Source organism: Momordica charantia (genome assembly GCF_013281855.1).
Source record: "Momordica charantia cultivar OHB3-1 chromosome 6 unlocalized genomic scaffold, Mcharantia_2.0 BLBB01000006.1, whole genome shotgun sequence".
Classification (NCBI taxonomy): Eukaryota; Viridiplantae; Streptophyta; class Magnoliopsida; order Cucurbitales; family Cucurbitaceae; genus Momordica; species Momordica charantia.
In genome coordinates, this window is record NW_028275164.1 from 19203339 (window position 1) to 19275427 (window position 72089).

Consider the following 72089-nt stretch of genomic DNA (forward strand, 5'->3'; position numbering starts at 1 on the left):
CACTTTCCCACGTCATCAATATATACGTTAGCATCGAAGTCTCATGCATTGTACGCGAGTTTTGACTTCCACTTTTACCTAACATATTTTTGTCCATAGTTTTGAAACCAGTCATTTTGAAACCAACCTTACTTTTGAAATTATTTATTTAAACTACATTTATTTTTTCTATTACTTTTTTTTTTTTTTTACAAAAGGGAAAAACACAAACAAAAGGAAGAGAGGAAAAAACCCAGAAAAATAGAAAAGAGGCGTTTCTCTTGCACCCCGCCTCTAGAAAGTTCGAATTCGAGAAATATTTGCTCTTCAGCACTTTAGCCAGAAGGGAGTGAGGGTTAGTGATGATTATCCACCCCTGTTTGGCTAAAAGTGCTTGATTAAAGCTTTCAAGGTCTCTAAATCCAAGCTCTCCCTTACATTTAGGAACACAGAAATTGACCGATTTGGTCCAGTGGATCTTTTTGCCATCCTCGCCTCCTCCCCACCAAAATCTCGCTATAATACGATTACACTCGTCAATAACTCCTTTTGGTCATCTAAAGTAAGATATAGAGTAGCTAGGAATTACTTGGACCACAACCTTTATAAGAACTTCTTTCCGTCCCACAGAAAAAAGTTGCTCCTTCCAATTTTGAAGATGTTTCCATATTCTATCTTTAATGTAATTGAAATATGACACCTTCTTTTAGGATAGACAACAAGGAAGGCCCAATACCTCTCATGGCACGCCACTTCTTCAATTTTCAAAATCTTAGCAATCTTCCTTTTCGACCTCCGGGTAGTGTTAGGGCTAAAACAGACGGCCAATTTATCAAAATTAATCTCTTGCCCCGTGATAGTTGAATAATCTACCAACTCCTTAGAAATAGAAATCGCCTCCTTTTTAGTAGCTTTAGTAAATAACAGGCTATCGTCAGCAAAGAAAAGGTGGCTAAATGGAGGACAAGCCCTGGCGATTCGAATTCTAGTGATTTGCTTTCGAGCTTCCATGTCAGAGAGGATCAAAGAGAGCCCTTCTGCACACAAGAGAAAAAGATAAAAAGAAACGGGGTCTCCTTGTCGGATTCTCCGTTTAGGATATAAAAAGCCTTTCTTTACAACATTAATAATAAAAGAGTAAGATACTGAAGAAATATACCGCATAATGAGATGGATAAAGGACTTGTTAAAACCCAAAGCCTGCATAAGCTTCTGTAGGAAACTTCACTCTACTCTATCATTCAACTTCAACTTGCTCATATCCAGCTTGAGTGTCATCCATTCAGTCTTCTCGGATCATCTAGATTTTAGACTATGCATGCATTCATAACCTATAATCACATTGTCAGATATAGCTTTTCTAGGGATAAACGTGCTCTGAGTGGGGGAGATAATGTCATTCAAAATCAGCTTGAGCTGGTTCGCTATAGATTTTGAGATAATCTTATATATGACTGTGCATAAACTGATTGGCCGAAATTCTGTAATATACTTGGGCACCTGCTTTTTTGGAATCAGAACAATGGTTGTGTGGTTGATAGGTCCAACCTCTCCCCCATTATTCAAAATGTACACACCGCCACCACCTCCTGACGGATAATAGTCCAATATTTTTGGTAAAATAGAGCTGGTATTCCATCGACGCCAGGAGCTTTGGTTGGATGCATTTGATTCAGCGCAATCATAAGCTCTCCTTCAGAATATGGAACATCTAAATTCTTATTCATTTGTTCTATCACCTTTGTCTCCTGGAAAAAAGACAAAGAAACCTCATTGTCAATTTGCCCATTGGAGGAGAATAACTCTCCAAAGTAATCACTGACCACCTTGGTAATATCCCTCTCATCATGTCTCCATTTGCCCTCTTTATCAAATAAACCTTCAATTTTATTTTTCTTCCTTCACTGCGTGGCTTTCTGATAGAACCATGTCATATTTTTATCTCCCCAAAGCACCCAATCCGTTCGGGCTCTCTGTTTCCAAAATATTTCTTCCTCTAATAAAATACTTTTTAACTTCCTCCCTGCTGCAGAGACACCTTTGTTTGTGTTTATAGCTCTTTGATAGTCGGCTTTTGCACGTGAAATTCTGTCTGTATAATTCCACTTCTTCGATCTACCACACCTTTCCATAAAATTGGAACATTGAGATATACGAGTCAATAGATTCCTCATACTGAGCGAGCCACCAATAGGAGCCTTATTCCACCCTTCGTAAACAATTCCATCAAACCCCTCATACTGCAACCACACCTCTTCAAACCCGAAAGAATTTTGCTTCCGACGACCTGTACTTCCATTGGACTTGCTGATATTAATTTCAACTTGGCAATGGTCCGAAGTAGTGAAGTCAAGGTATTTGATAGAAGTCATAGGAAACATTTTGAGGAAGCTCGGATCACAAACACTACGGTCTAGCCTTTCTTTAACAGCGTAGCTATCTCCAATTTTTTTTTAAACCACGTGTAGCACCTTCCAGCAAAGCCTAGGTCGATCAGATTGCAATCATTTAGCGTATCTCGAAAATTTTCCATCAATCTACCTGGTTTTTCTAGGCCACCAATATTCTCAGAGTTGAAAAGAATTTCGTTAAAGTCTCCAAAAACAATCTAAGGGAGGTTACCTCTACCCTTCAAATGTCTCAATAGTTCCCACGTATTACTCCTTCTAGCTGCGTCCGGTTTACCGTAGAAACCCGTAATCCTCCATTTGTTACAATCTTCTGAAACATTAGCATCAATATGAAACATGTTGTAGGATTGTATAGTGAGATCAATGTCATCCTTCCACATAAGCCACAGATCACCACTTTTCCCTTTTTAGCTAACCCCAAAGCCATTATCATAACCGAGCACAGATTGTCGTTCTCTACATTTAGTTTCTCTTAACTTAGTTTCCATTATGAAAACCACATGGGGCCGCACCTCTTGCATAATTGTGTGCAAAGCTTTGAATGCTCGTGGATTGCCCATACCACGAGCATTCCAACTTAGAATTTTCATAATGCTCGGTGCCCCTGAGGTTCAAGGGTCGCCGCATCATGGTTGAAAACTTGATTCTCATCCGCTAATATGGCCTTTTTTAATTGATCATCTGCCTCCCTTTGCTCTAAACAAACTAGGTGCTCCGATCTTCTCTTACTTGTCTGGATGTTACTAGCTTCCTACTCTCATTCTTCTGGTCACAGTCTTGTCTCTTCCACTGTTTTCGTTGCACAGGGGCCATTACCTCATCTCTTTGATTTTCAGATGTAGTGCCTATCATAGGCTTCTTTCCTTTTGGATCCACGCCATTTGACCATAATTCCCCTTGTTCAGTTTCCATATTTTCTTTCTCTTATGGGCCCACATTACAAAAGTCCAAACCTTGAGATTCTGGCTTGTTAATATTTAAATTTTGATTTGGACTAGTAACGGAAGAAATAGGAAACTCATTAAATTTTGATTCTGTCCCCATTAAATGTTCCTTATTTTCCTCTTCAGAAATGATCTGCTGCTGGTGGTCCCGATCTCCTCCAACGGTATTTTTCGGTCTGCAAATTGAAATATCTGCTTCTCCGGTAGAGACCACATCTCCTTCCTTCTCATTGTCGGTGTACCACTCTCTTTGCCCATCCGGAAACATACGACCTCATCTTCTTCCTCTACTACTGCCATGCCAAGCTCTTCCCCTCTCGTTTTTCAAATCCTCATCACTTGCCTGACGATCCTCCCCTCGTACTCAATCTTTCTCTCCTCCGACTCTCAGCCAAGATCCATAATAGACGTGGTTTTCATCCTCATTGCCCTGTCTTTCATCACACTACTTGTTACTATGGCCAATTTTTCCACAAAAATAACAAAACTCTGAAAGTCTCTCATACTTGAGAGGGATCCATACATCATCATATCAGCCTCCAATTTTCAACTTCAGGCCTCTTCTCAGGGGCTTACTGATATCTATCTTAATCTGGACCCAAGTAAATTTCCCCCAATATTGTCCGTTCAAATTCTGGTCGACATCAATTACATCTCCAATTCTTTGGCTAACTTCCGTTATGAATTGTTTAGTCATACAAAGGAGGGGTAACTTGTAGAGATGAATCCAGAAATTAGCATGAGTGAATTTAATATTCCTTGGCTGTTCAATATCATTCGGACTTTATAGTAAAACTATGGATTTGCTGAAGAACTAAGGCCCACTATTAAGAATTCTTTTCTTCTAAACATTGCTTGCAAAATGTATCAGGAACAGGTTCTCACCAATGCAATCAATGACAACGTTTTTGTGTACATTCGAGACCTTCTTCATGACCTTTCGGAAGGCCTCTATATATGATCAATTTGCTAGACAACACCTTCCCCACCGCCCAAAAAGTGAGGATCTCTTTTCCTTTTGAAGCATCCACATGGTTCAGGTCTGCAACCTCATCTTCTACAGAGGTAAGTTTCGTGTTTCTCCATGGAGAAGTAATGTCTTCCACACTCATGGTTGCCGGCAGGCACGAAGCGAACCAAACAAAGCTACCCAGACGAAAACTACTTGCACTGGAGGTAAGGCGACTACCCTCAGAGACGAGGAGTTTGCTATTACTTTTAGGTTAACATTATTTTTTGAATTTATTTTTAAAACTAGATTATTTTTTAAGTTTGCTTGTTGAATTAATTCAAAGAGAGGATAAATTTTAGGAAAGGAAGCCCAATACTTTCTTAAAAAAAAAAAATTTATCTTTAATTTGACAAAATCCTAATTCCATCTCTTCTTCCCTTCATCCTCCGTTTTCAGTCGCTCAGCCCTCCCTCCTCCGGCGACGCGTTTCAGGCGAGACCTCGGACTTGCGGTGTTCCAGCGAACCTACACGGCAGAAACACAACCCAGTAGTGCGACATCCTCCGGCGACACCCTGCAGCAGCGTGTTTTGAGCATCCTCAACGGCGACGCGAACAGCCCCTGAAGTATCGGCGACCGGCGACCCTGCAACTTCCCCCGGCGGCGCGACCTCTTCTCCGGCGTCGTCTGCAACGGATCCGACGAACCCACGGCGGCGCGACTCTCCACGAACGGCGTCGCTCTTCCCTCTGCACAATCTGCGACCACAGCGCCTAGGCGCTCATCTGCAGCGGACCCCCTTCTCGACGTGAACAGTTGCCTTCTGGTGACAATCACGCTGACTCACACCCAAACAAAGTCAAATTCGTGATACCCACTCCTTCTCTGTGTTGGACCTGCAAGCCTTTGAACCCTTATAACTCCATTATGCAAGGTCAGGCTCCTTCTACACCGATACGGACTTAGCCCAAGCGGTTTCAGGAGGTTCAGTAAGTAACGGCTTGCTTAAACTCACTTTTCAATTCGTTTAAGGTGTTTCGAATTGATTCCTAATCCCAAATTCATATGTGTTTTGTATTAGGAAACTTCTGGCAAAGCTTAGGAGCTTTAGGACACTATTGTGTAAGTAGTCCTTACTTGGGGACGTTTGTTCTATGCTTGATGTGAAATCTTGCTTGTTTACTTGTTTGCTTGCTTTGCTTTGCTTGGTTATGTATTATTAACGTTGGATCTTGTGCTTCTGAATATTTATCTATAGTATTTATTCTAGATATGCATGTGTTGTCAATGGATATGTTGGATGTAATCCTGTTTGGCTATTTTGAGGTTGTTGATGTGTGATGGTTTGATGTATTTATGGTGATCAACTATGTTTTAAGCAGGCTGGTGTTGTTGTGGTTTGATGTTTCGTATGAACTCTTGAAAGCGTGATGTTTGTATAATGATCTCGTTTGCAAAAGTATGCTGGATGCTAAGAGCATGCTGAATTTGTTGTGTTCTAATTACACATATTTAGCCATTTTTTTGTTACCTAAAATGTAAATGGAGCATTAGGCTCAAGTCGATGTCTAATGTATAAATTTGTTTATCGTAAATTATGTGTTGGATTAATGAGTGTTCGGTGCTAGCTTTTGAAGTCCCTCTAGGGTTTACGCCTAGGTCTGAACCAGGTTTGCGCTTTCACTAAGTTCATTTGTTGCTTAAGCAAATTTCTTAATTGTTCGATTTTTCCCATGAATTGAAGCAAATAGCTTAGCTACACCAATTGTTATTTTCTTGCTTAATTAATCGCGCTTGAGCTTTTTTTCCATATTAGCTCCGGTAGACTGGGAAAGAAATTTCAGCTTGCATGAATTTCAACATACCGACGAGCGTTTTTGTATTTTCCTCTGTAATTTAGTTTCTTCAAGATTTTAGCATCCATTTTGCTTAGGTGCAGATCATAGCTTCTAGTGTTTCTCAATTATGCTTAATTGCATGATATAGCCGAGGTAGTAGTCCATCGTTTGTTTTTGTCTCAAGCGGGTAGTAATAAGAGTTTCTGAAGAAGCACGGGAGATACGCCCGTCATTTCTGACTGTTATGGAATTGAATTGGAAAATTTTGAGTAGCACGTGATCGTGTTGTATGGCGTCTTGTTGTTTTATGAGCCATTGGGAAGGCGAGATTGCACGGTTGGCTTTTCCTTGGATGTTGAAATCGAGTTCTCGAACTGTTTCGAAACTTTTGCTACCAGTGCTGTACTCTAGCCCTTGCCACCAAATTGACTAACTATTACCCCCCTATTTTCTTTCCATTCTACTTCAGGTTTTATGTCAATGACTTAGCAAATGATCTAGCTAACTCAATTACGCGGTTCATTTTTCTTGTTTTTTATGAAGTGTAATCTTTGTTTCTCTTGCTTCTCACAATCTAGCAGTCAATACATTTTTTTCCCCATGTTGGTTAGTTTAAGCTCAACAGTCCACATCTTTGTTCTCGGAGAAGATTATATGTTGGTTAAAGCTCAACAGTCCAATAGATAAGAAATAGTCCATGGGCAGTGGTCGGAGGTCGAACCAGAGCTGACGAAGAGACCAGTGACGTGAAGGAGAACAAAAAGGGGAATGAAATGATAGGAGAAGCTTCTCGCGTGGTGTTGACTGTCCTGCTTCTCTTGCAAGGTGTGGGTGGAGACGGGAGAAAGTTTGATGGAGATGGGGGCGAGTTCGGTGGAGACTACTCTAAACTCTCGGGTATCATAATCCCTGGCTTCGCTTCCACACAGCTCCGAGCGTGGTCCATTCTGGATTGCCCCTACTCGCCTCTCGATTTCAATCCCCTCGACCTCGTTTGGCTCGATACTACTAAGGTACCTCTCTCGCTCTATCTTTCTATCTTCTTGTATTGTTAGCAGGTAAATGAATGTGAAGTTAATGTTAATCCTTGTAGTAGATTCCGTAGCTAAAGCCTAAAGCATACCATGGTTGAAAATTGCTTGCCCGTTTCATTGCAATTCTCCGATTTCCGAATGCCACTATGTCCACTGGGATGAACTAGTGGATTAACAATGGGATTTTATTTTGTTTTAAAAAATAATGCTACCACTTTTCTTTTTCTGTTGCTCTCTTGATATTGTTGTTGTGCTAATCTGAACCCAACCGGTTCATCAAATGAGTGGGATTTTGTTAATTCTTAGGATCGTTCCAAAATTTATGTTTTATATCTTTTTTCTTTTTCCCTGGGTATTTATAATTTAATTCCTATGGATTCAAACGTAATCTCTGGTTTGAACTTTCGAGAGGAGACTGAAAATGATTTAATAGAGAATTCAAATACTTGTCGGATATCTCACATAAAAACAATACTTGCTGAACTTTAGTTAAATCAAGTAGACGAAGATTTAAAAAAAGAAACAAGAACACGAAGATTTTGAAACTCGTATTTTATATCGCACGGCTCCTAAATGCCTTTTAAAATCTGTTTGTCTTCCAAATTCACGTTAGTTTTCTCCTTTGGGGACATTAGCAAAATTGTTTCTGTGATATGATTAAACAATGATAAAATCAATAATAAGTTGTACTGTCTTTGAATATTCATATGTCTTGCAGCTTCTTTCTGCAGTCAATTGCTGGCTCAAGTGTATTTTGCTAGATCCATACAATCAAACCGATCATCCTGAATGCAAGTCACGGCCTGATAGTGGTCTTTCAGCTATCACTGAACTTGATCCTGGCTACATAACGGGTAATTGAAGAAAAAGTATACTATACTAGTTGTAGAATATTTCATATATTCATATACTATACTTCCATCCAGTGACAAGCTTACCTATTATGCAACAATTTATCAACTGTAGGTCCTCTTTCTTCAGTGTGGAAAGAATGGATAAAATGGTGTATTGAATTCGGTATTGAAGCTAATGCAATTATTGCTGTTCCCTATGATTGGAGATTGTCACCAACAATGCTTGAGGAGCGGGACCTTTATTTCCACAAGCTCAAGTTTGTATATGGATCTATCATACATGCTATTGTTATCACCAACGATTGTGGCCTCCAATTTTGAATTTTTACTTTCCTGTCACCTTCTGATTGATCTTTCCTTAATTTTTGACAAATAAAATCTAGATGCTTTATGGTGCATCACGACTTCTCTCCTTCACAGGCTGGTTTGTATTATTTAAATATTTTAAAGAGTACTGTATATAACATTTGGAACATTACGGTGAAGCAGAGTTGAGGTACATGTAATACAAAAATATTTTACTCCCGATACCAACACAAAGAGACCTGAAATCTTAAATCTTAAATTGAATTAGAAGAGACCTGAGAATGTGTCCAAAGACTCGATGCCTAATCATAAGTTATTTTTTTTTGTTTTTTGTTTTTTCTTTTCCAAATAAAATTGTTTAGAGCCTTAGAAGTTGTTTGGTTGCCGCTTGTCGGTGCTTAATGTTTCTGAATATTATTCTTCTCTTTCCAGATTGACATTTGAGACAGCTTTAAAACTTCGTGGAGGTCCCTCAATAGTGTTTGCTCATTCATTGGGTAATAACGTCTTTCGCTACTTTTTGGAATGGCTGAAGCTTGAAATTGCCCCAAAACACTATTTCGAGTGGCTGGATCGACATATTCACGCCTACTTTGCTGTTGGTATGACTTGTTTCATTAAGAAACTAATTCCTTAAGTTATTTTTTTTTAAAATTTTACGCACACTATTTACTTGCACAAAATTGTTTTCCCTATCTATTTTTATTGAGAACAGGAGCTCCTCTTCTTGGTGCACCTGACACAATAAAAGCCACTCTTTCTGGTTCAACGTTTGGTCTCCCTATTTCTGAGGTTACCTTTCAATTATCAACTCACGAAAACCTTTAGTTAACTCTCTCTCTCTCCATCCTGCTTGGTGGTTCCGCTGCACCTTTCAACATTGACACTTTAATATTTATTATGCAACTTGACGGATAGGTAGACTCTTTATCCTTAAAATAATTATATACTTGATTTATTGTCCAATCCTGTTCTTGCCATTGCATTAACTACGACCATCAGATAATATGATGCTGTAATTTATTAATTCCATCAGTTTATGAGCTACTCAGTGGGCTAAGGTCCGAGGAATCTAATGCTTTGAACTTCCTCATTTTGACTCAAGGTGAACGGATTACCACATTTGTTTCAAGCACAAACATGCAGATGTCACATGGTCAAACTGTGTTAGACTTCAGAAATTCATTGGTTTATTTTATTCTCTCCCTCATAAAATGAACTTGTGAATACGTGGAAATATGAAAAACCCTTTTACTAAGATAAGCTTGTATGACTCTATCACCAAGTTCACCACTAGCTCCCATTTCTAATTTACATTTAACTAGATCTGGGTATTGCTCTTGAATAGCATCTTTTTCAACATTTCTTTGGTCCTTACTCCTTGATATTGATGTCCATCAACTAATTCGGATTCCTTTTTCAAGAATAACGAGTACAGTAAAAGTTATTCTCTGATGCATGTCAGAGCAAAATAAATCCGTGCCCTCACCAATCATAACCACTTCTCTTCAAGGATTAGGAGTTCCTTTCTAAGTCCTTACTCATTGAGCCATTAAGTCAACTATTATTTACTCCTGAAAGGGAGTGTCCGGACTCAATTATGCTTGGAGTAAGTCACTCCTCTGAATTCTTATTTAACCTAATACCAGATTTAATTTGGCGAGGTATCAGGGGACAGCTAGGTTGATGTGCAATTCATTTGGTTCTTCATTGTGGATGATGCCAATTTCCAAGTATTGTAGGGGAGATGATGTATATTGGAAGCATTTCTCCAAGGGGAATGGGGGAGTTCATCACTCCTATCGCTGTAGTGAGCAGGAATTTCACTTAAACTACTCTGGATGGCCAACAAATATTGCCAATATAGAAGTTCCTTCAGTCCTTCGTAAGACTTCTGACTGATTCTAACCTCATATGAGACAGTGCATGATGCTATTATAACTGATTTTCTCCTGTGTGTTAAATTAGCTGGAGCATCAGCTGGATATGATGTGTATCCATCACTCTCAGAGGTTACACATAAAAACTTGACAAGCATGGAGTGTGGACTCCCTACTCAGCGATCTTTCTCTGCTCGTGAAACATCTGATGGAACTTTTTTCAATGCAATTGAGGATTATGATCCAGATAGCAAAAGGCTTTCATACCAGCTACACAGGTGGACATGTTCTAGCAATTCTAATAAAAATGTATTTTGCTGATGGTAATAGAGGTTCTTATCATTAATGAAACAAAGCTTGTAGCATTATGCTTCTATGGGTAAATATATTAAGTGGACTTCATATTAATTACTGCAGCTTGTTTTACAAATGTCATTAAGTTATAGCACTTGGAGAGGACTGTTGTAATTCCTGGTATCTTAGTTGCAATATTATAATGAACAAAAAACTAACATGGACACATTGTTGAAGTCCTGTTGTTGGTGAACATAACGTAAGTTGTGCCACAACCTGTAATTAGTCGTTGACATGATGTTTAATCGTAATTAAAAGCATGGGATAAAAAACGAACAAAGAGAGTGGAGTATCTTGGGTCTTTGATGAAGCGGTTGAAGATAAGATTGAGCGTTATTGTGTGGTCAAAGATTTGGGGAAAGGTAAAGATTTTATGATTCAATGCTATAAAGAAGACATTTGCTTAGGGAATTTGAATGGAAAGAAACTACCATATCTTCAACGAAAAAGAACACAATTAGGAGAAAGTCTTCTAGTTGGCCAAGTTTTATTGCTCTTCACGGTGTTCCCTTGCTAATTATCAATTCGAATTGGAGGCTTTCTGGTGAGATTTTGTTGGGTTAGGGCTATGGTCGTCAGCAATTGGTTGACTTTATAGTTCAGTTTGAATTTTCTGAGGGATTCTTTATAAATAATATCCTATTGTAACTTTTCACCACTTCAACCAAAAGTGCACAGGAGATATTTTCTCTAATTTCCGAAGCCACGAGGGCCAGTGTTAAAATCTAATCCCCCTTTTTTTCGTTTCTATATTCTTCCTTTTCAATAAATGTGTTTCTTATCTATAAAAAACATAAATTGTTTTCTTTTATTGCATAATTTTTAATAATATAGAGTATACATAACCAACCATGAAATCTAGGTTCTTTTTTAGTAAATTTCTTTTACTGCCTATCTATTTCTTCAAAAGATAAATTGATCTAAACAAATAATTATATGTTGTTGATATTTCCGTTTCTTTCCCTTTGTGTTTTGATACTACAGGTTATATCATAGCGATCCTGTCCTGAATCCACTAACGCCTTGGGATAGACCTCCAATAAAGACTGTTTTCTGTATTTACGGAACGGATTTAAAGACAGAGGTATTATTGAACTCCCCATTGAACGTATTTTTACCGAGTCATCTTTAGATGCCTAAGTTTAATTATATTCAGTTTTTAGTTTTTGAACCTAAATCTTATACATATCAAATGATCAATATGGAATTCTTCTTTCACCAAATACTGGATTTTCTTTAATATTTTATGGCGACATATCTCTTTTCCTTATCACATTTCTAAAATGTATAGTATTCTTACAAAGTTTTTTTTCCCTATTTTTTGGAATTGTAGCATGGAATAGACCAAGTGATATTAAAGCAGTTCTAATTGGATCTGTATACTCATCATAATCATAAACTCTCATGAATGTAAACTAGAGCCATGTAATGGCAGTACGTGAATGACAAACCTGGTCAGAGCCCATGTTTATATTGTTTAATTCACCTCTCTCCATTGGAGTTGATTAATCCATCTAGTTTTTTGATTATTGGGGTTTCGAGGACCCTAGTCCTTGCATTTTTCTTGTAACCCACCCTCCTCTAATCTCAGTGGAGGCTTTGCCCACCCTAAGGCCGGATCTAAGAAACAAGGATTTTTTTTTTTTTAGTGTAAGAAACAATTTCATGGATGTATGAAATTACAAAAGGCTATGTAAGACTTACATAAAACACTTCCAATTAGCTAAAAGGGAAGTGTAGCTATAGTGATGAAAAATAGGAGAGCTTTTACACCAAGTGACAATTTTGTAAACTATAACATAAAAAAACCTCTCAAAAGATTGTGGTTTACCGTTGAAGGTTATTTGGTTTCTTTCTCCCCATGTAGTCCAAAATAAATCTTGAATAAAATTCATCCGTAGCTTTGCCTTTTCATTTTTAAAAGGGCGCCCAGCAAGAGTAGCCCCTAAGAGGGGGTCATTTGGCAGGGCCGTGGACCACCCAAAGGTGTTGAGGATGGATTTCCAAAATTCAGATGCAAGGGTGCAAGTGACAAAGAGATGTTGTTGAGATTCCAAGTTGGCGTTGCAGATGGAGCGCTAGTGTGGAGAGATAGCCATATAGGGAAGCCGTCTTTGGAGCTTATTGTTGGTGTTGATGGCACGGTGGCTAAGCTCCCAAAGGAAAAATCTCACTTTCTTTGGGCAACTATCTTTTTAGATTACTTTGTAGGGACTATTTTGGGTGGTCGGGCTTTGTTGAGTGAGGTCTCTAGTGAGTAAACAAGTGGAAAAAGAGCCACTAGGCTCTAATCTCGAGATGGGGGAATCTGCGTGTGTAGATAGGTGCACATCAGAGAGCTGGTGGCTGAGTGCTGCCCATTCCGTGATCTCTGAATCCTCGAGGCTTCGCCTTAAACTCAAATTCCAGCAGGAGGATGCTTTGACCATAGATTCGATATGGGTGCCTCCTTTCTCGATGATAAAGCAAAAAGGAGAGGGTAGGTTTGTTCTAGGGGCTCACCATTCAACCAAGGTTGTCTCCAAAAAGATAGTCTTACCATCACCGATTTCATAAGCCAGTTGGTCATAAATCAGTTTTTTTTTAGATGACCTTCCAAGGACCTTTTGCAGATGGGATGAATGTAGTGATGGGCTGTAGGTTCCATGTTGCTTTACCATATTTTACTTCAATCACCTTCTTCCAAAAGAGCAGTATCATCCTCTAAATACCTCCATACCCATTTAGCAAGGAGAATGATGGTCGAGTGGTCAATAAGGGCCAATGTAAATAGCAAAGGACTTAGAAGGAATGGGTTCAAACCATGGTGGCCACCTACCTAGGATTTAATTTCCTACGAGTTACCTTGTCAACCAAATGTAGTAGGGTCAGGCAGTTGGCCCGTGATTAGTCGAGGTGCAAGCAAGCTGACCCGGACACACGGATTTAAAAAAAAAATATTAGTGATACCAAGGCCTCCTTCTTGAATCAGGTTGTTGTGTGAGGTCTCTCTTGACTAGGTGCAGCCCATTGGTCTCCTTGTTACCTTTCCAAAGGAAGCTAGAGATGGTGCTGTCCAAGGTGTGTGCTACCTTAGATAGCATTGGGAAGAGAGAACGGTAGAAGGTGGGGAGGTTTGAAAGGGTGGTTTGGATGAGTGTGTGTCTGCCCCCTTTGGAGAGAAAGGAGTTCTTCGAGTTCTTCCATGATTGAAGCCGCTTATGCATTTTCTCAACCACTGGTTCCCAAAATGAGAGTGATCCACGCTTGCCATGTAGGGGTAAAAACCAAGGTAAGTGTTCGGCCAGGAGCCGCTTTTGCAAGCAAATTTTAAGGCTAGTGATGAAAGTTCATATTCCTCAAGACTTATCCCCAATACTTCTGATTTCTAGTGGTTTATGTTGAGCTTGGATGCTTCCTCGAAAAGTCTAATGATGTTAAACCTGTTGACGAGGGAGGAGTCATCATATTGTGAGAAAAGGATGGTATCATTTGCAAATTGTAAGTGATGGATGGCCAAGGAGTTACTTCCAATGTCAAAGCCTTTTATTAGGTTGTTTCTTGCTGCTTGTGACATTAGTCTACTAAAGACATCAACAACCATGATAAAGAGAAAGGGAGAGAGGGGATCACCTTGTCGAAGACCCCTAGATGCGAGGAGCTTGTCCTAGGGACGACCATTAATGATAATGGAGAAATTTGTTGATGAGACACAACCCCGAATCCAACGTCTCCAAGTGATGCCAAATCCTTTGGCGGCAAGAATCTCCTCAAGGAAATCCCAATCAACTTTGTCGAATGACTTTTCGATATCTAGTTTGATGACCATTCCTTTCTGCTTTTTCCTTTTCCCAATGAGCTCGTTGGCTATTAGAGATGCATCTAGGATTTGTCTTTCGACTACAAAAGCAGATTGCTCGTTTGTAATGGTGTGGGGCAGCAAACCTTTTAACCTTTCTGAGAGAACTCTAGCGATAATCTTGTAGACGCATGATATGGAACTGATGGGGTGGTAATCTCCTACCTTCCGTGCATCAATCTTTTTAGAGACAAATGTATGTTTTATTGAGGCGTGCATTAGTAATGCCATTCTTAAAAAAATCTTAGAACACTTTACACTCTCATGATGTCGGGCTTCAGAGTGTTCCAGAATTGTTTATAGCCATCTGGTCCCGGCGACTTGTTTGATCCCGAATCATTTAAAGCTCTCCAGATTTCCTCCTCAGTGAAGGGCTTCTCTAAATCAGAACTTTGTTGCATAGTGATCGGGTTCCATTCTAGGGGAAGGGAGGAACTGAGAGCCTTCCTTTTTTGTATATTACTTGTCAAAAAAAGAAAGGAATTCATTAACAATTTCTTCTTCCTCTAGGAGGCTAGTACCTTCCGAAGAAAGAACTTCTATAATGGTGCTTTTCCTCCTCTTTGTGGCCAAAATTATGTGGAAAAAGGATGTGTTTAAATCTCCCTCCTATAACCATCTGGTTTTGCATCTTTCCCTCCACAGTTCTCTATTTTGGCCACGGTAGAAAGCAGTTGGACTTTGATGGTTCTCCTATGTGTGATTTGTACAAGTTGCAGGATACCCTCTTCTTCCTCTATACTAAAATAGATAGTTATGATATAAAGAGATTCTTTTGCTGGCTAATGCTACCATAAGTGGAGTTACTCTATAGTTTAATTACCGATTTCAGCTCCTTTAACTTTTTAATAAAGCCATGCTCGGGCCAGCCTCGTAGGGGAGTGTTTTAGCCGCCAGTAGTCAATCATAGGTTTAAAAGAATGGTGTTGTATCCATGCATTCTCGGATCGAAAGGGGGATGGGCCCATTTAGCCAAACTGAAAGAGAGATGGATGGGGTAATGATCTGAGGTTGGGCGATTTAGTCTCTTAATCGCAGCATTTTGGAACTTTGATAGGAAGTCGTTTGTGGCAAGGAACCTGTCAATCAAGGTAAGGGTTGGGTTTTCCATAAAATCAAACCAAGTGTAGAAGCCATGTGTAAGAGGGAGGTCTTGTAGCTCTACATTCTCAATGAAGGAATTGAAGCATCTCATATTTCTGGTCAGGCGGAAGTAGGTAGACTTTTCTTGGGACCATTGGATGGAGTTGAAATCGCCCTCAAGGAGCCAAAATTCCGAACAAAGGTAAGATAGGTCTGTCAATTCCCTCTGGAAGCTAGCTTTATCTTCTGTTCTTGATGGACCATAGGCCCCTGTAAGCCAAAATTTGAAGCCATCAGAAAGGTTGATAAGGATGGTTAATGTGTAGAGACCCATGGTACGAGGAATGATGGATCATTCCACATGATAAGAATACTCCCTGATGATCCCGATGCATCCAGGGCTGTCCATCCGATGTCCCGAGAGCTCCAAAGAGATTTTATAGGGAGGCGGTCAATCTTCTCTAATTTCGTCTTTTGGAGGATGACAATGGTAGGATTAGTGTTTTCAAGGTGCAAGACGTACCTCAAGGCGACAAGCCCTTTGATCACCTTGAGGTGAGAGGCGATACAAAGGCGACGCCCGAGTGAAGTGAGACGCATCTTAATAAATAAATAAAAATTATATTTATAGTGCATAAATTTATATAGTAAACCTAGTTTAAGAAACCAATACCAAAATAGTGTCATAGTAAATGTCAACAAGATTCATAAAACAACCAAATTCTATTAGTTTAGTTCCCAATAAAGACAAGCAACATTAAGAAATATTGGGGTCTGGAATAGGTTTAAGAAAGAATTGGTGTGAAATGCTACAGATGAAAAGGAATAATAAGATAAAAGAATTAAAAAAAACAGAAAGAAACCTTTGAAAGTCGGAGGCGGCGACAGACGAAGGAGGAGGCAGCGACTGCGACGGTCGGAGATGGTGGCGGTGAGGGTTGGAGATTGAGGGTGAAAGTCGAGAGGCAGAGAGAATGAGAACTGAGAAGTTAGGGTTTGGACTTGGAAGTAATTTGCAAGGAAGGGAGGGGACTTTCTAAATGTATTTTATAAAAATAAAAATTAACAAAAAAGAAAAAAGAGAAAAAAGGCAGATCGCCTTGCTTCAACGAGGCGATCGCCTGCCTCAGGCGAAAGTCGCACAAAGGCGAGCTCCTGATTGAAGGCGCTCGCGTTGGCACCTTGCAAGGCGCACCTGGGCGAAATCGTCTCGCTTCTCGCCTGAGGTGAGCGCTCGGGTGCGCCTCGAAATCACTGGGTAGGATTGTGCTTGGTAGTGAGACTTTTAATCAAGGCTCGTTTATCCCATGAGCCAAGACCTCTAACATTCCAAGAGACAATGATCATTGAGCAAAGGTGAACCTGCCGATTATGTGCTTGGAATGATGGTTGTCGTAGTTGATAGTAGAAGTGAGACCAGCTAATTTCCTTTTTCCCCGGTTTTCTTTTCGGTTGGTGATCTTTCTTTGGACTTTTAGAGGGATGGGAAAGATGCCCATATCCATAGTACAGAGCCAAGGGATGACTACCTGAAATGAAGGGTGGACGGTGGGATCAAACAAGTAAGGGGTCTGATTGTTGTGGGGCTAAGGGGTAGCAGGAGCAAGGCTAACCAAAGTGTGGTCGAGGGAAGCAGGGGAAGGGGGCTCAGAGGTTAGAAGATAGGGGCTAGAGAGGCATTGTTCAGAACCAAAGAGAAGACCAGGGTAGTTTGTGGAGTGTTTTGTACTAGGGATAAGGAAGGTTTCCTTTTCTATGATGTTAATGGCTATTTTTGGCCCTTCGAGGAGGAGAGAGGGGTTGGGTAGAGGGGCAAACTGTGAAGATGGTGTTGGGATGGATAGTTTGTGGAGTGTTTTGTACTAGGGATAAGGAAGGTTTCCTTTTCTATGATGTTAATGGCGCCCTTTGAGGAGGAGAGAGGGGTTGGGTAGAGGGGCAAACTGTGAAGATGGTGTTGGGATGGAGAGAGGTGGCAGGCAAAAGGAGTGTGTTGGGGGGTGGGGTCTGATGTGCAGGGGTGTTGGGGGGATAATTGGTTGAAAGCAGGAGCAATCGAGGAGGGGATAGGTGTCAGAGGGTTTGTTTGTGCAGCAAAAAATGTTAGTGGGGGGTTTTCGGTTGTAGAGGTAGATGGACTAAGTTGGTATAAGAATAGAGGTCGAAATAGGAAGCGTGGGTCTCGATGGAAGTTGTTTAGATATTGATGAGTCACAAGGTACAGCAACGAGTGATAGGGAGTGGGGCCCATTCGTGTCAGCACAAGTACGAGGAAGGATAGCTGGAGGGGACCTTTCTGCATTGGGGCTAGTGTTTAACCCAAAATGTGTAACATTTGGTGTTGGACCCAAAATCCCGTCAGAGGAGCAGATTGGTGCCAGATTTGTGTGTTTTCCGGTGGGGAGATCTCCATGGATTCCGCCAAAGTACACCACAAAGTCCTCATATTTGAAAAAAGGGTCAATCTAGACCTTTAGGTTTCTTGTGGATGAAGTGGGTAATCCGACTTCTGTTGGGACAAATCTTAAAAGGGATTAGATTTGACTTTGATGGAGGCCGCCATCAAGTCAAGACGGAAATTTCCCTATAAACAAATCCGAAGGGATTAGATTTGACTTTGTTTGCATCCCGATGTAAACAAGGATTTTTAAGTTGTTTAAGTTTTGGGGCTTGAATTTTTGGAGGGTATTGTAAGGAATCCCCTTCACAAAATACTGATATTCAGAGAAGAAAAAGCCCTAGGCTGTAAAAAAGTCTTCCCCAACCTTTAGAGAGGGTTGGTTCTCTCCCTATCCAAGTCTTACCAAAACAAAACAAGCATAAAACCATAACACAGGGTCCCAAAAGCATATAAGCAGAAAATAACTAACTTGAAGGGGGTGAATTCCCTTCTTTGCCCCTCCTTACATAAGTTACTACTGGGATTCTTACAGGTATCTATGAAAAATCCAAGTTAACTTTGATATTATACTGCTCAAAACTTTTGGAGAATTGAAATCTTAGTTTGGACACTAGTCATATGACTTATAATTATTATTGGGTCTAGATGTTGTAAGGGCTGAAGAAATATCCTTGGAAAAAGAAAAAAATAGCAATGTCGAAGTACAGAAGGCAAATAACAAATTACTTTGAGAAGTTCCATGTTTTTGTGTTTTTTTTTTTTTGAACAAGATACGAACTTTTCATTGATTAATGAAAAGGAACAAAAATGTTCAAAATACAAACTCCGAAAGGAGTGAAGAAAAATAAAAGAGACAATCACAGTAGAATCAACAGAAGTTAAAAGACACCACTAGGGGGAGATATAAATGCCTCTCAATTCATACATAGCATACTAGGAGAGTAAGAGGAAAAGATATCGGAAAGAACACACCATTGAGAAGTTTTGAACTTTGCGATTGAGAAACAATCTAGAGAAAGAGCGATTTTTCTTTCAAAGATTCTCTGATTTCTCTCGAACCACAATTTAGAGATGATAGTTTTAAAGCCATTGATCCAAAGGAGATTGGCTTTTGAATTGATCTGCAAACCATTAAGAATCTGAAGAATATTATGGGAGACTTTCAAATCCCAAACTCATGACATGTTGAACAATGAGTCGCATAAGAGCAAGTAAATAAAACATGCCCTTGTGACTCCCGACTTACTTTACACAAAGAAGTAAGAACATATCGAAGGTTGTAACATCATTGAAGGCATTTTCTTCTGAAGAGTATCCACAGTATTGACCTTGCCCGTAAGAAGGACCCAAGCCAGAAAATTGACCCTCTTAGGACAATGAGAGTTCCATAAGGTAGAAAAACCTCCTGGGGAATGTTGGAAACAGTATCCCCTTTCCTGCTTAACGAACGAACAGAGAAGATGCTCGAAGACTCCAAACTCCAAATCCTAACATCATCAGAATCATTAAGGGCCACTGAAGAAAGGAGTGATAAAAGAAAGGTCATATCTGAAACCTCCTCATCCTTCAACGAGCTTCCAAGAGGAATCACTACTGTCCCAAGCTTCTGCAACCATAATATAAGGTTTAGTAGAAATTCGATAAATTAAAGGAAATCCCTCCTTTAATGAGACATGTCCCAACTTTAAAGGATGCCAAAATAAACTCCGATAGCCATTCCCTACTTTGACATGGGAAAACAACTCCACCTCTTGCCAAGCTTTCAAAATATTATGTCAAGGACTTCGACCCGAATCAACCAACTTAGGCAATGTGCACGAGCCTCCATAATCCAACCCATAAATGCTAGCCACCATTGATCGCCAAAGAGCTAAGGTTTCCACGCTAAATCTCCAACCCCATTTGGCTAACAAGGCTTTATTCCTTTTGAAGAGATTTCCAATACCCAGACCTCCGATTTCTCTAGCTTGAGAAGATGTATCCCACCTTACTAGATGATTCACCGAGCCTTTTGAAGAATCTCCCCAAAAGAAAGAGCAAATACTTTTCTCCAACTGCTTTATAACTCTCATCGGGGCCTGAAAAATAGAGAAATAGTATAAGGGAAGATGTTGAGAACCGATTGACATAAAATCAACTTACCCCCCTCGAAAGTTGATACCGCTTCCATCTGTCTAACTTCTTGAAAATCTTGTCTTCAATGGGGCTCCAAAAAACGTCATGCTTAGGGTTGCCCCCTAAAGGCATGCCGAAGTAAAGAATCGCAAGAATTTATGCTTTATAGCCAAATTTTGAAGCCATCCACTGTATTTTCTATATACTCATATTCACACCACTCAGAGAGGATTTCTCCCAATTAACCTTCAGCCCCGAAAGCCATTCAAAGGCTTTAACTGTATCAAACAAGACTGCCAACATATCGTCACTATCTTTACTAAACAAAAGAGTATCATCTGCAAACTGTAAATCGAAGATATGTTCTGCATTTTGCCCCACTATGAAGCCCTAAATAACTCCTTCAGAATAAATGTGATCCATCATACTACTCAGTATATCACTCACAATCAGAAAGAGAAAAGGGGAGAGGTGATCCCCTTATCTTAGGCCTCTTGAAGCATGAATTCTTCCTCTCGGTCTCCCATTAATAAAAACAGAAAACTTGGTGTCTTTAATGCAGCCCTGAATCCACGAGATCCATTTACTTCCAAAGCCTTTTCGGCTAAGCACATCCAATAAGAAATCCAGTCTACTAAGGCAAATGCCTTTTCAAGATCAAGTTTTAGGATCCAACCACTCTTCTTCTTGATTCTGTAATACTCCACTATCTCGTTAGCAATAAGGATGGGGTCCATAATCTGTCTTTCACTTAAGAACGGACTCTGATTAAACGAGATAGTATGAGAAATAACATGTCTAAGCCGCTCAGCTAAAACTTTGGCCAAAAATTTATAAGTGGTGGTCGTAAGACTTATGGGCCGAAAGTCTTTAACCTTTTCCACTCTATCCTTTTTAGGAATGAGGCAAATGAAGTTTTCCCGAAGACATTTGTTTACATGGTCGTTTCTATGAAATTCAGCAAATAACCTTGGAAAGTCTTCCTTCCAAAACTTTCAGAACTTAAGGAAAAATCCTGGAGTGAATCCATCGGGTCCTGGAGCTTTGTTCTTCCCAAGCCCCTTTACTGCCTCCCAAATCTTTGCTTCTTCAAAACATCTTTCTAGCCACATTCGATTCTGCCAAGAAATAGGTTTCCACTAAAGCTCAATTGGATACAATTTTGGAATCTTTATTCTCTGGTATAGGCCCGAGAAGAATGAACAAATCTCAATTTCAATATCGTTTAAGTTTACTAAAGAATTCCCATTAGAATCATGAAGGTCTGAGATGGAAGCTTTGCTGCGTTTGGCTGCTAGAAATCTATGGAAAACTTGCTATTCTCATCTCCCTCCTTTAACCATCTAATCTTACTTTTCTGAATTAGAATATGTTCCTCACTGATGATTCTGCAACTTTAGCTTGAGAAAGTCCTATCACTTCTGCCTCTGAATCAATCATATTAATCTCCTCTGTGATCTTATCCTATCCTCAGATGCCTTCCTGACAGCTTCATTCTGAATATGCCATTGTCTAAGTGAAGATCTAAGAGATCTTACTTTGGAGGAAATCAAATAACTGGTCCAGCCATACGAATGATCATTTGAAAGCTTGGTTTCAATTAGACTTATACAATCTTTAGAAGATAACCAAGAGTTGAAGAACCAAAAAGGACAAGGTCCCCAACGTGAATCCCCTGCATCAAGAAAAATGGGGAAGTGATAAGAAGTGATTTGTTTTGCTCTTAAAACCCTGGATTTGCTAAACAGAGAAATCCAATCCTGAGAGAAAGAATCTGTCAATCAACGAATGAACACTGTCATTCCCCATCTTTGACCAAGTGAAGCCACCATTTGAGATAGGGATTTCAACAATATCTAAATTCTCAATCACATCGTTGAAGGTCTTCATAGCTTTCAAAATTCTTTCACCCGAAGATCTATCACCAATCCATTGAGTGACATTAAAATCCCCTCCAATACACCAGAATTTTTTGACGAGCCCCTTAATATCTCTGAGCTCTTGGCAGAGAAACTCTCTCTTTATAATTCGTCGGCCCATAGACATTTGTCACACACAAATTTGCAAGTTAGAAAAAGAACACAGAATTGTTAATGAAAAAACTCCATGATGAACCTCCTGCAATTGAATTTTACTCTCATCCCACATTGTGATCACCCCACCAGATTTGCCAGCAGAGTCTATGTGAGCCAACCAACATCCATTGAAATCCATATAGATTTTACAATAATATCATCTATATTTTGTAGTTTCGTTTCTTGCAAGAGAACAATATGTGGACAATGCTTCTGAATAAACCTTTTAATCTTCAACCGTTTTTTGTAATTACCAAGACCATAGACTTTCCAAGAGAAGACTTTCATTGGGATTTAAAAGATGGAGCGAGCATGAGACCAACTGTTTTAAAGAAGGTAGGAACAGAATAATCCGTGGGTCTTTGAGATGTCTAAGCTGAGACTCATTAAAAGTATCTTCTTTCAACTGAGATGGCTGATCATGTGAAAAACCTAGTAAAGTGAATGAAGGGTCACCTTTTAGACCAAAAAGATTAATAAAATCTTCCCCATAGGAAAGGTCCTTGAATTACATTGGAAATATTGCTGATTAGCTGGAATAGGGGTGACGTCAGGACTACTTATGACGACATTAAATTCCTCTTCATTTTCTAAAAGGATCTCATTTGGAATTGGATTCGTCAAAGCATTAAATGAATAAATCACACCTGTCTTTAACGGATTCCTCATGCTGGGCCTATCAACTTTATAATTGTCTTTAATATCTCCCGCTTTTTCGAAAACATTGAGAAGATTTAAAGGAGGGATATCTTTTAAATCCTTTGAAACCGAGCCTTTAGCGGGAAGAGAGAGAAATTTTTGCCTAGAAAAGTGGAAAGGGATAGCCTCCATAAATTTCCTTTTATTCTGTCCACCTGGCTCATAACTACCGCCTTTTGAGATTTCTTTAGTGTCAAGGGGTCATTATTAATACCCTGATTTAGTTCTTCCCCATTTTTGTGTTTTACTTTGTTCATTTTGCACATTTTTTTTATTTCCTTATATCGTGTCAACTGTTTCTTTTTTTTTTTTGTCAGCACTTCCCTGTTGTAAACTTTTTTTTTTTTTTGTCTCCATTCTCTTTTGAAAAACATGAGGAACAAAGCAATGTTATGTTTGCCTATCTCATAATTTGTAACTATGGGATGCCCAATCAAACATGCCGTCCTATCATCTGTAGTTAGACTGGATGCCGGCACTCTTATTTCAGCTAAACCTTTTAAGTAGTTTTGTTTTACTTGGTAAAACTATTTATTTCCAATTTTTCCTGAGGTTGTTTCCTCTCTACGTTTTATAGGAGCTATTAGGCTAGTTTGTGTTCTAATGTTTTTCTTTCTTATGAATAGGATTCTGTTGGTGCCTAATCTATGTTTGCTTGTATACATGTTGTGGTGAATGATGATTTTGATATATTGTCAATGGCGAAACAGGTAGGTTACTACTTTGCACCAAGTGGAAAGCCTTACCCTGATAATTGGATCATTACAGATGTCGTCTATGAAATTGAAGGGTCTCTCATTTCGAGGTTAGTGCATTCATACTGAATGAGTAATCATAAGAACTGAGATGCAGGAAATGGTTATTTCTCCTTGCTTATTGAAGATCTTGGCTGTTTAGATAATAGATGCCAAACTTTCTCCTTTAAGATCTCAAGTTTTGATATTATTTTATTGTTATTTTATTTAAATTGAAAAAACTTGTGTATTAATGGAAAACAAGAATACTAGGGGGTGACCATGAGTCAACATCTAAAGAACCAGGCAGGAATTGCAAACAAGACATCCGGTCTGCTAGAAAAAAAAGTGATAGTTGCAAAAATGTTTAGTGTTCAAAGCACAAAAGGGAATTATAAGTCATCTAAGTTGTAAGCTTTGACATGAAGCTAAAAGTCTAATATACTCTTTTATGAACTTGAATCACACTTACTCAACTGTATCCTTCTATCAGATAAAGACTTGAATTATGTTAATTCCTTTGTTCAGTTTCTCTGAATTAGTCATTGCACACAACAAATGCAATAACTTCCTTGTGAATTGCTTTTAACTTTTTGGTCTTATGCTCCCTATTTTGTTAAAAAGAATCAATTTCTTCCATCTCTAAAATTATAGTTCTTGTTCTTGTAGATCAGGGAATCAGGTGGATGGACATCCTGGTATTGCCAGTGGGGATGAGACAGTAAGTTGGCGAATAAGGAACATTGCTTCTTCATTAATGTAGGCTTCCATTTTGGTGCTGAAATTTCAGAAAGTGGAAATTCAGCATTGATGTAGAAATAATTCTCTTTTCTCAGGTACCGTACCATTCTCTCTCTTGGTGCAAAAGCTGGCTCGGACCGAAGGTGAACATAACAAGGGCTCCTCAGGTATTCACTGTCATTTATTAATGAGTTACTCTCGAGCTAATGAACTTTGAAATGACAAATGTATAAATTGTGAAGGACCTGTACATGCTAAATCGCATTACAAGAACTTGTTTATGATAATTCAACTGTTTTTCTCCATTAGCAAACTGAATGGAATTGGATTTTTTTTCTCCATTAGCAAAATGAATGGAATTGGATTGTTTTTATCCATTAGCAAACTGAATGGAATTGGATTGCGATATATTAGACACAATTTCTCTAATTTGTTCCACAGGCTTGGCTTCTTGAAAGAAATTCATGGACCTCGTCAAATTTAGTGCTGGCTGGCATTCTCAAGATTCTTGTAACTTATTGTTGGTTTAAATCCTATTTTTGATCCCGGAACATTTAGGTTTGTTCCATACAGACCCCTTTTTTTTTTTTTTTTTAAGAAACAAACAATTTGTATTCCGAACAACCTAAAGGGAGAGGGTTGAGAAAACCCTCCCTCAACAACTATACAATCACAACTTTCCAATCTCGTATAATTATTTGAAGATTATAATTACAAAAAAACCTTCTTGTGGATCATAGCCCACCAAGAAGCCGTATGTTGTATATTCACACAAAGAGAATCCATCGAGGACTTCTTATCTTTAAAGAGTCTACTATTCCTTTCTCTCCAAAAGAGCCAAAGTAAAGCACTAGCAGCACAATTCCAAAGAATGGAGGCTTTACCCACAAGAGCTCTTCCCCAAAAACCTTATGAAATAAAATCATCTATCTTTCGAGGGAGACAAAAAAGACACTTCCAATAGGGAAGCACAGTGAGACCAAAGAGGCCGAACAGTGAAGGAATAAATGATCAATGGACTCTGCATTCCTCAAACACAGCATGCAAACCGAAGGAGAAAGGGTCCAAAGGGGAAATTTTCGCTGTAGTTTGTCTTCAGTGTTGACCCCTTGGTAGAGAACTGACCAAAGAAACACTTTACTTTCTTAGGAACCTTAAAATTCCAGATTTGGTAAGAAGTGGAGGTACTCATCTTTGGAGAAGGGGAGGTCAAGGCCAAGAAAGCTGTTTTTGTTGTAAAAACCCCGCTTGAATCCACCTTCCACCATAATCTGTCTTGCCCCTGCCCTAACACAACTCCATCAAGATTTTCAGTAAACAGAGCCCATCTTTCTAATTCTCTGTCAAATAAATTTCTTCTAAAGGCCAAATACCATGTAAGAAAATCTGAATTCCAGCACTCTTCTATCGAAACCCCCTTCTTGTTTGACATTCTGTACATCTCTGGAAATAACTTGGCAAGAAGGGAGGAATCTGCCCAGCTATCCTCCCAAAACCGAACACGATTCCCCGAGGAAACCTTAAAAAGCGTAAAATTTAGAAAGGCTTCTCGAGTGCTTTCGATACCGATCCACAGTCGAGGAGCCAATGTTACTCCTAGTAAACCACCCAAAAGAGTCCATAGATTCCAGCGATCACACTTCTCCACTAGGACTTCTGCTCTAAAGCAAACCGCCACAACCATTTCATTAAAAGGGCTTTATTTCTCAAATCAAGGGAGCCAACACCTAAACCTCTTTGCTTTTTAGGTAAGGCCGTCCAAGACCATCTCACCAAATTCCCCACCGGCCTGTGAGTACCACCATTCCAAATGAAGTCCCGAATCAGTTTTTCCATTGCCTTTATAACCACCCCCGGGGCTTTAAGGATTGAGAAAAAATAAAGGGGGAGGCTATTTAAAACTGCTTGTGCCAATGTTAGCCTCCCGCCTTTTGAAAGAAATAGATGCTTCCATTTATGAAGCCTTTTACTAATTTTCTCCGGTATAGGATCCCAAAAACTCTTGTGTCTGTGATTCCCCCAAGCGGGAAACCCAGATAAGAAAAAGGAAAAGTCTCCACCTTGCACTCGAAAGAAGTGGCCCAAAAATCAGACTTTGAGTGGCTGCAATTGATGCCTATTAAAGCCGTTTAAGGAGAAGCCCAAAGCCATCTGAAAAAAGTTAATCGAACCCCACCAATTCTCAAGATTCTGCTTCAACAGAGGACCAAAAATCAATACATCGTCAACATATTGAAGATGAGTAACCTCCACTTCACTTAAACCCACTCTGAACCCCTGAAGGATTTTCTTCTCATGACAAAAATGTATCAGCCTACTTAGAGCATCTCCCACCAAAGTAAAAAGAAAAGGAAAGAGGTTATCCCCTTGTCTAAGGCCCCTTTTGGCTATGGCTTTACCTCTAGGCCTTCCATTAATGATGACTGAAAAGTTGGTTGAACTTAAGCACCCTTGAATCCACTTCCTCCATCTCCAATTAAACCCTTTAGCTTGCAAAACCACATCAAGGAAAGACCAGGTCACTCTATCGTAAGCCTTCTCAAAATCTAACTTTAAAAAAATGCCCTTCTTCTTTTGTCTCTTCCACTGCCCAACAGTTTCTGAAGCTGTTAGAATCGCATCTATGATTTGGCAACCCTCTACAAAAGCTGCTTGAGCATCCGAGATTATCAAGGGTAGAACTCTCTTCAAGCGGGCTGAAAGAACCTTTGCCACTATCTTGTACAGTGAGAAGACCAAACTTATTGGTCTATAATCCTTCACCCAAGAAGGATTTTTTTTTTTGGGATGAGACAAATATGAGTTTCATTTGTGCTCTTGTTTATTATCCCTTTCTCAAAAAAGTCTTGGAACACCTTCACCAAATCGGATTTAAAGATGTTCCAAGCCTCTTTCCAGAATTCTTTGCTCATCCCATCCGTACCCGGAGACTTTAAGGTTTCCAAATCATTCACTGTCCTGCTGATCTCTGCCTCAGAAAAGGGGATAGTTAACTGTGAGCTTTGGGCCACTGGAAGGAACCCCACTCCATATTATCTAAGTGCAAGCACTGGTCCATTGTCAAAGTGTACAAAGAGGAGAAAAACTGAAGGATCTCTGCCTCAATTTTTCTCTTCAGTCAAAGTTTTCCCCTGTTCATCTTCTATCTCAGCTATGAAGGCCCTATTCTATTTTTGGGAGGACCACCTATGGAAGAAGTTCGTATTTTCATAAATGTCTATTTTAGTCCCGTAACTTTAAATTTTTTTAACTATTTTAGTCATTGAACTTTCATAAGGACTATTTCAGCCCCTAAACTTTTAAAAAGTTGTCATTTTGATCCTTGTTATATTATTTTGACACCTAAAATTTACTTACCCTAGTTCGAGTACATGCTCATGTTAACATATTAGTATACTTTGTTAGAGTATATAGATTAGTATATTTTATATTCTTTTATTAATATTAATTTGTCATTTACCTTCTCCTTGTAGGATTAGGTCAACCTTGTACATTTGTCTATATATATAGACTTTAATAATGAGAATACATCACATTGGATTCTCTCCAACCTTAGTCTCTACATGGTATCAGAGCCCCTAGGTTTTCTTCTAAGTGCCCATTAGGGTTTTGGTGCCCATCAGGGTTTTGTGCCCATTAGGGTTTTGTGTCCATTAGGGTTTTGTTCCTTAGGTTTTTGTTTATTGCTATCCAACACAACTCACTACAACCACCACCGTCGACCACCACCGGCACTGCTACTGGCCGCCGCCGACCACCGACCACCACCGCCGCCGCCGTTTGCTGATTCGCCAACGCTGCTGTTTTCCAATTGCTATTCGTGAGTTTCGTCTCGCCGTTCTTCGCACCTTCGTCGCTGCCAGTCGCCGTGTGCTTCCGTCATCGCCAATTGCCTTCACCCCTCTGGTTGTCGTGGGGTAGCACTTGGGGTTTCTGGTTTCAGAAAACACCTGATCCGATTCAAGCGGTCCAGTTCAACCGGTTTGGTTTCAAGTAGTTTGGTTCATCCGATTCAGGTTCGATTCGGTCTGGTTCGTCACATTCCGGTTCGGTTTGGTTGATTTATACCGGTTCTGGTCCGGTTCGTTTGTTTCAGTTCAATTGGTTTGGTTCACTTGGCTCTGTTCAATTGGTTTAGTTCGATTCCCTTTCCTCCTTCAGATTTGGTTTGATCTGTTTCAGTGCAGTTTTTGTTTGTGTCCATATTGTTGAAGTTGAGAAGAAATTAATGGTAACGATTTCTGCGGAAGAGTTTGCTAAATTCCAACAGTATCAAGAGTCATTGATGGCATCATCCTCTAATCCAATCATTGTCATTGCTGATTCAGGTAATACCAATAAATGTCTTATTTCCTCCGCGTCAAAATGGATCATTGAATCTAGTGCTACGAATCATATGTCAGGTAACCCCAATTTATTTGCTACCTTTTCACCATCTACATCTTTACCTGATGTTACAATAGCGGATGGCACCACTTCTTCTGTTCTTGGCTCTAGCACAGTTCATCTCTCCAAAACTCTTTCATTGACCTCTGTTTTAAATTTGCCACAATTTTCTTTTAATTTGATCTCTGTCAGTAAACTTACTCGTGATCTCAATTGTTGTGTCTTATTCTTTCATGGTTATTGCTTATTTCAGGATCTTACAACGAAGAAGACTATTGGTAAAGGGCATGAATCTAATGGCCTCTACACGTTTGATACACAAATACCTACAGCCACCGTTTGCACTCGAGTGCCAACTCCATTCGAAGAACATTGTCGTTTGGGTCATCCATCTCTCTTCGTGTTAAAGAGTTTCCGTCCTCAATTTCATAGTTTGCATTCTTTAAATTATGAGTCATGTCAATTTGCTAAGTTTCATCGTCTCAATTCCTATCCTAGAGTCAATACACGAGCTAATGCTCTTTTTGAATTAGTCCATTATGATGTTTGGGGTCTTTGTCCTATTGAGTCCAAAAATGGATTTCGGTATTTTGTTACTTTTGTCGATGATTTCTCTCGTGTAACTTGATTATATTTGATGAAACATCGTTCTGAGTTACTTTCTCATTTTCGTAACTTTCATGCTGAAATTCGAACTCAATTTGGTGGCTCTCTTAAAGTTCTACGGAGTGATAATGCTAAGGAATATTTTTCTGGTGCTCTTGGCTCCTATTTAAGTGAACATGGTATTATTCATCAATCCTCGTGTGTTGATACTCCGTCTCAAAATGGAGTTGCAGAAAGGAAAAATAGACATCTTCTCGAAACAGCAAGAGCCTTAATGTTTCAAATGCATGTTCCAAAATACTTTTGGGCTGATGCTGTTTCGACGGCTTGCTTCTTGATTAATCGCATGCCTTCGTCAGTTCTTAAGGGTGGAATACCTTATCGTACTCTGTGTCCTACGCAACCTTTATTTCCTATTAAACCTAAAATATTTGGTTGCACTTGTTTCGTTTGGGATGTTCGCCTCCAGCTCACCAAATTAGACCCTAAGTCATTGAAATGCATTTTCCTCGGTTACTCTCATGTTCAAAAAGGATATCGATGTAAAAACTAAGGATAGAGACACCAGAGAGACATACACGAGAAAAGAGAGAAGAAATAAATTCTCAAATTGATTGATCAAAGATGAGGAATAGAGGCACTATTTATAGGTTACAAGAGGAAACAAAATCTAGGAATAACCTCCTAACTTCCCTAACAAAAAAGGAGATTTATTTGCTAAATTTAAACATAAAATCTAAACAACTTTAAAACAACTTCTAACTAAGTCCACATAATCTTAACTTCTAACTAATTCAACACTCCCCCTCAAGCTGGATTATACAGATTGAACAGTTTCAGCTTGATCAACAACCTTTCAAACACGGGTCTCAAGAGTCCTTTTGTTAGGATATCTGCAGCTTGATCTGATGATGGAACATACATCAAATTTATAATTTTCTCTTCAATCTTCTCCTTGATAAAATGCCTGTCAAGCTCAACATGTTTAGTACGATCATGATGCATTGGATTGTGTGCAATAGCAATTGTAGCCTCGTTGTCACAATAGACTTCCATTGAACTATCAAACCTGATCTTGAGTTCTTGGAGAAGGAGTTTCAGCCACATTATCTCACAAATACCATGAGATAATGCCCTGAATTCAGCCTCAGCACTACTTGCAACAATGGATTGTTTCTTACTCCTCCATGTAACAAGATTACCCCAGACGAAGGTACAATATCCTGTCGTAGATCTCCTATCTTGAATAGAACCTGCCCAATTAACATCTGTAAACACCTTAATCTTTCTGTCATCATCCTTTCCGAAAAATAATCCAAGCCCTGGAGTTCCTTTAAGATATCTAAGAATATGATACACGGCTTCCATGTGTTCTTCAGTAGGAGCATGCATGTATTGACTTACAACACTCACTGCAAATGCAATATCCGGCCTAGTGTGGGATAAATAGATTAATCTTCCAACAAGACGCTGATATCTCCCTTTATCAACAGGTACCCCATCTAGGCTCTCTCCCAACTTATGATTGGGACTTATTGGAGTATCAGATGGTTTACATCCAAGCATTCCGGTTTCCTTCAAGAGGTCTAGTACATATTTTCTTTGACATACAGATATACCAGTTCTGCTCTTTGCAACTTCCATCCCTAGAAAATACCGAAGTGTTCCCAGGTCCTTTATTTCGAACTCCTTTCCAAGTGCCTGTTTTAGTCTCTCTATTTCTTCATGATGGTCACCTGTGACGATAATATCATCGACATAAACAATGAGGATGGTGATCTTACCTTGAGAGTGCCTATAGAACATTGTATGGTCAGTTTGAGCTTGGGTATATCCTTGTTTACAAACAGCATTTGAAAATTGCCCGAACCATGCACGTGGAGATTGTTTTAAACCATAGAGAGATTTCTTCAGCTTACACACCTTTCCATCATACTTATCAATGTCAAATCCAGGAGGAAGGTCCATGTACACCTTCCAAATCTCCATTGAGGAATGCATTCTTGACATCCAGTTGTTGTAGTTTCCAATCCAGATTTGCAGCAAGGGACAAGAGGACACGAATTGTGTTTAATTTTGCAACGGGTGCAAATGTCTCCTAATAGTCTACCCTAAAAGTCTGAGAGTATCCTTTGGCCACCAATCTTGCTTTATACCTTTCAATAGATCCATCAGCCTTATATTTGACAGTAAAGATCCATCGGCATCCTACCGTTGGTTTATCTTGAGGACGATCAACTACTGTCCACGTATCATTAAGCTTCAAAGCCTTCATTTCATCATCTACCGTATTTTTCCACTGTGGATTGCTCATAGCCTCTTGAATGGATTTTGGTACCTCATTGGCTTCCAGATTGAGAGCCAAGGTCTGAACTGCTGAAGATAAATGACTATAACCAATACATTGAGCAATTGGATGTTGAGTACACGATCTCACACCCTTCTTAAGTGCAATAGGAAGATCAAGATCATTAGTATTGTCTTGAGGCACAAGGGTAGATTGTTCAGTACCTAAGGACGAGATGGATTCATGTCTTTGCTGTTGAGGCTGTGGTGGCTCCACTCCTCTTTGAATCGTTTGTCGTCAAGAATAAACAAGAGTCTCAGGTTGCTTGTCACTTTGATTTGGGTTGACTTGATCATCTTCATTATTACAGGAAATAATAGGAACTGACTCTTCTATCTAAGTAATTGGGATGATCGGGATAGGTATTTTTGGCTGAGGTGACTCCGTATTTAGACCATCAATTTCAGGTATTTTTGACTGAGGGGACTCAATTCTGGTATTTAGATCGTCAATCTCCCAAAAATTTCCATCAAGACTACTTGTAATAGGCTCCCCCTGAGGGGAATTTAGGAAGAAAAAAGATTGAGACTCAAAAAATGTGACATCCATGGTAGTGTAAAATTTATTGGTGAATGGACAATAGCATTTATAGCCTTTTTGAGTAGGAGAATAACCAAGGAAGACACTTTCTAGCTTTTGGCTCCAATTTGTGACGTTCATGATCATAAACATGAGTGAATGCAGTACATCCAAATATTTTGAGGGGAATTGTGAGGACAGATCGGATTTGTGGATAGATAGTGAGTAAGATTTCTAGTGGAGTGTTAAATTTCAGAACACGAGAGGGCATCCGATTAATGTGATAACAAGCAGTAAGGACAGCATCACCCCAAAAACGGTTAGGAACAGAATTGGTGAACATGAGAGCACGAGCAGTTTCTAAAAGATGCCTTTTTTTCCTTCCAGCTATACCATTTTGTTGGGGGGTAATGACATAGGAACTTTGGTGCATGATTCCATTTTGAGACAGGATTAAAATATCCTGTCCTCTTATCTGTGCGAAGAATTTTGATTCTCGTATTAAATTGATTATGAATGAGAGAATGAAATTGTTGAAAGATTGATGCAGTTTCTGATTTTTCTTTAAGTAAATAGACCCAACAAACCCTAGTGTGGTCATCAGTGAAGGTAAGGAACCAACGTTTACCGGACATAGTTTTGATGCGAGACGGCCCCCATAAATCACTATGAATCATTGTGAATGGACTAGATGGTATATACTCAACAGAAGGATAAGATGTACGAGAGTGTTTTGCAAGTTGACACACTTCGCAAGTAAAAAGGTCATCTTTATGAAAAAGTGAAGGGTACAAATGTTTAAGATACTGAAAACTCGGGTGCCCTAAACGGCGATGAAAAAGTAGAATTTGTTGTTCCCTAGAATTCGACTCACTACCAACCTGGAGAACTTGTTTATTTCTTAGACTTTGTCCTCTGAAGTAGTAGAGCCCTTCAAAGCCATCAGCATTGCCAATCGTCGTTCCCGTTATCAAGTCCTGAAACAAACACTTAGAGTCAGTGAACAGGGCTTGACACTTTAAATCATGAGTCAACTTCTGAACAGAAATTAGATTGCAACATAATTTAGGCACATGGAGCACTGAGTGCAATGTAATGTTTGGGCTAAGAATAACAGAACCAAAGCCCTTAATAATGGCCGATGACCCATCTGCAAGCTTGACATGTGTCTGAATTGGGTTGGGTGAGTACATGGTAAACATATCATGAAAAGCTGTCATATGATCAGTTGCACCCGAATCTAAGATCCACTGATCGGAATGCTGTTGACTTGTTAAAGCTGCACTAAAAATACCTCGTTGTGCCACAAAACTTGACGAAGGAGTAGACTCAACCGGCGGTGTTAAGAGGCGATAGAGCTGTTCAAGTTGTGCCTTCGAAAATGGAGGGAGAGAGGTGACCAAATCTTGGGAGTTTGACACACTAGGGCCCACTTGATAGCCGGAGGAGCTGGTTCGAGAAGGTGGAGTATTTGTAGGTGGAGGTGGCCGATAATCCCCTGATAAATTCTTCCGTTGAGGACGACCATGGAGTTCCCAACACCGATCTTTTGTATGTGTTAATAATAAGAAAAGAAAATAATTCTTCCTTAATTACTTCAAATGATTGATACAATGCTATATAAATAGCAGTCACAAAGAAGAAACTAAAAGGAAATTCTTGCCTATTAGGATAAGGAAATACTTACCTATTAGGACAATAAAACCCTAACCTGAATAAAATAGGAAACATAAAATAAACTATAATTTAACACTCCCCCTCAAGCTGGTGAATGAATATTTTCCATTCCCTGCTTGTTAACCAAATGCTCAAAGTTGTTGTTGTTCAATCCTTTTGTAAGAATATCTGCTATTTGATTGTTTGTTGGTACAAATGGAGTACATATGAGGCAGCTATCTAACTTCTCTTTTATGAAGTGTCTATCAACTTCAACATGCTTGGTTCTGTCATGTTGAACTGGATTATGTGCAATACTAATGACAGACTTGTTATCACAATAAAGTTTCATAGGCCCTTCTCGTGGAATCTTCAAATCTTCTAATATAATTTTTATCCACAGTAATTCGCAGATGCCCAATGCCATTGCTCTAAATTCCGCTTCTGAACTTGATCTTGCAACTACATTTTGTTTTTTACTTCTCCATGTCACTAAGTTCCCACCAAAGAAAGTACAATAGCCAGAAGTGGATTTTCTATCGTCTATTGATCCTGCATAATCTGCATATGTATAAACTTCTAGATTGAGTTTCTCGCCTTTCTTAAACAACAATCTTCTCCCAATGGAGTTCTTTAAATAGTGGAGTATTCGGTACACAGCTTGAAGATGAATTTCTTTTGGACTATGCATAAATTGGCTTACCACTCCTACGGCATACGCAATATCTGGTCTCGTATGAGAAAGATATATTAATTTTCCAACTAACCTCTGGTAAGTTTCCTTATTTACTGGAGGACTCTCTTAAGATGCACATAATCTATGGTTTTGATCAATCGGCGTTCCTATTGGTCTGCTGCCAAGCTTTCCTGTTTCAGAAAGTAAGTCAATCACATATTTTTCTTGTGATAAGAATATGCCTTGTTTAGAATAGGCTACTTCTATCCCAAGAAAATATTTCAGTCTTCCCAATTCTTTAACTTCAAACTCTTGGATTAAACAATTTCTCAGTTTCTCTGGCTCATTATTATCATTGCCAGTGACGATAATATCGTCCACATAAACAATCAATGCTGTTACTCCCCCTGTAGCAGAATGTTTTATAAACAATGTATGATCTCCTTGACTTTGTTTATAGTCCATCTTCCTCATGACTTGAGAAAATCTACCAAACCATGCCCTAAGAGATTGCTTTAATCCATACAACGCCTTTTTTAATTTACAAACTTTATTTCCTGCTTGCTGATATCCAGGTGGAATCTCCATATAAATTTCTTCTTCAAGATCACCATGTAGAAAAGCATTTTTTACATCATATTGTAACATGTCCCATCCATGATTTACAGCAAGAGATAGAAGTATTCGTACTGTGTTCATCTTGGCAACAGGCGCAAATGTTTCAAGGTAATCAACTCCATATGTTTGAGTATATCCCTTAGCAACCAACCGTGCTTTGTACCTCTCGAGTGTTCCATTTGCTTTATACTTTACAGTATATATCCATTGACATCCTACAGCTTTCTTATCTTTAGGCATAGTAACCAACTCCCATGTTTTATTTTTTTCTAAAGCTTGCATTTCAAGATTCATTGCTTGCCTCCATTCTTCATGTTGTATTGCCTCCATATATGTTTTTGGAATATTTATCTGAGTAAGGTTAACCATAAAACTTCTGTACTGACTTGAGAGTTTGTCATATGATACAAAGTGAGACAATAGATATTGAGTACAAGTCCGTTTTCCCTTTCTTAAAGCAATCGGCAAATCCAGGTCTGACTCATCATTAGCAGATATTGTTAATATCTGACTCATCATTAGCAGATACTGTAATATCTGACTCATCATTGATTATTTTCTCGTCAATTTCAGTTACAGGGATATGTTCAGACTCTTGGACGTGTTTATCTTTTTCAGTGTTCCTTCTTGAATAAACCTGTAATGGTGTAGTAGTAGAAGGATTAGATGGTCCTGGTAAGGTGTCTAAGGGTGGTGGTAAAGGATTTGATATAGGAAATGTGAGGTTGGGAATGGGCAAATCCTTATCTTCCAATAATAGTTCCTCCCCATGAAGATAAGGTGAGGTAAAGAAGCTGGTGTCTTCATAAAATGTAACATCAGCAGAGATGAAGAACCTTTTTGAAGGAGGATGATAGCATTTATATCCCTTTTGAGTGTTCGAGTATCCGACAAAAATACACTTGAGTGCTCGTGGATCAAGTTTACCTCGCTGATGACTGTGAACATGAACAAAGGCTACACAATCAAATACTCGAGGAGTCAAGTTATTTGTTGTTCGAAAATCAGGATAATATTTTGATAGGATATTCATAGGAGTTCTATGGTCTAGAGTAACAGATGGTAACCGATTGATTAAATAAGTGGATGTTAACGCAGCTTCCCCCCAGAAGGATTTAGGAACATTTCTTTGAAAAAGAATGGCACGTGTCACAGAAAGGATGTGACCAATTTTTCTTTCGGCCACTCCATTCTGTTGAGGAGTGTCCACACAAGACGACTCATGGATGACTCCATGTTTTTGAAAGAAGGATGTTAAGTTTTGATTGAAGTAATCTCGAGCATTGTCAGAACGGAATCGTTTGGGTTTGATTCCGAATTGGTTTTCTATCATATGAAAGAATGTTTGAATGGTAGAACCAACATCAGATTTTTGTTTTAAAAGATAAACCCATGAGACTCGAGTACAGTCATCAATGAATACAATAAACCAACGAAATTTGGAAACATTTGGAACATTGGAGGGACCCCACACATAAGTATGAATAAGAGAGAAGGGAACTGATATTCGTTTATTATTACTAAAGAAGGGTACACGCTTGTGTTTAGCGAATTCACAAACTTCACAGTGAAGTGACTCAGGATTAAGATTTTGGAATAAATCGGGAAACAATATTTTAAGAGTTCGAAATGAAGGATGTCCTAGTCTATAATGATTCAACGAAATCTTACTTGAGGGATGATGAGTTTGTGAGGTGAAGGAGACTGGAACACTAGTCTGACCGACAAGATCATTAAGATAATAAAGTCCATCTTTTTCATTAGCAAGTCCAATAATCTTCCCATTGTCCTGATCCTGTAAAATACAAGAAGAATCAGAAAAAGTTACTCTGCAACCTAAATCTTTGATCAAATTCTTTACCGATATCAAATTAACAGTTAAACGTGGTATATGAAGCACATTCTTTAAAGTAATGTTTGAATTTATCTTGATGTCTCCTTGACCAGCTATTGTTACCAAGGTACCATCTGCTGTAGAAATTTTCTTATTGCTCGGACAAATACTGTAAGAGATAAAATGACAGCTACTATTCGTCATATGGTCTGTTGCACCAGAATCAATAATCCAGGTACAAAGTTTAGGCTGAGAAGTTGTACTCGTCAAAGTTACCGAACCTGTACCTTGACTAGGAGCATTATCCAACGTTTTTAAGCTCCTTAATTGTTTGATCTCATTTATGTCCAAGTTTTTTGTAATTTTGGACGACTGTGACATTGATACCAAGACTAAACTGCAACTCAAAAATGGAGATCCAAAACTGAAAAAACAGTACTGTACCGAACCGAAAAAGGGCTGAACCGAATAAAAAATAGTTGAATTGAACCAAATCTGACTGAAACGAACTGAAACCTGTCGAAACGATCCGACAATGAACTGAACCGGACTGAAAAACACTGAACCAGTCCAACAACGATTTGAACCGAGCCTAAAGGAGCCAAACTGGCTGGACCAAACCAAGTGAACCGAACCAGTTGAACCAGACTATCTGAACCGAACTGGACGAGCCGGGTTGACTGGACCGGACGTAACAGCAAAGGACGACGGCGGCAACGGTGGCGGCGATGAATAACAGCGGTGACGGTGACCGTTGTCGGTGACGAAAGACGGCGAGACGAAACCCACGAACAGCACTCGAAAAACAGCAGCGCTGGCGAATCAGCAAACGGCGGAGGTGGCGGCGGCGGCGGTGGTCGGCGGTGGCCGGCGGTGGTTAGCGGCGGTCGGCAATAAACAAAATCTTAATGGACAAAAAAAAACCTAATTGGCATCAAAACCCTAATGGGCACAAAACCCTAATGGGTACAAAAACTAAGTTAAAAAAAAAAAATTTTGAAGAAACCTAGAGCTCTGATACCATGTTAATAATAAGAAAAGAAAATAATTCGTCCTTAATTACTTCAAATGATTGATACAAGGCTATATAAATAGCAGTCACAAAGAAGAAACTAAAAAGAAATTCTTGCCTATTAGGATAAGGAAATACTTACCTATTAGGACAATAAAACCCTAACCTAAATAAAATAGGAAACATAAAATAAACTATAATTTAACAGTATGGTTTGTGCGCTTACAATGATCACACCATAGGTTGTTCCGACGAGTAGATCGGGATGAAGGTGGTGGTGGACCTCGTGCCGCCAGAGCTGATGATTCCAGTGAGAGGGATAGAGGTTTTGTGGGTGTATCACCCATCATCACACGTTTACGGCTTGACTCCCAACGAACTTCTGCGAAGATTTCGTCAATGGCTGGGATTGGCTTTGTGGCAAGTAAGCGGCCATGCACATCATCTAATTCCGGACGAAGACCTGCAAGAAAATCATAAATTCGTTCCTTCTCGACGTGTTTGCGGAAGCGTTCAGCATCCTTCGAGTTCTCCCATTCGAGATTGAGACATGAATCAAGTTCAGCCCACAACCTACGTAATGAGCTGTAGTATTGGGTGACATCGGATTCACCTTGTCATAAGGAACGTGCCTTATTGCGTAATTCAAACAATTGAGCCGAGTTATCAAAATCAGAAAAAGCCATAGTGAGCGCATTCCAAAGATCCTTTGCTGTTGAGTAGAAGATGAAGGATTCTTTAATGTCCTCCTCCATCGAGTTAATGAGCCATGCCATGACCATTGAGTTTTGTGCATCCCACACGGAAAAAGAAGGGTCAGCTTCATCTGGTTCTGCTATCATGCCATTTATGTACCCGAGTCGACTGCGGCCACGAATAACTAGGAGGGTCGATCGAGTCCATTGCAGAAAATTTTTTCCGTTGAGTTTTGGAGAGGTAATTTGGAGCGAAGTGTTTTTAGAGATAGAGATGTGAGGTGTCGTGGATGTGTTTTTAGGGAGAGAAATTGAGGTCGTATTCGATCCATCGGAACTCTCATCCTTGCGCACATCAGTCATCATGGCTGTTTTAACCATTCTGGTGTCAATCTAAACCTAACTCTGATACCATAAAAACTAAGGATAGAGACACCAGAGAGACATACACGAGAAAAGAGAGAAGAAATAAATTCTCAAATTGATTGATCAAAGATGAGGAATAGAGGAACTATTTATAGGTTACAAGAGGAAACAAAATCTAGGAATAACCTCCTAACTTCCCTAACAAAAAATGAGATTTATTTGCTAAATTTAAACACAAAATCTAAACAACTTTAAAACAACTTCTAACTAAGTCCACGTAATCTTAACTTCTAACTAATTCAACACGATGTTATTGTCCTGATCTCAATAGATATCTTGTCTCTCCTGACGTTACTTTCTTTGAAAATACTTCTTTTTCGTCGTCTTTGAGTACCAGTCAGGGGGATCAGTCACAGGAAGATGATACCTTTCTTGTCTATTCTATTGTCTCTACTTCTACTAAAGAACTTCCTAGCAATACATCTCCCTCTGCGCCTGATCCTTCTCTCTCCACTATTAATCAAGTATATTCTCGTCGGCAACCTATTACAGACTCATGCCCTATACCAGCAGCTTCTTTGCCTGTGGATCCAGGAACGAGTGATGGCCTTCCTATTGCCCTTCGAAAAGGTAAGCGTAAGTGTACTTATCCTGTTTCTTCTTTTGTTTCATATAACCATTTATCATCATCTACTTGTTTGTTTATTGCATCCCTTGAATCTGTATCTATTCCTAAAACTGTTCATGAAGCTTTGTCTCATCCTGATTGGCGGGCTGCTATGTTGGAGGAGATGACTGTCTTAGATGACAATGATACTTGGGATTTAGTGTCTCTTCCTGCAGGAAAGAAACCTATCGGTTGTAAATGGGTGTTTGCTGTTAAAGTTCATTCGGATGGATCAATTGCCCGTTTGAAAGCTCGCCTTGTTGCTAAATGATATGCGCAGACTTACGGAATTGATTATTCTGATACTTTTTCTTCGGTTGCTAAATTGACTTCTGTCAGGTTATTCATTTCATTGGCATCTATTCACCATTGGCCCTTGCATCAACTTAATATTAAAAATGCATTCCTCCATGGTGATCTTCAAGAAGAAGTTTATATAGAGCAACCACCAGGTTTTGTTGCTCAGGGGGAGAATGGAAAGGTATGTCGCTTTCGTAAATCCTTATATGGGTTGAAACAAAGTCCGCAAGCATGGTTTGGAAAATTCAGTCAGGTGATTGAGAATTTTGGAATGAAGAAGAGTAAGTTAGATCATTCTGTTTTTTATAAAAGATCTGAGTCTGGTGTTATCTTACTAGTGGTATATGTTGATGATATTGTGATTACTGATAATCATTCATCAGGCATCCTATCACTCAAGTCTTTTCTTCATTGTCAATTTTATACTAAAGATTTGGGAATGTTGAAATATTTCTTAGGAATTGAAGTAGCGAGGAGCAAGAAGGGGATCCTTTTGTCACAAAGAAAGTATGTGCTTGACTTGTTAATTGAAACATGAAAGTTAGCTGCTAAGCCGCGTAGTACCCCAATGATACCTAATTTACAACTTACAAAGGAAGGGGAGTTGTTGAAAGATCCTGAGAAGTATAGGAGATTTGTAGGGAAGTTGAATTATCTTACGGTTACAAGGCCAGACATAGCTTATCTAGTCAGTATTATGAGTCAGTTTATGAGTTCTCCTACGACTGACCATTGGATCGTATTGGAACATTTTCTATGTTATTTGAAAGGTGCTCCTGGACGTGGCTTGTTATATAAAGATCATGGTCATCTTAATATTGAATGTTTTTCAGATGCTGATTGGGCAGGTTCTAAGGAAGATAGAAGATCAACCTCAGGATATTGTGTATTTGTCGGAGGTAATTTAGTTTCTTGGAAAAGTAAGAAACAAAACGTGGTGTCGCGTTCGAGTGCTGAATCAGAATATAGATCTATGGCACAGTCGGTGTGTGAATTAGTATGGATACATTAGCTTCTGACTGAATTGGGATTTGACATCACCACTCCAATGAAACTTTGGTGTGATAATCAAACAGCTCTTCATATTGCATCTAATCCAGTATTTTATGAACGAACCAAACACATTGAAGTTGATTGTCATTATGTATGTGAGAAAATACAGCAAGGATTGGTGGCTACAGGGTATGTGAAGACTGGAGATCAGCTAGGAGATATGTTTACTAAAGCATTGAATGGAGCAGATTATTTGTCTAACAAGTTGGGCATGATTAACATATATGCACCAACTTGAGGGGGAGTGTTAGAGTATATAGATTAGTATATTTTATATTCTTGTGTTAATATTAATTTGTCATTTACCTTCTCCTTATAGGATTAGGTCAACCTTATATATTTGTCTATATATATAGACTTTAATAATGAGAATACATCACATTGGATTCTCTCCCACCTTAGTCTCTACATACTTGAAGTGTTGTTAATTTGTGAAAATCAAAATAAAAAGGACCAAAATAGTTACTTCTCTAAAGTTCAATGACTAAAATAGACATTTAAGCTCCCAAGGGACATCCCTGTTAGCAAGGGCTTGAGATCTTTGGTCATACTACTAGCTTGGAGGACTCAACTTCGAATCTTCGAGTGAGCTTAATACGAAAAACTCTTGATATCCCCTAGGTTCGGGCCCTGGGGTTGGTGCAGGTGCCTCCAGGTATTAAATAAATAGACATTTTAAAAGTTTAAGGATCAAAATAGAATAAATCTGAAAGTTTAGGGACGAAAATAAACATTTTGAAAGTTCAGAAACCATAATGGAATAATCTTGAAAGTTCAGGACTAAATTTGGATTAAAACTTTTATTGTTTCACGCCCAAAAAAATTATTGATTGAGGTTAGTGTAATAAGATTTGTGGTTTCTTAATTAGAATTCCATTATCGACCAACACATCTAAAAAAATTAATGTTTTTAGATGTCTGTATATTACGTGGCATGCAAGTAAAGCAAAACCCTTTGCCAAACTAACTAAATAAGTCCTCCACACCAATTCCAAGTTATATTCTTGAAAGTAAGAATTCCTATCTTGGTCTTTGTGCATTTAGGCAATAAACACCATAAGTTTGAGTTCCGAGAATTACATAGGCTATTCGTGGACTTTGCAAGATCCTTCTAGTATTAATCAGCCCTTCCCTTTTTATGTTTGTCATCAAAATTTAGTTGCCATTTGATATTCTTGATGTGTACAGAAATTTTGAGTTGACTGATTCTTATTCTTGAAGTGACATTTTTTACAGCAAGATCTAATTAGCTTGTTTCTACACAATGTAGACAGAACATGATGGGTCGGATTTACAGATTGATATGAATGTAGAGCATAACTATGAAGAAGATATTGTTCCCAACATGACTAGGTCACCCAGGGGCAAGTATATAACTTACTATGAAGATTCAGAAAGTATTCCAGGAAAAAGAACGGCAGTATGGGAGCTTGATAAAGGTATGTCGTGTCAACACTCAATAACTGAAGGATGGTTTCAAAGCTTACAGTGTTGCATTTGGCACTTGTATGAAATTCTTTTTGTTGTTTACGGGACCCATTTTAAATAGTGTGCTCATTATGGAAAGAAGAACTTGAGATTTCCTCCAGTTAATTGGGAAAATCTTAGGAATCAAAAAGATTTTTAGGATAGCAATTAGCAGTCAATGACAGCGGTAAAGATCTAAAAAGGTTCATTTAAATGAAGGGGAAAAATAAAGTAATTCTGCTGCTTGTACCAACTTTAAATAGATTTAGTTCGAGTTCTACATTGAACTAGGAAAAGAGAAGGAAAGAAAGCCTCTTGGTGGTGTTCAAATCGTAGAAAATTCTGTTGTAACTATAGTTTTAGTTGATTATGTCATTTTGGAAGGCTCTTCTTTAGTAGATCGTTTCAGGGAGGAGCCTTCTTGTCTCTTAGCCCTTAGAATGTTCCTTTCCTTTTCGAATATACATATTTTTGTCTCTTACCCAAAAAAACAAAGGAGAAAAAGAACAGATGCAGGCAGTCTGACACGTATCATACAATACAGTCGAGAAATTATTCTTCCTCTCTTGCATTCTGCATCCAATTCAAGGTTACACACACAATCAGTAACACATCATTAAAAATGTAAAAATGTAAATGTGTAAATGTACTCTTACTGACGTCATCTCAATATAGTTAATCACAGAAACATTGTGAGATCCCCTGTTCTAATGCGAGAATTGTGGCTCCAGATGTTGCACGATATCCATCCCAATGCGAAGTCAAATTTTGTTACTAAAGGTAAATCTCATGGAAAATACTTGGCTCCTTAATAGCGAGGAATAAATCTTGTCCTTACCACCATTAAATATTTGACAACTGAGATAGAGAAATGCAAAAATAGAGACATTTTATAAAAACTAATGAGCTTTCAATTTTTCAACGTTTCAACGTGAGGATAAGATTTGGTCCTCACCGTTAAGGAGCCAAGTATTTTTTAAATCTCATTTACATTTTTTTTGTTATTATTGTTCACTCTGTCTTTGTGATATTGGTAACAACCTTCAACAGCTAAGCGTGGACCTTTAAGGGACGAGGATTGTTACTGGGACTATGGAAAAGCTCGGTGTGCGTGGCCAGAGTACTGTGTATACAGGTTAGCCAGCCCCCCTTCTGGAGAAAATTAATCTTCCATGGTTTGTATCCTCTCACCATCTTTTACTTCATTTATTGCCTTACAGATATGTTTTTGGGGACGTTCACCTTGGTCAGAGCTGTAGGATAAAGAATAACTCAACGGATTTGCTCTCACATTATTTATAGATTAAAAGGTATCCATTTTCTTTGGCTATTCTTTTAGGTCTCGGAAGTGCAGCATAAATAATTGAAGAAAGATGATGTAGCCGCAGAAACCAGTTTTCATTTTCTTCATTGTTTTAAAATTTTCCAACTTTGCATTACGACCCCAGGCGTACATAAGCAGTCTCCCACTAAATAATATCATTCGATCGAATACTTATATCGATTAATTCTTGCTGATGATCCCAAAAACCTGCCGAAGAAATAGACAATCTTTTGCTCTATATAAGATAGGCAATGAGGTTCATATGATTAGGTTTTGTTGTGGCACCAATTATTGTGAGAAAGAATTGACGTCATGAAAATCTATTTACTCCAGCTGTTGTCTTCCATCACTTGCAGGTTGCACAAATAGAATTTCTGGTAGCAAAAATGGCAAATTCCAGCTAAATTATGCTCCAGAGGATAAAGAACATTTTCTATTGACATTCATTGTAATAAGTAGAAGAAACGTTACTAGAGCTTCTCTTCCAATTATTATAAGAAACACTCGGTTGTATGCCAGTAAAAATAATGCCACAAAATTTTGTTGAGATTTTTTGTTTGTATGCTCTGCCAATAGTTTTGCATGTAAAGGTGATAATATTATGAGAAGGAACACATGTAGGTTATGGATGTTTCACTCCATCTTCAAAACAATTTCCTAGCTTTCAAGATTCAAAATTGGGTTTCTTAGGCTGGTTTTTTGAAGTACAAAAATAAATATGAAAATCCAAAGAACCAATTGCACAATTCTAACTGTGGATCAAAACAGGAAGAGGAAAAAAAGATGATCACATAGTTCAATAGACGAAAACAATTAAGAAAAGGGAGGAATGGTCCTAGCAAAGGGAGAAGACGTGCATCGGCTCGATGTGAAGTGAACCGAGCTAACTGCACCATCTGTCGTCATCTTTGAACTGTGATAAAGCAACAAATAAAGGTTTAACCACATGAATTTCTTCAATTCATCCATATAATGATGCAACACAATCTTAACAGCAGCAAAGCACAGGAATATGTTAGTTGGACAGAGAGCTTTAGTTCAAAAAACACATCAAAATCAGCTTATGACACTGATAGAAATCCCTCAAAAAGCAATGAGAGTTTCATCACTTCAAGCAATTATTTAACATCTCAGAAAAATGAGACATTAGGAGCCTGTTTGGTAATGTTTCCATTCTTGTTTGAGCTTATTTGGTAATGTTCCCACTCTTGTTTCTCCTTTCTAATTTTATGAAACCAAAACATTTGACAACTATTTTTGTTTTTCTGTTTTTAACTTTTTTTTAGAAACATTTTCAAAATTATATAGAAATTTTGAAAACGACAGAAGCAAGTTTCTTATTTCTTGTTCCCGTTTTCAATTTTTTTAAAGACAAATAAAAATATTGTTTTATCATTATTGAATTGATGGGTATCACGTTCTATACAATTCTATTTCTTCTTGTTAAAAACAAATAAAGAAAAACATGAAATGAGAATGTTACTAAATAGACCATAGTCATCCTTCTTTGATTTCTTCCAAAGGTGGCTCAAGCATCCATTCGAATCATGCTTGAATAATGACTTGAGCTAAATGATACACTCGAAAAGGAATTATAGAATCTTCAAAGACAAAGGAACGTAATTTCGATAGTTTTTTTTAATGATTTAATCTTATTAGTTATATCATGTTGTAAATGCTCCCCACTTTTCACCATTATATTGTTTTCTTTATCCAATTGGAAAAGTTTTTTTGTAACTCCCTTGGATGGGTATACTTCCCTATTTTGTAATTTCATATCATCAATGAAATTATTTCTTATAGAATGAATCAATACATACAGTATTAGGACCGCCCCAAAGGTGGTCGTGATGGTAAGGTCTTGAGATGATTGAAAATACATCCCAAGATCTTAGATTTAAGCTTCTAAGTGGAAATTAAATAATTTTAAATCCTTGTAGGACCTCCAATACATTATTAAATAAAATGTTATATATAACTTTTTAGATAAAGATACTTTCCTGGTATATATTTCAGATTCTCAAGCACAAGTTCATCCTTTAAGAATTTGTTGTTGGAAAAATTAAAGAAATCCTAATTCATGATTATTGTAGAATAAAAGTCATAAAATTCCAAAACAAATCTAAGCATGGAAGAAAACCAAAATCTATAAAGAGATTAAAATTACCTTGTACCACTACATAGATTGACCATGAACTGCAGGAAGTTGTGGTTTGTGGTCTTCCTCAACTATGCAATCCGGATCAAATATGGGCAATACTTTTTGTTTGATAGGAAACAGAAGGTTTAAGAAGCATAGTGTATTGGGGACTATAATTATATATTTAAAGGTTAATCTCCTAATAATAATGGATCGGTTTCCAATATCACTTACATGTCCGCCCAAGTTCAATTGCTTTTTAATTTGTTACCCTTAATTAATTATTAAATTAATTCTAACAATCTCCAACTTGGGTAATAATTTTCTTTATTAGCAATTATATTAATTTATTCTTTAGTGCACAACTCAATGCTATTAAAATAAACTTCCCTTTAATCACAATCTGGTCCATCTCGTATATCGATGAGGAACCAAATGGCTTTTGTCACACGTATAGTCGTGACTCAGCCTTCATGATGTGAACCAAGGAAGCACCAATGGCATGCCTCAAGGACCCATAACGAGATCAAGAGTCAAGAAGCTACAACAAGCTTTACTTTCTCATGTTCAATACTTGGTGAGCTCGGCTAGGGATGATCAAGAGAGAGATGGAACTTTTGAAGTGAATATCTTCCAAGTAGAACTTAAGGGAGGCCTTGCATTAAATGAACTCCAAGTTCATTTAAAGGAGCTGAAGTTGGAAGTGGGTTGAACTCAAGTTGCATTCAATAAAGCCAAGTTCAATTCAAGGAACTCAAGTTGCATTAAATGAACTTAAGTTGCATTAAATGAACTTAAGTGCATCTCAAGCTTCATTTATTGCAAGTCATCCATCAATTAATAGAACTACACTTCAAACTACTTCAAGTGAAGCTTCATTTATAATTGGGAGGTTACAAAGACTTTGAAGGGTGACCAAGACTTCAATTCTCGGATTTAAACCTCTTTTTATTATATTTTCAGTTTTAAACATTTCATTTATGTGTTTTAAGTTACATTTTAGCTAGTGGATGTTATGACCATCATGTAATTGGGAGTTACAACCTTTCAAATGCCTTTAGGTTACTTTTAGGGTTGTTTTGGAGGCTATAAATAGCCTAGTTTGTTTCCTTTGAAATACAGATTTTATGATTGAATGAAAGTTGCTATTTTGCTTCAAAAGCCTAGAGCTTGTTTTTCTTTGCAATTCTTGAGTGTTAGATTTGCATGCTAGAGTCATTCAAGTAGCTTTGATCAAGCTATCTTGTGGAGTGATTTGAATCTTGAGTTTTGAAACAAGTTTTCTCTACTCTTGATCTTGATCATCAAGGTAAATTCGTTCTAACTTCTACCTTAGGTTGAAATCATCTTGATTTGGGGGTTTCAGCATTTGCGATCTAGGGGTTTGCATAACCATAAGGATTCTTAGATCCAATTGGCTATTGTTTTCTTATCACTTCAATTATCACAAAACCAAATATACTCAATGACGTGGATCAAGTGTGGAAGAGTAGCATAGGAATTACATGTAATATGATATAAACATGTCTATTCCCAACTGGTCCAACTTTATTCTTTAAAGAGATCAAAATTTATGCTTTCTAGCTTTATGTTAAACTACATTTAGTAAGAAAATCATTCAGAGTAACAAATAAACCATCTTCTTTATTCTGCAGAAAAGAAAACCACGTGTCTAATTTAAGAAAACACAAACTCCCACTCAACTGACATACCATAATTTTCATATCTGTATGAGCATTATGCTCAAAAAACATTTTTTTGAAGTGCCCTTAAATGAGCAGATCCATAATGATGGAGTTGCATTTCTTTAGAAACAAAAATACTCTGAATTTTCTTTATCAACTAAAGCTTAAATATTCATATAAAAGCTTTTGTTACTGTAATATGGAAAAAACAAATCTATGTCAAAACAAGCTAATGAAAAAATTTGACAACCATATTCTTAAGTTGCCATATACAAAATGCCATGAACACAATCTTTTTAACCTATTAGTCAAAGGTGGATCTAGATGACAACTCAAATTATTAAAATCAAATAGCCTTATAATCTCTAATTAATATGATTTTGATAAGTGAGCATGTAATCTTTTTTGTTAAGCACTTTATAACTCTTTAGATCCAATTTATAAGAGTTATAAAAAATTGTCTTTCATTCTTGATATGAATACTGTTATGGAAGTATATAGCTAGACTTTAAGCATGAATTTTTTATTTTACTTTATTATTCAAGGGACCTCTATTAAAATCGAGCTAGTCTCCACTAGTGATTTCAATATCCCCTAGTGCATAAATCTTTATGCTAGAGAACTTGTAATACCTTTCAACATAACTCTTTTGTGAATTCTCAATGTTACTTGAGATTGATCTTACAATATCATTTCACAATATAAAAAGATATGTTCATGCAAGTTTTCATCCTCTAACAAGGCCTTTATTATGTCGCAAACATATTACACTAGGTAAATAAATTTACTCCCACTAAACCTGTAATTCATAATTATTACTCTTATTATCTTCCAATGTTACATATATATGATAATATCAATATGTAATGAAAATTATGTAATTACAGATAAAAATTCTTCATTGAGATCACAGATAAATGTAAACCTTTTGAAACTTTGTGTTACTAGATCAAAAGTCTCCAAAAGATACAAACTTATTGATTTCATAAATTATACAATTAAGAAACCAATATTTATATTCATCTGATACAATTAAAAAGAAGGTTATAAGTATTGTCATTTACTTGAAAGAACATTTTGAGAAGTCATATAAAAAATCTCTAAAAATTAATGTCAGCATTAAGTATTGAAACAATAACAACTAGATGAGCCTTATATTTGTTAAAAATTGTCCTTTAGAAGCAATATAACAAAATGTAAAATATCTTCGTTGTTTGTTATTTCAACACATTATTTATGACATTAATTTTTCCTTTTAAGAGATAAAACTTTGTTTGACTTTAGAGTAGATATTCTTTTTGATAAAACTTAAATCTTTATAATCATATTTCTCCTATCTCTTCTACTTACTTTAATGACATTTTTAACCATGTTGAGTTTGTTCTACTAATGACATTTTTAACCATGTTGAGTTTGTTCTACTCAAATGAGAAGAATCTTTATTCTTTACTAATGTTGTCATAAAAAGAAAATAATTAAATTTTTGTTAAATACAACATTCTTTAATTTATCTTCCCCCCAAACTCAACATCTTTAAGGAACCTTAAGATCTCATCAACATCAACTTTAAGTGGAAACTAACTTAAGAAATTAACATATTGAAAAGACTAGTGTATCTAGAGTGACAACTAAAAACCTTTAAGTCCAAGTCTCGTAAAACCTTGTATTGCAAGTGATTTTAGTTGTTTCTTTATTTGGTACACCACTTAAACTTTTTTATAACAATCTTGACTGCTTTCTCCAAATAGAAAGAGGGTAAGGAAAAAGGATTTGTCATATTTCTTACCACATCTTTTTTGAGATTTGAATCATTTTATAAGTAACATACATCTCAGGTTTGCTTGAAAATATATATTACTTATTAGCTCTGTAAATTCTTAAAGGAGTTAGCAAATGTCCTAGACCTTATCTTCTCAATCCATCATATTTCATAACGATTTCATTCACTGAATTGATATGATCACTTTTAAGATATCCAGGAATAAAGACCTCCTCTATATCAAATATCGGCGCCCTTAACGAGCGTTAATTTCTTATAACTTTATGCAATGTTGTTAAACATCTAAAGAAGCCATATTGAATAGGCTATAAATTAATGTTCTAAAATACTAAAGCTCTCAATAGCATCTAATTTGATAATTTCAGTTATGTCCCATTCAGCATTCCTAATACAGACTTGAATGTTGTTTAATATTGAGAACCAACAAGCAACGGATAGAAATACCAAAGTTTATTCAACACATAAGATAAGTTTTCATATGCAAGTCTAGCTTGTTAAATACCCTAAGTGAGAAGCTTTTTATACCTTATGTGGCAATGTTTTTGAACATATATATATTTTAAATGTTCAAATTTCTAAAAAATATCAAGAGAATTCCTAAGCTTGATTCTTTTGTGATTTAAGGGAACATATGTTTCAAATAAACTTTATTACCAACTTTAATTTCATGCTTTAAGGAAATAATTAATTAATGAGTACATTTTGTAGTTCTTACTTAACTCATTTTTCTTAAAACATGTGGTAAAATATTAGATTATTAAGAGTTCAATGTCTACCCATATAACTAGCATAACCCACTACATACTGATTGTATAGTGTCTCAAATAAGTATCAAACACACAAGTAAATCCTTGAATATTTTAAATTTTTTGCATTTAATCATTTAGTATATTCACTATTGTTCCTTTATTCTTTATAAAAAATTTAAATTCATTTTGTTCTTTTCAGAACAATCTTTATCTTTTGAGGAACTTCTTAATTATCTCCTCATTAAACGTAATCCCGAGGTTTCTCCCACTTTTCGAGATTACATTTAACCTTAGAAAAATACTACCCGGTGAAAAGTAGAAATATTTCCTTTAAATTTACAAATTCATGCAACTTAAATCAACTAAAAGTAATTAATTAAATTCATAATAAGACAATGAATAAAATTTAACAATAACTCATTCAATAATGAAACATATTCGAAATTAACCTTAAGTATTCATAAAAATACATTATATTTAAATTCAATAAGGACGACAAGATCCTAGCACAACATTGATAGTCTTCCTTTGGGCAGACAATATCAACTTGCAAGTGGTACTCTTAATATGGTGATCAAACATTGATAACTGATCCTGTCAAGTGAAAGCCTTCCTTTGGGCCTGCAGTCACTCACATGGCCTAACTTTATATTATCCATGTTTATCACCATCTAACTATAAGTGACCTTGTTATTTGGCCAAATTGAAGTCTTCCTTTGGGTCGACTATAGAGCGCATAAATACACAGGCCCACAAACATCTGATAATTTGGAAAGATATCAATATCAGAAATCATAGGCTACTTCAATCAACAACAACCAAAAGAATTAGACAATTATGCAACATATGTAACTTTAATTATTATTAATTTTATATTTATGAAAATAAAACTTCCAAATTTATTTTAAAAAATTAATAATAATATCTTTATATGCATAATTTAATAATGGGAAAAAGTTCTCTAAAAAATTTATAAATCCAGAAAAAAAAAATCAAAACTGCATTTTCTAAAATGAATTTGATTAATATTTTAACTCATCAACAACGAGGCTACAAAGCACTAATTGTAGAGCACAATAATAAAATAGCCACAATTCATTCCATAATTGCACGTGTATCTGTTATTTGCCCAAATTGTGACCTTCCTTTTGGCCGATCACAATTCGCATAAACAACAATACTATAATCTCACGAAATTATTACTTAATTATTATTAATTATTTCCAAAAATAATATTTTCGTACATCAAAATATTCATAGAAATTAAAAATTGTGCCAAATATTGATAAATTGTTAATTTATCACCATAATAATCAACCTTTAATTAGCACAATTTAAAAAGGGAAATTAAACCGTCATCAACACTTTAATATATATATACATATTTATAGCATATTTTATATATATAAACAATTATTTAAAGATTAAATAAATGATAAATAAAAAGAAAGAAAAAAATTACTTTAATGGTGCAGTGGGCTCATTCTCCACATTGGGCTAGGGAGCCCTAGCACCAATCCTCCATGCTCCAGAGCGCCACAACCTTCAGGCGTCTGATTCTTTTTTTTTTTCTTTTCTTTAATCAAACATTAGGATTCTTATATCCACGAATTTGTAAGCTAAAGACATATTAAACTTATCAAATCATTCATGTATAGAGATTTGAACAATTTTAAACAATTAAGGATTCTAAGTCAGGCAAAATTGATTATCAATATCCAAAAGATTCTAGAGTAAACAACAACACGCTTTTAAGTAATTCTAAAGATCCAGTAATCATCAATGCAAAACCGTGCTCTGATACCACTTATTGGAAAAATTAAAGAAATCATAATTCATGATTATTGTAGAATAAAAGTCATAAAATTTCAGAACAATCAAAACCAAGGATCTAATCAGGGAACAAAACCAGAATCTATAAAGATATTAGAATTACTTGTAACTATTAGATAGATTGACCATCAACTGCAACAAGTTGTGGTTTGTGGTCTTCCTCAACTATATAACCCAGACCAAATATGGGCAATAAATCATATATTTAAAGGTTAATCCTAGGGTTTTTCATAATCCCCTAAGATTAATGGGTTTGTTTCTACTCAGCAAGTCACGCCATTAAATGGGAAGTCATGGGCCCATAATCAAGATTGCCCGTTAAAAAGCCCAAATTCAATTGCTCTTTAATTTGAATTAATTATTAAATTAATTCCAACACTTGTATGCAAATCTTGATAGTATGCACTATATCTGACTGTTGTTTTCATTTTCACTGGTTTCCCACATGGTCTACAATTATTTTTGTCCACCCAAAACATAAAACACCTCCCAACTTAAGGTATGAAATTCAAGAAAGTTTCAAATAAGCCTCCAACAGAAAAATGAATTAGTAAAAATGAAAATGCAAATAAGCTCAAGTATACTATATGCATCAATCTTTCTGAGAGAACTACTTGACCCAGGTTTTGCATTTTCATTATAGTCATTCTAGATGAACAACATGACGATGTACCAATAGAGTCATTCTTGCTTAAGTATTCTATACTTTTTCCTATTGTTATGAGATGGACTTCCTTTTTCATATGAACTTACGATTATGGTGACTGAAGTATGAACTACTAAGGGCTTGTTTGGTAACAGTCTCGTTTCGTGTGATCTTGTTTCATATGTTTTATAACTATGTCATGTTTCTTGTTTTTTTTTTTTTTTTTTGCAACAACTTGCAGGGGTGTGATTCTAACTTACTACAACCTATTGACTGAGAATTTATACCTTACTTAATTTAGCTAATTTTATTTTTAGTTAAATAAGATTTAGTAAATATAATATAAAAAGATATAACATAGACTCGAAGAATAATATTTATTAAAGAAAATATAATATAGAATATAAATTTCTTTCATATAAAAGTATCAATTATTAGCTTAAATAAAGAATAAAATTTCAAAATATTTTTAATTTTAAAAATAGAAAAGTTTTTTGTTTAATAAAATATAATATCTATAAATAAAGAATAAATTATCAAAATATTTTAAGTTCAAAAATATAAACATAAAAAAAAAGAAAAAAACAAATTTATAATTTATAAAAGAAAATATAATTTACAATATAAACTTGTTTGGATATAAATGCATAAATTATTAGTTTAAATAAAGAATAAAATTTTAAAATATTTTTAATTTAAAAAATAGGGAATTTTTTGTTTAAGAAAATATAATAGTTTTAAATCAAAGTAAAATTTCAAAACAATTTTATATTTTAGATTACAAAAATATAAAATATAAAGAAAAAGAAAAAAAAAGGATTTTGCATACCATGGGGTCAAATTTTGTCCTTCATATATAATAGAGGTCATATGCACTACAAGGCCATTGATTGCTTTTCAAAACTTGGGACAAATATATTATTTAACCTCAGACAGGTCTGGACACAAAATAAAGAAACAAAAAAGTTTTCCAAAAATTGGTTCCTTTTTTTGGAAAAGTTTCTCAAAATTTAGAAACTAGAAATGAGATTAGTTACTAAACATGTATGTTTCTCAAAAAATGAGAAACAAGAACAAAGAAACAGGAAACATGAATGTTACCAAATAAGCCCTAAATTTGGACTCTTAAGTAACACTTTAGAGGTAATCGTTCCGGTGTGACACTCAATAATGTTTTTTTTTTCAAATATAGCACTTAAAAAAAACAGAGGTCCAATTTTAAAATGACAACTTTACCCAAATGTAATATATTTGTAATATATTTGATTATTGATATATATATGCATGTGATATATATTTGATATATATGAGTGTCTGATATACATGCAATATGTATGTGATATACATTTGATATACTACTAATATGAGTGTCAAATATACTACTCATATAAGTATTTGATATACTCCTCATGTGAGTATGTGATATACTACTAAGTAAAAATTTGTGCTATATTTAAAAGTTTTGAAAAACACGTAACATATTTTTGAAATACATAAAATATTTTTTCCACCAATTGCAATTTTCCATTTATTTATGCGTACCTTAAACGTTGTTGTCTGATGCAAAATTATTGAAAGTTGCTGCCATAATGAATGACTTCTAAAATTCTGCTCATACATCGTGTGACGTAGGAGAAGTTATCCAAGGTGGCCAATCCGTGGTTGGAACAATTTCTCCTACTACAGCCGTTTCTGCGTAATCAGATGCTTGTGCCCATCGTAGCTTGATCTTGCCCTTCTTGTAAGAAACCACACAATCATAAAACATTACTATGTCAAATGGGTAATTGATAAGACGAAAAATACACCCATATTTTATATATTTATTTTACATTTTATTAATTTATTATGTTTAAATATTTGAATTTAATTATAATTTATCATTTTGTGGCAGATTGAAGATATTCAAGAATAATAATTTAAAAACGTAATTTTAGAGGATAATGCAGACTTCAACAAATCGGGGAGAGCTTAACCGATGAATACAAACATAATTATTATGGCGGGATGCTTCAATTTGACAATTATGAATTTTTAGGATATTTGTAAATAAAGAGATATAATCAAAGTAGGAAACATAATCCTAAATTGATTAGGAACTCTTTTATTAATTTGTTTTCTTTTAAAAATGATATTCCCAATTAGTTAAGAATTCTTTATTAGATATAATTCCTCCTTAAAAGAGGATAAAATTAAGAAGCCTTATTAGGAGATCCATTCATTCCAGTTCTAACGAAAAGCTCCCTTCTCCAAAATTCAAGTTCTACCATGAGTAGCTAGGCTTTAATTCTTCCAACCCAAAGGTAATTCAAGTCCGATTGTAAGCTTGGGAGGCTCAAGTTAGATAGAGATTTCTTCTTTTTCAAGTATTCTTTGTTTTTTGTTTTTATTATTTATGAACAATTTAGATTAATTAAATTGACGCCTTAATTCATGTTAATTGTTCTACTACTATTCATGAGTTTGTGATCCATAATTGTCATGAATGCTTGAAATAAGTAGCAAGGGGTTGGCTTATCTGTGTGTATTTATGGCTTTTCCATGTTTACATAGCTCACATAGACTCTAGGAAATAAAGGGACAAAATTAATTAACTTGCAGGTATCTCAAATTAATTAATTTTGGTTTAGTCATTCAAATTATCCTTAATGTTATTCTTTGATTAATATAGAACACTATCGTGCCCAATTGATTAATTAATAAGATTTAATTTTGATGTTTGGTCTAAATTAATTAAATTAGGAGAATTAAAACTTACCACGACTGTTCCGAGTAAGTAGACTAAGTTCTTGAATCAAGAAACTAATTTTGTGTAAAGTCTATGATCAAGATTACAATTGGATGAAAATTACAAATTTGGATTGGAAGTTTGGTAAGATTGACTTTGTTTTCCTTTTAGTTTGTCTATTTAAATTTTAAAATTTAAATTCAAAACCCCCTATTTTTTAACTTTGAGAAATTAATTTCATTGGTTCCCTTGGGATTCGACCTAGTCTCACTACTTTTACAAGTTAGATTTAGTATAAAATCAGTAATTATTTTGGAGGGCCTCGACAACCCTTACCAGTAATCTTATTCTTCAGTCTCCCCCCTCTGCGAAATGTCATCCTCAACTTTGATAACTTCCAAAGCTTCGTCTATTTTGTTTTCACAAATGAGAGCGTCCAAGGCCTTTGAGACAGTGTAAATACGAGCCTCGAAATCAATCAACCAAGAAGTACTGCTGAATTCTGATGGTTGTGTTGGAAAATTAGGTGCTCCAAATAATTTGTCTTTCCACAGTTCTATCAAGTTATCTAAGTCAATCACAAAATAAAGAGAAATATAGAGAAAGCAATAAACGACACAATAGATTTATACTGATTCACCCCAATAGTTTATGGACTACTTCTAGTCTTCTGCTAGATGCGGGTTCCACTATAATTAGAGATTGGATACAAAGCACTCAAATATCTCTCCAGATATTCACCATCTAGAGGTTCCAACAAAAGCCCTCTAGCTTCTAAGTATTTAACACAATATACTTAGGTACAGGAATAGATAACACTTACCAAACCCAACGGATATAGACTCCTTTTCACACACTACCCAAAATTACTCAATTCTATTTTATTTGGATTCTGTACAAATAAAACCTGAATAAAAGGGTTCTATCTAAGGAAGCCAAATATCATAATCCTTATAAGAAAATAATATCCTACTCTTGTAGGAATCTGTAGTAGTGTAGAAAATCATTTTTTTCATTGGACATGTGTTTCCTGTTTTGGCTCCATTATCCCAACAGGTTAAGAGTCATTGAGTCCACTACCATCGAATCCGTCTTACCTGCCTCAACCACAAGATCTATGTCATCCACGAGGTGTTTGATGAGATTTGTTTGAGTGGACAGTTGATGAATTTTAATTTGTAATAGTTTATTTTTTGTATTTTCAAATTTGTAATAATTTATTCTTTTTTAGTTTAATGTTGGTAATGATTTAGTTTCTATCATAAAAAAATATTAGATCGATAAACTAATGAAAAACCAAATATATTTATAAATTACAAAGAGTAAATTGTTATACAATAATAATCGACGTTTAATTTTGATGAAATTTTTTACGATATGGACTAAATTGTTACAAATTTTGAACTATAAAGATTAAAAATATTATATATTTGTTAAGGGACTAAATTCTACCAATTTAAAATTACATGAGTTAAATAGTTACAAACTAAAGTTTATGAACTAAATCGTTATTTTAATAAAGTATCGGGATCAAAAATATTTTTAACATTCTTTTTTAAGTTTTATATATTCGAGGGGAAGTCAGAAGTGCCTATGATCATTTAAGATTATTTTGAAATTATGATCTAATAAATAAAATAAAATTGATTCCTTTTCACTTTAGTATGATAAATTAGTAAATAATAATAAAACGGTCACATGTGATATATTTTATATGGAAGTTTCTAATAAAAGAAAGATAGTACTTGAAATTATATATTTTTCTTAGAGTTAATAATAATCCATTAGAATATGAAAAGGTCAAAATGCTGTTTAGTCTCCAAACTTTTAAACAGAATAGCAGAGAGTACAAGGATGTACAAGGATAGTAGAATAGAAAAATGTGTTCATCATAACTGTAACTTCTTTGGAGAATCAAAGAATGCGTCAAAGATACACATACTAGTACTAATACCTAAGAGAATTCTTAATTGGCTAGTTTTGATTGTGGAACTGATAGGATCGAATCCCCAACAGAAGGGATTGGTCGCTTGTGATTCAATTCGAATTAGAAACGAAACAATACCGGTTTTCAAAAATAGAACAATTTTATTAAAGCTGAGGTTAAGCCTCTTGGGAGGAAGAAAACGACTTACATTTGAAGACTGTTGACGACCTTCCTTCCTCGAGCTCATAATTTGTTTCAGCACGAACGAACGAACCCAAAACGTACGATCGTACGAATAATAGAACACTACCACCATGTTACCTTGCTATATGTCAAGGATCAAGAACAGATCGTGGGATCCTAATTGGAAAAGAAAATGAAAAATGAATTGAAGGGAGTTTGTAGTTGTATATATGAGAAAGAGCAAATTTCAAAATCAACCTTCAACATAGAGATCTCCCTGTGTTTTTAACAGAATGACGGAAGAGAGAGAGGGACTACCCTCACACTCTCCACCTCACCACTTCTGAGTAAAAATGTTGGGGAGTGGTGAACATAATTGTTAATTAACATATTTAATATATATATATATATATATATATATTATATTTAATTTAAAATAGTATTTATTATGAATCTAATTCATATTAAACTTTAACCTATAGTATTTAATGTGAATCTAATTCACATCAAACTTTAATCTATAGTTTCAATAAATCCAATTCATATTATTCTCTCATAATATATAGTTTTATAATATATTATCATACATTATATTAAATTGTCTCATACACAATTAACTCAAAATCCCTTTAAATCAGAAGCTCCAACGTTACGAGATTAATTGGTTAAACTCATTAACCACCTTAATCAACATACGTTAACTAGGGGTTACTCTACTAAAAACTCGCAGCTGAACTCTTCTCACTATTGAATATTTCAGTGTCCACGGATATCGACCATTAACGGTAAGTCAATCATTCACGAGTGTTCGTAACCACAGATGGGTCAAATTACCGTTTTACCCCTGTGTTACATCTTGTACCTTAAGTACCGCTGATCCTCTAATGAACAACTCGATTATGGTTCGACCAATAATCAGAAGTTCCTCTCGGGCTAGTGATGTTGGGTGTGTTTTCCTAAACTCGTAGTTTGTATTTATGTAAAAACAAATTTATATTCAATAAAGTTATATTCAATGAACGTGTTGTTGAATTCATTGCTATTATCTAATCCAATAAACTAAACATCGAAGGTTATTGTCATGTAACCGGGACAGTATATATACTAGGTATATAATTGATATATTGTAGACATACAAGTGGATAATGTCTTGGAATAACATGAAGAGTCTATGGTATATGGATAAGGTTGGGTCCCTTATCCTAGCAACACTATGGATACAACCCAATTTGTAAACGTTACAGACGACTCGATCCAGGTCGTTCGTGTGGAGACATGTGAGTGGGGGTATCTTATACAATGAGTTTGTATAAGACCGGACCACGAAATAGTCGATGTTTAGATGTAACGTTGTTGACTAACAGATTGCTATTTTATAGGATGACCAGACAACTCATTCTCAATCTTGAGTGAGTTATGGACTCCTGCCCGTGAGGGCTTGTTCTTTGATCTGTATGGATGAGAGTGGCCTGAGTCACCGACTCAACATTCCCACCATTTTGGGGATGAGACCGAGTGGGAAGCTGAGAACATAAACTACACAAGATGGAATTCACTCCTCCCCGACTTTAGGGGAGTAGATGAGTGGTCCCTTTAGTGCTAACTCTGGGACTTGAACAAGGGGTCCCACCCTCTCACTGGTCTGAGAGAGACTTCCGGTTATTGGTCGGACCTTAACCTGGGTTGTTCATTAGAGGATCAGCAGTACTTAAGGTACAAGATATAACCCAGGGGTAAAATGGTAATTTGACCTATCCGTGGTTACGAACACTCGTGACGGATTGACTTGTCGTCAATGAATGATATCCATGGACACAGAAATACTCTATAGTGAGAAGAGTTCAGCTACAGGTTTTTAGTGGAGTACCCCGTAGTTAACGTATGTTGATTAAGGTGGTTAATGAGTTTAACCGATTAATCTCGTAATGTTGGAGCTTCTGATCTATAGGTCCATTAGGTTCCCTGGTTAGCACGTAAAGGTAATTAAGAACATTAAGTCTTGGAAAGAATTTGAATTGTTCAAATTTAATTAAAGAGAATTTGAGTTAATTGAGTTGGACATGATTTATATAATGTATGATGATACATTATAAAACTATATATTATGAGAGAATAATATGAATTAGATTTATATTAATACTATAGGTTAAAGTTTAATATGAATTAGATTCATATTAAATACTATAGATTATGAGGGAAATGTATATTTGAATATGATTCATATATTTATTGGTTTAATTAAATATGATTTAATTAATTATTAATTAAATAAGATTTATTAATTAAATTAAAATAGTTTTAATTTAATTAATTAATTAATTAAATTAAATTAAACAAATATTATATTAATTAATTAAATTATTAATTTTATTATTAATTTACTTAATTAATAAAACGCACCACTCCGAGCAATTTTGCTGGGAAGTGGTGAGGTACATCCTCCCCGCTCTCCTCCCTCTTTGAATAAAAAACACAGGGATGACAGGGTTTGTGGTTGGTTGTTTTCTCCCAAGAAAATAAGATCTTTCTCTCACAATCTCAAGTTGAATTCTCTTAGTTTTTCTCTCCAAGAACCTTGATCCCACAATCTGGTTCTTATTCCTTGAGAATAGCAAGGTTGCTAAGTGGTAGTGTCCAACACTTGGTTCGTATGCATGGGAACATTCGTTCATGTCAAACAAAAACCAGATTCAAGGAGGAAAATCTCGTCAACGGTCTAAAAACGTAAGCTATTTCTTCCTCCAGTGAGGCTTAGCCTCCTTTTAATAGAATGGTTCTGTTTTTTGAAAACCAGTATCGTTTCGTTCCTAATGGAAGTTGAATCACAAGCGATCAACCGCTTCCGCTTAGGATTCGATCCCTTCAAGTGAGAGGGTGAGACCCCTTGTTCAAGTCCTGAATTCAGCACTAAAGGGAACACTCATCTACTCTCTTAAAGTTGATGAGGAGTGAATTTCATCTTGTATAGTTATGTTCCCAGCTCCCCACTCGGTCTCGTCCCCAAAATGGTGAGAATGTTGAGTCGGCGACTCTGGCCACTCTCACTCATACAGATCAAAGAACGAGCCCTCACGGGCATGAGTCCATAACTCCTCAGGATTGAGAATGAGTTGCCTGGTCATCCTATGAAATAGCAATATGTTAGTCAATGGTGTTACATATAAAGATTGGTTATTTCGCGGTCCGGTGTTATACAAACTCATTGTATAGGATACCACCACTCGCATGTCTCCAAACGAACAACCTGGATCGGGTCATCTGTAACATTTACAAAGTGGGTCGTATCCATAGTGTTGCCAGGATAAGGTACCCAACAGTATACATATACCATAGACCTTTTAGGTTATTCCCGGGACATTACCCACTTGTATATCGAGGGTATATCAAATATATATCCAATATATTTATTGTCTCGGTTACATGACAATAACCTTGGATGTTTAGTTTATTAGATTTAGATAATGCAATGTTATGAATTCAACAACAAATGGATTGAATATAACTTTATTGAATATAAATTTATTTTTACATAAATATAAACTACAAGTTTAGGGCAACACATCCAACAAACTCCCTCTTGAACTAAACTCGAGTGTGGTGTACAAAATCATAAAGCAAAGGGAAAATACAATAAACTAGGGCATACACTATACCCATGACATTTCTCCCACTTGCCTTAAACTAATCGTACAATGCTCGTAGACCTAGACTCTCTAGATGACCCTCAAACACTTTAGCCGTGAGCGCCTTCGTAAAAGGATCAGCAATGCTGTACTCCGAAGTGATCTTTGTGACGATCACATCCCCTTGTTGCAGTATCTCCCGTATTAGGTGGTACTTCATTTCTATGTGCTTGCCTCTCTTGTGGCTTCGAGGTTCTTTAGAATTTGCCACAACACCACTGTTATCACAATAAAGTGTGATGGACAAGTTCATGTTTGGAATGACATCACTACTACAAATTTGGGTTTCAATGTCGGACAAAAAAAAACACGGAGGAAACAATGTCGGACAAAAAAAACACGGAGGAACAATGTCGAACAAAGTAAAAAAACGCTAAAATTTTAAAAAATAATAAAATTCAAGTTTCAATGTCGGGCTAGGCCCGACATTGTAATTATACCTTTAATGTCAGGCTCAGCCCGACATTAAAGGCGACCCAACTTTTTTAACCCTAACTTTTAATTTTCATCGAAAAAAAAACATTTCACTCTAAACGAAATCTGCCTCCCTCCACCGCGTGAACCCAGCTTTGCCATTGCCGTGCAAACCATCTCCTGTCAACAATGACATTTCGGAGCCACGAGCAATGGAGAAGTCTGACGGTGACGACATCCATCTCTTCTACGGCGACGACCTCAATCTCTCGAGCGTTCGAATCGGACTGTTAAGCGAAGAGAGACACTTACTCATTTGGGTCACAAGACAATCCCTTCTAAGCTAACCCATTTCCCACTTTTTCTTCTTCTCTTCTCTATCTCTCTCTCAGAAATAAGTGTTGCAGTGGAGCAGCAGACAAAGAAGACCAAGGTCGTTCTCGTGAAAATTGGGACCAAAGGAAGGTGAATTTCTGTTTGTTGCCTTATTTTGCTTTCTAGGTCTTTATTAGTTTTCTCTTTTAGTTTCCAATTTATGTTTCACTACTGATTGTGTTTGCAAATGTGACATTGGATTTTTGTTGAAGCATTTTATCAACCCGTGAGAAATCTGACTTAACTTCTTATTGAAAGTAAAGCCATATATATAGGCTAGAATACAAAGTAACGGAAAGCAGTAAGTAACAAAATAACAAAATTTGACTTAATTAAACTTCCCAGATAACAAACTGATACATATGATTAATTCCTAATACATCTTGATCGAAACAACAGTCTTTTAACTGTGATTCAGTTATGGTATCTTGTGTAATTGTAAAAAGTTCACCAAGTTTTTATCATTTTTGTACTTGAATCTTCTATTCTAGCACTGTCAAAACTGGTATTTGTCACTCTTATCCAACTGAAGTGGTACTTGAGATAGAGAGATTTTAACTTAAGAAGTTGCTAAGATGTTATTCATCAGGACAATGGTGGAACATAAAATTTGGATGGGATGTGTAATCCTAATATATTAGTCAAGTTTTTTAAAGTTGGAGAGTTGTTTTGGTAAATTTTTAAAATTGACATTTATTTTCTATTCCAGTTTGTATAATGTTGCTTTTCTGTTTTGTGGGCGCTTTAGATCTTTTTTTTTTAATATTTCTCTTAATGAAAATTGGTTTCTTAGGAAAAAATAGGGTCAAAATCGTTCCATTTTGCTGATGGCATTGGTGTAGCAAATGCATTTGAGATGTTCCATCACTTTAATGTATTAGTTTAGTGGATTGTTTATTCCCACCTAGTTTCTATTGCATTCTTCATCTGGAATCCTATAGAAATAAAAGTCATGGTTTTTAGAATTAGGAAATTATAAAGGCACAATGAAACCCGTCTCTAACTTCGAGTTTGCTAAGCCCTAATATTAACATAAATATTTCAGATACATTTTACTAAGAAAAATTTCACATAAGAAATCCAAGATATTGCTACTTGCAACTTAGCAAGGCATATTATTCAAAAATCCAAGATATTTGAGATACATGTTACATGAACATTTTTGTCGAAGTGTCGAATCTTTGTAAGTGTCTAGGTCTTTCAAGTGCATACACTTATGTAATGTAAAATAAGAACCTGCTAAAATAGAGGTCATGAGGATAGTTTTAATCTTGATATTAACATATTTTCATGATAAGAATGGTGGGATTTGCTTACCAATTCTTTGTAGCTAACTTTACTGCTCAAAATTAATTTTCTTGGATAGTTTTAATCTTGATATTAACATGTCTTCATGACTCTTTAAGTTTTCTTTCTAGTTCTATAAATTTTTCCTTATTGTGTTAGGATATATCGTTCTTAACTTATGGATTTTAACTTAGTTAAAAATCTGGTTTAAGCAGTTTTCTGATAAGAGTTGCTTGTTTTTGTTGTGATAAGTTATAGTTCATCTATAAATACAGTCATCCAAGACAATGCATGTACTGAAAGTTTCCGCTATCACATGGCTTCTTTTGTTTTACTTCATTAGTTAGTATAGTTCATCATCCAGATAGATTTCAAAAATAACTTTTAATTACTTAAAATGCATTTTTTATAATTCTAAAAGTAATGTTAAAATCATTATAGATGACATCTCAAGTACAGGATACCCCATATTTGGGATTGTTGCAAGAGAATTGAATCTTGGTGTCTGTTAATGGTATTTTTTTGGGTAAAAAATGTTGTTCACCTTTGTGTATTCCAAATTGTTCTCAAATCTGGGTTTTCTGCAAATTGTTGTATTCATATGCATACGTTTCGGCTATTATTTTCGACTTTTGTTTTTGCTCTTTGACAAGTTTTATTTCTTAATCATTCCTATTTTACTTCTTAAGAACTCGACGAAGTACACAAACTTAACTATGTTTGTTGTTGTTTTTTTTTTTAGATCAAACTTTCATAAATTTAATTATGGATAAGTCATGGATGAAAAAAAATAGAATGTCAATCGAGTATAGTTTAGGGGTTGAGATGTTCATTGAAAATGGATTACAACATTCAAAAAGATCAAATGTCATTTCTTGCCCATGTTTAAAGTGTGTAAATGCAAAGTCTCAAAATATGAATGTAGTAAGAGATCACTTATTTGTTTATGGTATTGATCAAAGCTATAAGACATGGATTTGGCATGGTGAATCAATATCGATTAAGAGAAACATCGAAAGTATGTCTACTAGTGCACAAGAAGAAGTTGAGAATGACGATTTTGATGACACAATAGGGATGTTTGAGGCTGCATATGATTACTTTGACGATAATCCACAAAATTTCGAGGAGCAGGTGATGCGAAGAAACCATTATATCCAAATTGTAAGAACTTTACCAAAATATCTGCATTATTGAAGTTATATAATTTGAAAACGGAATTTGGATGGAGCGATCTGCATTATTGAACTCATAATTTTGTTATTTTTCAAATTTTCTATATGTAGTGTCCTCGACAACCAGGTTCTATCGAGTGTGGGTACTATTTGCAAAAGTATATACGAGAAATAGTGTGGAACCCTCATACTCCTATTACTGAACTTGTACGTATTATCATATACCTTTATGTGTTTATATACGATTTGTCATTATATTAGTATTATCTTTCTTTTTCTTTTTTTGTAGTTTAATACAAAAAGTGCCTATCAACAAGAAGAAATCGACGAAGTTCGAATAGAATGGGCATCTTTTGTTGGACGATTTGTGTAGTACCTGTGGATTCATTAGTTGTGTTTATTTGATGTAAGTATTTGGTTCAGACTACTTTCTGTGTAGTAATTGGTAGATTAGAAATACTTTGTCTTGTTTATAATATGTTTGAAGTTTGAAGTTTGAAAGGTACTGCATAACATATTAGTTTTGGATTCTTATAGAAGTATTTGACTAGATGATGCTGAAGTCTGGATTCTTATGCTGAATGTAGTTTTGTTGGAGGGACGGGCGGTCCCATTTGTTCTTGTGTGGAAGGGTGTTTATATATAAGTGTTTGTTTTGTTTATAACCATGCTATTTTTGAGTTATTCTAAAAGTGGAGAGGTTATGTTGAAATTTGTACTTTTGATTATTTGTGTTTTGAGTTTAAGGTTAGTTCTTGAGTTGTGTTTTAGAAGATCATGATGTTGAAATTAGTTTTACTTGCATATTAGTTTTTGAGTTTCAATAATATTGAGAATTATTTTGTGAGAATAGGTTGGAAGGAGATATATTGGTTGGTTAGTTTTGAGTTATATTCTAAAGTGGGGAGGTCATGATGAAATTTGTACTTACTCTTGATTGTTTGTGTTTTTGTTAAGCTTTTATAGAATAGGTTGGAATTGAGAGATATATTGTTGGCTAGTTTTGAGTTATTCTAAAAGTGGAGAGGTTATGTTGAAATTTGTACTTTTGATTATTTGTGTTTTGAGTTTAAGGTTAGTTCTTGAGTTGTGTTTTAGAATATCATGATGTATAAATTAGTTTTACTTGCATATTAGTTTTTGAGTTTCAATAATATTGAGAATTATTTTGTGAGAATAGGTTGGAAGGAGATACATTGGTTGGTTAGTTTTGAGTTATATTATAAAGTGGGGAGGTCATGATGAAATTTGTACTTACTCTTGATTGTTTGTGTTTTTGTTAAGCTTTTATAGAATAGGTTGGAATTGAGAGATATATTGTTGGCTAGTTTTGAGTTATTCTAAAAGTGGAGAGGTTATGTTGGAATTTGTACTTTTTGATTATTTGTGTTTTTAGTCTAAGGTTAGTTTTTGAGTTAAATTTTAGAATAGATATTGTTTTATAATGGATGAATGTGTTAAAAGTTTTAGTAGCATATTCAGATATTATCATAGGTGTGAAGGAAATATATATAGTTGGTTAGCGACGTCTGGGCAACCAACTATTTTTTAATTTATTTATTCACAAAATAATGACGGTCAATATCTGTCACGAAATATAGTCATTCCATGACGCACATATCGATGTAGATACAATGACGTACAAACAATGTCACACAAAAGATGACGTACAAACAATGGCGTACAAACAATGTCGCACATACAATGACAGTCACAAAACAAAGACAGAGTCATAAAGATGTCGGTCGTCACCGGTCATGGTTATTCTTTCATGACGACACGTCCGTCATGGAAAACGCTATACATGACGGGCAATGCCCGACCTTAAAAGGGTCATTTCATGACGGCCATGTCCGGATGGAAAGAAAATATACATGACGGGCAATGTCCGACCTTAAAATTGTCCGACATGAAAGAGAAACAAGGACACTCGTATAGATGTCGGTCAGTGACCGACATGGTTAATATTTAATGTCGGTCAATGCCCGTAATGAAATAACAGATTTGTTGTAGTGCATCCAAATCGATCAAGAACTTCTTAAGCCAAACCGCTTCTTTTGCTGCTTCACAAGCTACAACGTACTTAGCCTCCATGGTGGAGTCTGTGATGCATCCTTGTTTGATGCCTCGCCAAACTATCGCTCATCTGTTACGAGTGAATATTGACCCCAACGTGGATTTCCTTGAATCTTTGTCTGTTTGGAAGTCAGAGTTAGTGTATCCTGTAAGGATCAAATCCTTAGAGCCATACACGACGTTGTAGTCCCTCGTTCTCCTGTGATACTGAGGATTCCCTTAACTACAGTCAAGTGATCATATCCTGGGTTGGATTGATAACCTACTGACCATCTCTACTGCGTAGCAAATGTCAGGCCTAGTGCACAACATAGCGTACATCAGGCTACCCACTACTAAAACATAGAGTATGTGTCTCATATCTTCAACTTCTTAAGGTGTCTTAGGATATTATTCCTTAGACAGATAAATCTCATGCCTGAAAGGCAATAAGCCCTTCTTGGAATTCTGCATCGAATATCAAACAAGCATCTTGTCGATATAAGTTGCTTGAGACAAGGCTAGCGTTTTGTTCTTGCGATCCCTTAGAATTTGGATGCCAGGAACATTCTGAGCTTCCCCAAAATCTTTCATTTGGAACTCAGTAGCTAGCCACTTCTTTATGTCAATGAGGTATCCTACATCGTTCCCAATGAGTAGGATATCATCTACATACAATACTAAGAAGGTTATTGTGTTGTTGACGATCTTCTTGTATGCACAAGGCTCATCAACGTTTTGGTCAACCATAAAATTTGATCGCAGTATCAAACCTTATGTTCCAAGATCGAGATGCTTGTTTCAATCCGTATATGGATCATTTAAGCTTGCAAACCTTTTGCTCTTGACCTTGAGCTATGAACCCTTCAGGTTGAGACATGTAAATACTTTCTTCAAGATTGCCATTAAGAAAGACAATCTTGATGTCCATTTGCCAAATCTCATAGTTATAATATGTGGCAATGGACAAAAATATTCTTATGGACTTGAGCATAGCTACAGGGGATAAGGTTTCTTCATAGTCTACCCCTTCCCTTTGTACGTAGCCTTTCGCCGCAACTCTCGTTTTATAGGTCTGTACCTTTCCTTTGGCTTCTCGTTTTCTCTTATAGATCCGTTTGCACCCTATGGGTCTTACCCAGTCGAGTTGGTGTATAAGTTACCAAACGGAATTGAAGTACAAAGACTCCATTTCTAGGTCCATGGCTTTGACCCATTTATCCTTGTCCACATCTTCCATTGTCTGTTTATAGGTCAATGGATCCTCGACGCTATAATCAGGTATGACAACTTCGGTTTAAGTTAAACCCATGTAGTGGTCAGGTTGTGACACAATCCTCCCAATACGTCGAGGTACCCTCAATTTTTGAGGTGGATGTGACTGACGTGATGTATTGACTTGATCAACAACTTTTGTCGAAGTGTCAGCTTGATCAACAACTCTTGTTGATGTATTTCTAGACTCTTCGGAAATCTTGTTTATCACTACCTTACTTCGTGGTTTATGATATCAAACGTGGCCTTCTTCCAAGAAGGTGGCATTTGTCGATATAAACACTTTGTTATCTTGAGGATCGAAGAACAGACCACCTCTCGTCTCTTTAGGGTAACCAACAAATAGGCATACTTTTGAACGAGACTCCAATTTCTTTGGGTTAGTCACTAGCACGTGTGCCGGACATCCCCAAATATGGAAGTGGCGTAAACTACCTTTATGACCCTTCCATAGTTTAAAGGGTGTTTCAGAAACACTCTCCGAAGGAACTACATTCAAAATGTAAACCGCAGTCTCCATTGCGTAACCCCAAAACTAGTTAGGCAACTGAGCATAGCTCATCATTGATCGAACCATGTCTAACAGGGTTCTGTTTCTCCTTTCTGATACAATGTTCTGTTGAGGTGTACCAGGGGCTGAGAGTTGGGACGTGATTCCCTATTATATCATATAGTCTTGGAATCTCAAGTCCATATACTCTCCACCCCGATCAGATTGAAGTGTTTTAATGGTTTTACCTACTTGATTTTCAACTTCAGTCTTGTACTCCTGGAACTTTTCATAGGCTTTGGACTTGTGTTGCATTAGGTATAGATAACCATACCTTGAATAATCATCTATAAAAGAGATGAAGTATTCATACCCTCCTTGATCTTTAACATTCACTGGACCACAAAGGTCTGAATGTATAAGTTCTAAAGGCTCTTTGGCTTTGTAACATTTTCCAATAAAAGGTATTTTAGTCATCTTGCGTTCCAGACAAGATTCACATGGTGGTAAAGAATCGTCTTCTAACTCGCTTAAAAGGCCTTCTTAAAACCTCTCAATCATATTGAGAGTAATGTAACCTAATCTTAAGTACCAAAGATACGTATCTTCTTGGTAGAAACTTTTTGCCTTTTAATTTGAGTTTTAACATTTTAAATAACTCAGTATTTAAAACTGCTTTAGTTACGATTGGCCTTAGCACATACAAGTTATTTTCTAACTTGGCAGAATAAATGTTAACCCCATTTCAGGAAATGAACACTTCATTCATAGAAAATGAAAAAGAGTACAATTGTTATAATAGACAAGAAATATAAATCAAGTTCCTCTTAATTTTACAAATAACATATACATTATCTAATAAAATATATGATTTCTTGTCCAAACAACTTAAGCTCTCCTACTGCAATAGCTGAGACGACTTTTCCCGTTCCGACCTTAAGAGTCATTTATCTGGCATCAAGTTGCCTTCAATAACTAATTCCCTGAAAGGAAGAACAAACATGGTTAGTGGATCCTGAATCTAGTATCCAGGTAGAGTAATCATTTTCCACTAAACAATTTTCGAAAACAAGTAAATCATATTTACCTTTGTTGGCTTTCTTCTTCTCAACTAGGTATTTCGGGCAATTGCGCTTTCAATGCCCGGCTATGTTGCAGTGGAAACATTTCCCTCTGTCTGCAGCCTTGGCCTTGCCTTTCTTGGCAGCGAAAGCTGTGGAGTCAGGTTTAGACCCCTTACCAGCAGCCTTCTTCTTCTTGAAAGTCGTACTTCCAGAAGAAGAGGATGCAGATTTGGTTTCAAAGGTCGAACCTCGGTGGAACCTTTTTGAGGTGGCAACGTTTGCCTCCCCTTCGTGTCTCTTATTTTTCATAAGGGACTGGTTGGTCTGCAGCTCATTTAAGAGCGTTGTAACAGTGTACTTCAGCTTATTCATAACCGCATTGTTGCGGAATGACATGAAACTCTTCGAAATAGATTCCAGAATGAAGCTGACCTAACTTTGTTCATCTATGATGGCCCGTTCGACTCTGCCACGTTGAAGTGGACCATCAGGTTGAGAACATGTTCTTGCACTGAGGAGCCCTCCTTCATGCGAGAGTTGTAAATGAACTTAAGGACTTCATGTCGAGCCTGTAAGAACAGTTGTCCAAACATGCTTTGCAGTGAGTCCATGATCTCTTTAGCGGTGACCGTGTCCTCGTGCTTCTTAGCAAGCACATGAGATATGTTCACCAAGATGTAGACCTTGGACTTGTCATTGGCCTTGATCTATCAGTCATAGACGTTGCGCACCGCCACAGTGGCGTTAGACGTAGAAGCTTGAGAACAATCCTCTTGCAAGACGAACCTAAGATCATTTATCACTAGTATAGTGTTTAGGTTCGATTTCCATTGTTTGTAGTTCTTGCCATTAATTTTTTTCGCGGCTAAGAGTGCAATTATAGAAGTAGACATGCTAAAAATTAAAACAAACCTATATTAGTTTCATGCATTATCCTTTAAATCCAATCAAATTTTAGCAAAAGTAATTAAGCACCCTAACAAAACTGTTTTGCAACGGCGCTTCAATGATTTAGAGCAACAACCACTATAGGACAGACAACTACTCCTTCATTGAATTGAGACGTTCTCAACTAAATTTTACTCTAGAATAACTCTTATTCCGATAATCTTTAGTCATCATCGTTTATTTGATCAGGAAATTGCTAACTAGCTTAACAACTATCCGTAAGTGTGACCCACCATTTTCAAACCTTAGAGATCCGCTCCAATAATCCCGCCGTAGGGAAGGAAAATATTTGAGCAAAACCTAAGAAACCGTTATCCATTTCTAGAGTTTGCCTTGGCTTTCATTCCATACAATGGACCCTCCGTAGGAATGGTCGCTCCAGAATGACATGCAGGTCATGTATGAAATTTTACGGTGCAAACTAATAGTGGAGACCGTAAGATATATTGTCACACGTCATTCTCCCACTTACTATGAATACTATCTCCACTCACCTCGATATTGAACCATGCAACACCTTTCGTAGGGAGGCCGCGCCCAGGGCGATAGGAGACCGAGCATGGAACTCACAGTGTGAATATAAAGGAGAAACGTGAGAAGGAAAAATATGTTATATATACCTTGTATATAAAAAATATACGTGGTATATTACACATTCTCTTTTGCTCCCACTTAGTATTCTAAGACTAGGGTCTATTACTTAGGTAAATTCAAACTAAGTGAAATTATCTAAGTGAATTTTTAGTCGGTCCAATATAACTATTTATATTGGAAGTTGTACATTAATGTTTTAGTTTATCAAACGTTTTAATAAACTAATGACATTATTGCATGCATATAAAATATTGACTAATTCAACCCCCAGGTCGATTCCCAGGTAGAGGTGTTTCCTTACAGTCAGCTTAAATACCTCAACATAGATAGAACCTTCCTTAGAAATGGTTCCCTTATAAGGCAATATTTTATATTTAGTCTTTTATTATTTCATTTTAAACCTAGTTAAAACAAAATAAAAGACTATCCTATAATCATATTAGAAAGTATAACCTAAGGTCTAATTAATTTTAAACCGCTTTAAAATTAATTAACTTAGACCCTATGTTTGCATGCAACTCTTTATTATAGATTTTAATTTCTATTTGCCAAAATTTTATAACTCTTATCATGCATTGTAAGCATACATTAATATAACAATTATATTAACTAAAGCAATGACATGCTCAATGCAACTTCATTTTAGTCTAATTAATACAACATTTATATTAATCAATTATGAAAATAAAACATACGATATCATACATTATAACTATTATATACATATGATGGATGATCATGCTTAACCTATAGTGGGATTTTAAAACCATATGGCATACTTTATGCAACATATAAGTCATAAAATAATTACATTTATAATGCAATAAAATAAATAGCTAAGTAGACCAATTTTTGGCATCATATGTTACAATTAAATTAATATAAACTAATTTATATCAATTTAATAAAAAAACATAGAAAAAACACATGCAGAGTCTCGAAAAAACACTAGAGACAGCACCGCGGTGCTACTGCAGCAAAATCTAGCAACAGTAGGCTATGACGCTGCACAACGCCGCAACGCTACAGTGCAGCGCCGTGACGCTTGCTGGAATTTTGCTGTAGCGCCACGACATTGCAGAATGGCGCCATGGTGCTGCTGTCACGTGTCTGCTGCTCTGCTCTCTGTTCCAGCTCTGAAAAACCTACAAAATGCTCGAAATCCGCTCTTTCTTCGCAGTAACTCTTTTCTACAAATAACCCGGACTATACAGACTCAATTTACAACAAAATACCCAAAACAACGAGTCCTTATATTAATCGAATCAACAAGAAATGTAAATCTAAGTGACAA

General features: G+C 36.4%; 1 protein-coding gene across 17 annotated transcripts; it reads left to right on the top strand.

The window, feature by feature from the left end:
- The first annotated feature begins 3484 nt into the window (after window positions 1-3484).
- Window positions 3485-44400, top strand: PSAT1 (phospholipid sterol acyl transferase 1). 17 transcript variants are annotated; one of them, XM_088125414.1, is made up of 20 exons: window positions 3535-4510; window positions 4743-5275; window positions 5368-5408; window positions 6830-7137; window positions 7877-8012; window positions 8125-8269; window positions 8751-8920; window positions 9034-9110; window positions 9990-10203; window positions 10287-10476; window positions 11537-11636; window positions 23474-23568; window positions 24167-24218; window positions 24334-24405; window positions 39506-39583; window positions 42244-42412; window positions 43116-43220; window positions 43491-43575; window positions 43661-43750; window positions 44121-44400. In XM_088125414.1, the coding sequence occupies exons 4-19, from the start codon at window positions 6898-6900 to the stop codon at window positions 43740-43742; spliced, it is 2010 nt and encodes a 669-aa protein (XP_087981540.1). In that variant the 5' UTR covers window positions 3535-4510; window positions 4743-5275; window positions 5368-5408; window positions 6830-6897; the 3' UTR covers window positions 43743-43750; window positions 44121-44400. The 17 variants fall into 17 exon arrangements, 14 of the variants coding, with proteins under 14 accessions (XP_087981541.1, XP_087981542.1, XP_087981544.1 ...); XM_088125411.1 differs by having other exon boundaries at window positions 3536-4510; window positions 6706-7137; XM_088125412.1 differs by having other exon boundaries at window positions 3536-4510; window positions 6736-7137.
- Window positions 44401-72089: the final 27689 nt, after the last annotated feature.

Coding starts and splice junctions, on each gene's coding strand:
- PSAT1 (XM_088125414.1), top strand. CDS start 6,898: ATGATAGGAGAAGCTTCTCGCGTGGTGTTGACTGTCCTGCTTCTCTTG. Junction 8,921..9,033: donor TCACGCCTACTTTGCTGTTG/GTATGACTTGTT, acceptor TATTGAGAACAG/GAGCTCCTCTTCTTGGTGCA. Junction 43,576..43,660: donor CCAGAGTACTGTGTATACAG/GTTAGCCAGCCC, acceptor ATTGCCTTACAG/ATATGTTTTTGGGGACGTTC.